Source organism: Narcine bancroftii, chromosome 4, assembly GCF_036971445.1.
Source record: "Narcine bancroftii isolate sNarBan1 chromosome 4, sNarBan1.hap1, whole genome shotgun sequence".
NCBI classification, from domain to species: Eukaryota; Metazoa; Chordata; class Chondrichthyes; order Torpediniformes; family Narcinidae; genus Narcine; species Narcine bancroftii.
Genome location: NC_091472.1, coordinates 220959512 through 221031600, shown reverse-complemented (window position 1 = coordinate 221031600; position 72089 = coordinate 220959512). Strand labels below are relative to the sequence as shown.

Sequence of the window (72089 nt, the reverse complement as noted above, 5' to 3'; positions counted from 1 at the left end):
TGACATCACGGGGTAAGTTCTGGTATGTGTATTTTCGCAGCTCAGTCTGGACCAGAAAGCTGACTGGTGCAGCCTGTACTGGGAGGCTCCATAGGCCCAAGCTCAGGCTGCCCCATGGCCTGTTTCATCCTTCCTCCCACCTACCCATTCCCCCTTTCATCATGCTTCACTTTGACTGTCTCATGAATCATCATCATCATCTCCAGCGTCCCTTGGCACTCCCTTCATGATGTCCCAGGACAAAGCACCAGACAGATCCGGAGAGAATCTGTGCAGAGGCTTCAGGCCGTTGAACAGCTTAGGACAGTGATAGTGCCTGGCTGAGTTTTCCAGGTCGCGCAAGGAACTGCTTGAACCTGGCTGAGGATGGGTTGGCTCTTTGGGACAATGTGTGGCTCCTTGGGAGGGGGTGGTTTGAGGGATGTACTGGTAACTGGAGAGATGTCCATCCCCTTGCCAGAAGTCGGCTTGCATCCTATCTATTCTGGAGATGTTTTGACAAGGTACAAGTAGCAGCTCATACCTGTGAACGTTCAGGGCCTTTTGTACCGCCATCTGAAATATAGTAAATTTTGGCAAGAGCCTATTGCCTAGAGTGTCCTCCTCGAAACTCTGCCTCTTCCACTGAACTTCCCACTTCCTGTGAGTGGTCCCAGAGTTATTGCTCTCTGTAGGCACCATTTCATGGATCAGGGCTGTGTCTGGCAAGGTGGCCAGCCAGGGACACCATGTGTGAGGCACAGTGATGCTGGGTGACTTTTTGCTTCATTGACAATTCACAGGTTATAGGTTCACAGAGTAACACAGCATGGAAACAGGTCCATTGGCCCAACACCCAATTGAAGCAAAACACTAGGCCCATCTTGCTTATTTTTGGTCTACGCTCCTGTCCATTTCATCTGGCAGCTGGTTCCACACACTATCTCTCAAATACTCTTTGAACCTTTTCCCCTCTCACCTCCCAATTATGCCCTCCAAGTTTCAACTCCTGTACCTGAGAAGATCAACCATAACTATCCACCCAATTGATGCCCCAAGTAATCTTATCAACATCCACAAGATCACCCTTTGTTCCAAGGACAATACTCCCAGCATTTGTCCAATCTCTCCTCATAACTCATGCCCTCAGACCAGGCAACACTCCTGTGAAAACTTTCCCGTACTCTGTCTACATTTTTAAAATTTAAATTACATTTAAATTGTTAATTAACTTTTAAAAATTTTGACATACAGCACGGTAACAGGCCATTTCAACCCAAGAGTCTGTGCTGCCTAAGTTACACCCCATTAACCTACACCCCTGATAAGTTTTGAATGGTGGGAGGAAACCAGAGCCCCTGGAGAAAACCCATGCAGATGCGGGGAGAATGTTCAAACTTCTCACAGACAGTGTGGGATTCAAATCCCAGTCCTGATCGCTAACACTGTAAAGACATTGAGCCAAGCTCCACGCCAATGTGTCGCCCAACATCCTTCCCCACCAGAAATGCACACAATGCCCCAAGTACGGTTGAACCAACAATTTGTACAATTGAAAGGTGACGTCCCAGCTGTGATTCTATCTGTCTCATCCAATGAAGGCAAGCATCGCATCCACCTTCTTCACGCTCTGTCAACAGGTGTCACCGCCTTCAGGGAACTGTGTACTTGTATTCCACGACCTTTCTTATCCATAATAGACCCAGGGCCACTCCATTCACGGTGCATTTTCTGGTCTGGATTAACTTCCCAGGATGCATCACTTCATACTTGTCTGAGTCAGCCATTCCCTGGGACACTTGCCCATTTGATCTGGATTCTGTTGAATTCTCTGACAACCTTCTTCACTGACCATTACACCACCAATTTGGTCTCATCTGCAGACTTGCTAATTGTGCCATGAAGTATATAGGCTGCATCTGGAGAGATCCCACTGCATGGATCAGGATTTATTTTCAATAAATTTTAAGTTTAAAACAAAATATAGACATATAACATGGTAATAGGCCCTTCCAGTCCATGAGCCCATGCCGCCTCGGAGGAAACCCATGCAGACACAGGGAGGATGTGCAAACTCCTTATAGACAGTGTGGGATTCAAATCCAGGTCACTAGCGCTGTTATACATTGCACTAACTGCTACGCTAATGGTGTTGATGCAGAACTCTTGGGTGTTGGCAGCTCAGAAGTAGAGGAGGTCCTAACCTCTCACCCTTTCTAATCCTGCATGAACTGTTGACCCCCACCTCCTCCCACCCCTGTCTCATATGCTCTGTGTTCCACGTTGGTGGAAGAGAGGTCTCAGCCAAATCTTCCCCATGCATTGGACACCTGCCATGGACTGCCAGGCAGAGCAGTGCCAAGTGCTTTGCAATGGGTCCATGGTGCACCAAGGCTGCCCGCTATTTCTGCTCATTGGAGGAGCCTGTGTCCTGTGAGTAGCCAGTAAAGTGACGCAGCTCTTCCTTTGCACTTTGCTGGGAGTTCCCTTTGGTTCCAGGCTCCAATTCCAGGAGGAATAGGAAGGCTAGCGAACTTTCTACAAGGAATGCTCTTGCTGAAAATTGTTACTCCAGGTTCAGGTAGTGACCGAGAAGGCATATGTCTGGCCTGAACTCTGTCACCTCCTGGGATGAGAGCGTGAATGTTTCACCACCCATGTCAACAGGGTGAGAATGGATATGGTAGGCTGAAGGGCCTGTTCTTTGCTCTCCAATGTTTGGATTTCAGAGAGTCTATTGCCAGGCCCAAGCATTACCAGTAATTCAGTCTCAGTATTTTTAACATGCAGATCAATGACTGTGTAAAGGAGCCCATGAGCTCTTGGTGATGACTGTCATTTCAATGGAAATGAACAATTTAACCTTTAAAGTGTATCTGTCTATTCATCTGGTCACAGTTTATGGTTAATTTTGGAAATTTTGATTAATTTTATATCTCATTGTGTATGAAAAGCAATCTGTTGATATCTTAGATGATGAAAAATGTCAAACTTTGTTGCTAAAGGGGGTTATTACCTGGTACTTCTGTGGCATAGATAGCTCCTGGTCTGAATGTAAAAACACAAAATGCTGGAGAAACTCGGCAGCTCAGTGTCCTTTATGGAGCAAAGGCAAAGATACAGAACCAACCTTTCAGGCTTGTTACATTTAAATCTACTGAAAAAAAAATTTAGACATACAGCACGGTAACAGGCCATTTGGACCATGAGCTACAACCCCGGTACATTTTGAATGGAGAGAGGAAACCAGAGCCTCTAGGTAAAACACATGCAGACATGGGGAGTAAGTACCAACTCCTTACAGACAGTGTGGGATTCAAACCCTAGCTCTGATTGCTGGTGCTGTACAGTCACTGTGTTAACTGCTGCGCCAACTGTGCCACCCACACAGATATGGATGCTGCATTTGGTGAGGAGATGTTGGTACATTCCACAGTATCCTGCAATGCACTCATTGATTCCCTCACTTCCCTCATTCCCTCACTCCCCAGGAGGCAAATGATGACACCTTTGCCACATGGTTGGCTTGCAGAAAACCAAGAATGAAAGTGCAGCAAAGAAACCAAGTTCCAAGGACCATTGTTTATCCCAAGAGCTCTATGACTCTTGTCAGCTTTTGGCTTAAGGGGGGGAGGAGGAGGAGTAGGCTGTGTGGCCCTTCACTGCAATCAAGCTTGATCTAATCTCAGCCTCAGCTGCATTTTCTGTCTGTGCTCCAGAACTCCTTGATTTCCCAACAGTTCAAAAATCCATCTTAGTTATGTACATTGGATGTTTGTGTATTTTACTTGACCACGGATCAGCAGACTTTCTTGTTTATTAATATTCATTGAATTGGTTTCCATAATGTCTGGGCAGAGAATGACAAATGTTCACAACTCTTGAAGAAATAAGTTCCTTTTTTGTCTTCTATTGCTGAGCCCTGATTCAGAAACTCCCTCTTTCCAGCACAATAAAGATGAAGCAATGACAATCTATTTCTCAGTGAGAAGATTAGAGGGTGGAAGGAGAACCTGCCAGCAGAGGAGTCCCCATCTTTGGGATGACAGAGGGCACAGGGGAGTCCCACTCAGAGGAGAAGTGGCATGTTAGTGCATCACATTGTGGATACAGTCTGGCCATGTGACAGCTATGGTGAGTGGAGTGTAGGATGGGATGTCAATGAGAAAATAGTTTGGTCCTATGTCTGAGCCAGAGATGCGGTTGTCTGGGAAGGTGGGGAGTGCTCCATCACACCCCTAACTCAACCTTCATGGATGATGTAAATGCCTTGGTTAGGTCAGGAGCTGGGGATGCCCAGCATCTGACCTGCTCTTGTAGACACAGCATTCATGTAGCAGGTCCAAGCTCAGGGTTGTCTGGTGAGATGTTGAAGATGGAGAATCTAGAGACAGTACATCCATATGTGTCCTTTTTTTAAGATTAAAGCTGATTTGATTAAATTGAAAGATTTACCTTTAACTTTAATAGGTCGAGTAAATTGTATAAAGATTAATATTTTTCCACGAATTCAATATTTGTTTCAATCGATTCCTTGTTCTCTTCCAAAATCCTTTTTTAAAGATTTAAATAAAGTAGTTTGAGAAATTTTATGGAAAGGAAAATTAGCAAGAGTAGCTATGCATAAATTGACCTGGCAGTATGCTTTGGGAGGTTTGCAATAAAGGTCGGGTCAGATACAGCAATGAGCTCTCTGAACCCTTCTCCATTAACAATGGCGTGAAGCAAGGCTGTGTTCTCGCACCAACCCTCTTTTCAATCTTCTTCAGCATGATGCTGAACCAAGCCATGAAAGACCCCAACAATGAAGACGCTGTTTACATCCGGTACCGCACGGATGGCAGTCTCTTCAATCTGAGGCGCCTGCAAGCTCACACCAAGACACAAGAGAAACTTGTCCGTGAACTACTCTTTGCAGATGATGCCGCTTTAGTTGCCCATTCAGAGCCAGCTCTTCAGCGCTTGATGCCCTGCTTTGCGGAAACTGCCAAAATGTTTGGCCTGGAAGTCAGCCTGAAGAAAACTGAGGTCCTCCATCAGCCAGCTCCCCACCATGACTACCAGCCCCCCCACATCTCCATCGGGCACACAAAACTCAAAACGGTCAACCAGTTTACCTATCTCGGCTGCACCATTTCATCAGATGCAAGGATCGACAATGAGATAGACAACAGACTCGCCAAGGCAAATAGCGCCTTTGGAAGACTACACAAAAGAGTCTGGAAAAACAACCAACTGAAAAACCTCACAAAGATAAGCGTATACAGAGCCGTTGTCATACCCACACTCCTGTTCGGCTCCGAATCATGGGTCCTCTACCGGCACCACCTACGGCTCCTAGAACGCTTCCACCAGCGTTGTCTCCGCTCCATCCTCAACATCCATTGGAGCGCTCACACCCCTAACGTCGAGGTACTCGAGATGGCAGAGGTCGACAGCATCGAGTCCACGCTGCTGAAGATCCAGCTGCGCTGGATGGGTCACGTCTCCAGAATGGAGGACCATCGCCTTCCCAAGATCGTATTATATGGCGAGCTCTCCACTGGCCACCGTGACAGAGGTGCACCAAAGAAAAGGTACAAGGACTGCCTAAAGAAATCTCTTGGTGCCTGCCACATTGACCACCGCCAGTGGGCTGATAACGCCTCAAACCGTGCATCTTGGCGCCTCACAGTTTGGCGGGCAGCAGCCTCCTTTGAAGAAGACCGCAGAGCCCACCTCACTGACAAAAGGCAAAGGAGGAAAAACCCAACACCCAACCCCAACCAACCAATTTTCCCTTGCAACCGCTGCAATCGTGTCTGCCTGTCCCGCATCGGACTGGTCAGCCACAAACGAGCCTGCAGCTGACGTGGACTTTTTACCCCCTCCATAAATCTTCGTCCGCGAAGCCAAGCCAAAAGAATGTTTTTAAATTATTATGAAGCAGCTCAATAAAGATTTATTAATTGTATGTTAGATATTTTGAACCCTCCTCGTTGTGCTAGGGTGGAATTGGCTGTGATATTGGAACCTTGTCCCCATCAGTTTGTATTTAAATGGAATACTGTCTTACTACAGAAATATAATGTACCAATTTTGAAACATTTATTAGAAATATGGACTAAAAGGAATGTATTAATAGGATCAAAAGGTATTTTATCAGTTCAAACCCCAATATTTCATTGAATAATAGAGTTTTAGAAGATTGGTGAATCAAAGGAATAAAAAGATTGCAGGATTGTTTTGAAGAAGGTGAATTTTTATCATTTAATCAGCTTAAAGAGAAATTTGGGAATTTAGAGAATTTTCTGTTTGTTTATTATCAAATTAGGGCATTAGTGAAAGATAATTTTGGAAAATAAATGAAAATTTCTAAGTTAACTAAATTTGAATCTATGGTTTCATATTTTTCAGATAAAGGTTTTATATCAGAAATGTTGCATTATTACAAGATACTATGGTTAAAAAAATTAGATACATCTAGGATTAAATGGGAGCATGATTTAAATTGTGAGATTAGTCAGGTGGATTGGGAAAATATGTGTTATGATGGGTAGACTAAATTAATTAATGTAAGATATAGTATGGTTAATTCTAATTTTTTTGAATCAGTTATATTTAACCCTTGAAAAAATATGGATTTAGTAATTCAGATCTGTGTTTGAGGTGTGGATTATGTGTTGGAACATTTCTACCTTCTGTTTGGTTTTGTGATAAAGTTCATCCTTTCTGGTTTAATTAGGAAGTTTCTTCAAACTTTGTTTAAAATTCAATTTCCTTTAGATCCAAAAATGTTTTTCTTTGGTTATTTTACTCCATTAGTGGACTTGGGATTGGATAAGTTTCAGACAGTGTTTATTTGTGTAGCATTGACAGTTGCTCGTAAATGTATTGCTATGTCCTGGAAAGATAAAGCAGAGTTAAATGTAGTTTGATGGTATAATGAGTTGAAGTTGTGTATCTATATGGAGAAAATAACATATAATTTACATAATAATTATGATTTTTGTGTTAAGATGTGGACACCGTATATGAAGAATATGAATTTAGCAATATTGTAAATTACTGAATGTTTTTGTTTATTTTTAATGCTTCCCTTGAGGAATCTGTTGTGGGAGGGGAGGGGTGGGTTTGTTTTAATGTTTTATTATTAGATTACTTATTCTGTAAAAGTCTGTTTATTCTTACTGAAAAAATACAAATAAAGTTTTTAAAACAAAATCCATGCATATGTGTGTGGGGGGAGGGGAGAGGGGTGTGTGTAGAGGGTGTGAGGTGTGGGTGGTTGTATATTAGGGGCTGTGTGTAGGCTATGGGTGTGTTTTTATGTGTGATTGGGAATATTCTTGGTCCCAGCTCCGCCGTGATATGGATACCTGAACAGATCAACAACTGGCTTTCATTATTGCAGTTTCAATATTTTGGAGATAATTGAGAAGGGGCAGGATAACCTGGGGAGTGAACTCATCAGGCAAAAGGCTTTGGACAATGTGGCCGAAGGTTCCACCCACATGCCATTGGAGTCAGAATTTGGAATGGTGGATTGTAAAACTGCTTAAATACTGTAATCTTTATTTTTTTTTGTCAAATTCAGTTGTAATCATTGCCACTTTGTGCTTCATTGGCAAACAGCTTGAACCAACTCCCTGGGTGGTGGGGGGATTAAGGAGGAACAGTAAGTGAAAGTCACTTGGATTGAGGGGGATCCTTAACTTTTGGAAGGTCTGTAAGCAGCTGGTAGAGAGATATTCCAAATGTTCACCCAATAAATGCAGCACCCTTAAGTGAAGAAAAAACAGAGTAAAACTGTTTTAACATAAAAACACATAAAGCTGATGAAACTCAACAGTCAAAGAGTGTCCTTTATATAGTAAAGGTAAAAATACATAACCAACGTTTTGGGCTTGAGCCCTTCAACAAGGTACAAACAAAATGTAGGCGGGTGCTGGAATAAAATGCTGGGAGAGGGGCAGAGGGAGGAACACAGGCCTACAGGCAGGAGGTAAAGGAGGGAGGGCACAGCAGCAAAAAAGGGTGGGGGAATGGTTCTGAGGAAAGAAGACAGAGGGATGGAGACGAGAGGGAGAATGGGGAGTAGGCCAGCAGAAACTAAAGAAGTTGATTCACAGAGCCATCCCTCTTCATTGATGTAATTTTATTCAGACGCCTACCTACTTGATGAAGAGCTCAAACCCGAAACATTGCCCATGTATCTCTATTTCTGCTGCACAAAGTACACTGTTTGACTTGCTGAGTTTCTTTTTTTTAGGATTAGAGTTTACTGCAGAACCAATTTCTCACTATTTAACTTCATTCTTAGTTCATTTAAAATACACAGACTCTTGAGAAAACATAGGGGGAATCAAATTCTGCCATATTGCATATACACAGAGACTGGTGATCTCTAAATGCTGCAGTCAGTGCTTTAGCTCCTGTAAATACTGCACGGTTCAAGGAGGGTTTTAGCAATCTGGCACACCTGAATTGAGATTGAAGAGAATTAAAACTGAGATAGTGGCCAAGGATTTATTTTATGTTAAAAATAGCCTGGAAACCATGTGAACTTGTTCCCCCCACCATCCCATAGGTGACGTTATTGGTACAACTCGCATTCCCAACAGTCTGATCCATTGCAAAGCATTGCTTGGGGGTCTTGTGGAGGGTGGTACAATAGAAACATTCAAAAGACTCTTAGGCACATGGATGTAAGAGAAATAGAAGGTTTTGGGTATGAGGTACAAAAAATTAGTTTGTTGTAGAGTAGGTTTCCGTAGGTCGGCACAACATGTTGGGCCTGTACTGGCTGTAACGTTCTATGTTCTATAAACAACATCTAATAAAAATGGATTGCACTAGCTTCTCTGAATAGTTTGATCAAATCATACTTCCTCACCCACTTTCTTCTAAGCTCTTGAAATAGAATTTCAGTTTATGCATTGATATTACTTTACCTATATCCTTCACAAAATCAAAAAATTATATGATGTCCAGGTGTCTCTTTCCAACTGCTTTAACATCTTAGCTGAGTGTTTGTATTACTTTTGTGTTCTCTATAAATTTGTCAAAGGCAAATTGAGACAGAATGCCTTCATCAGCTTTGATCTGAGGATGTGACATTTGCTTTCATTGAGCTTAGCAGAAAGTTATGATTGTCAATTTGATAACAGATCATAGTTTGTCAACACTGTTGCTAGTTGAGCACCAAGAGTGGCTGTGTGTCATACAAGGTCAGCAACCTTGTATCCACCCTGTGGTAGTATGTTATTACATCACTAGGTCACCAGGTGGCTCACCTGGTGACCTTGCATATATAAACTGGTGGAGATCCATCCCCCCTCATTCTGGCCTAGGCTTGCACAGAGGCAAGACCTCAAGACCTAGCTGTATATATTAGCCTATTAAAACTAACCTTTTAATTAAAACTAACTGTTTTTTGTGATTTGATGCTAGTCGCCATCACACCCATGGCTGTGTGTCGTACAAGAAAAATATTACATGCTCCCATTTTCACTTCTATTTTAGTGGCACTGTCTCTTACGAGCTAACAAATCAACCTGCAAGCCCAGCAAGCTTGGAGAGGACTGTGGATGACAGCAGACTGGAACAGCATGTACTCATTTTGCTACTTCTGAAGAGAGAGAAAGTGTTCCAGGAACACAGGTGAAGAGTCATGTGACCAGAATATTAAAGCAGCAGTACATTGTTTGATCAGGGGCCATTTTTAAGGAAGAAGCAACATTGGAGCAGCAGCTCTTTGGAGGAATACTTTGCTGAAGTGGCCTCTTGTAGTATGGACAATTTGTTTGTTTTCTCCCTGTAAGGAGAATTAGTGTACAACACTGTGACCATTGTGATGGTCATTTTGGCTGATCCACAAAAAGGTTCTGGAAGCTTTGTGAAAGCCATTCGCTTTGTGAAAGCCATTCGCTTTGTTTCCACTATGTAAAGAAAAGGGGAGTTTTGACTACCACTTCTCTAAAAGGACATTTTCTCGAAGCACTCGACAAGGATTTTGTGAGTTTACAACAGTCTGTCACCCTGTCTCTTCCACCTACTCTGTGGCCACTTTGTTTCATCGATTTGAAGCCTACTTGTCAACCCGGGATTTCTGAGACTGAACTTTGAACTGACATTCCAGAATTGGGCCTAGGCTGTAATGGCTTGGGGTAGGCCACACACACACACACACACACACACACACACACACACACACACACACACACACACACACACACACACACACACACAAAACCATGCCCACATACATATATTCACGCATCATTGGGGGTTAAGTTTAGATAAGTTAGATAAGTTGTTATATTATTAGTGATTAATAATAAAAATATTATTTTAAATATAACACTGACTTGGAGAATTTCTATTGCTGCTGTCTGAGTTTGTAACAGAATTGGGGGCTTGTCCGGGATCACACCAAATTGGGAGCTTAGTGATCAGTTAATTTTCAATTTGATTGATTAGAGTTTTTTTACCCAATTAAAAGGTTTGTGAGTGGAACAACAGCAGCGATGGACATTGAAAAGTTGTGGGATCACCCACCTTTGTAGATTTCCAGGGCAAAAGAGAGTGAGTTATTGACTATTGCACAAAAGTTGGAACTTGGCAAAGCAATTGATGAAAAAGGCAGAGATCCAGAAAGTTATAGGTGACTATTATGTAATAAAAGGGAAGTTTGGAGAGGAGGAGGTAAAATACCCATGAGTAGCTGTCACCAGTAGAACAAATTGAGTTGGAAAAACTTCAACTGGAATTTGAGAGAGAGAGAAACCTAGAAATACAGAGAGGCAAAGAAGATTTTAGGGGGAGGAAGACAAGAGGCAAAGGCAGTTTGAGTTAGAGTGTGAAAGAAAGAAGAGGAGTGAAGGAGGTACACCTTCTGGAACTAGCAAGAGGTTTATTACCAGTAGGGAGGTGAGGTTAGTCCCTCCATTTGATGAGACAGAGATTGACAAATACTTTCAGCATTTTGATAAAGTAGCTGAAAGTTTAAAGTAGGCAAAAGACCATTGGTCCCTCATGTTACAAAGTGTGATAAACAGGAAAGCCCAATAGACTTTTGAATTATACCATGAAAATTAATTGTTCTGGCAATGTTTGATTCAATACTTAGCCTGGCCTAATCCACAAGATGTTCCTGAGACATTGTAGACCTTAAATGATTCTTAATCAGCTTGAGTTTGCTAAATGACCTCTCTGCAGAAGCTATTGTTGCTGGAATTGTAATAGTATCCTGAAGCTAGTGCAAACATTTTGAAACAGATCACCAAGTCTGCCCTCTGTTAAGAAATTCAACAGACCTAATGGCTTTAACTGCATTTACAAAATGTGCTTTTTGTACTGAGGGTAAATGTTGCATTTCTTTTCCAAAATTATCAGCATTAAGGTCAGCAGGATATTGCTCTGATAAAGATAAAGCTTTTCTCTTCACATCACTTTCACACATGGTGAGATATTTCCACAAGAAATCAAATTTTTTCTGCTAACTTCTTAACAGCATTGAAGCAGACAGTTAATCCTGCTCTGAAATTGTCTATCAAATGTAACACACACACTTTCCAAAGTAGGCCTCTTCAGGTGTTTCATCTGTGTCATTCATTTCCTCCAAGTTAGCATCAGGTGTGCTGTCATCATGTGGCCTTGCCCTCTTGCGCCAAACTCCACCACATCTAAGAGAGAGGTTTATTTCTATCTTTAGGTTTTTTTTCCAAACTTTATTTATAAGATAGAAATAAACCATAACATACAGTATAGAAATAATTAAAAAAAGATTTTATATTAACACCCACCCCACCCTCCCACCCCTTCAGCCAACTCCCTTAAGGGGAGCAAAAAAAATATAGATTATATATATAAAAAGAAAATATTATAAATGTTAATAACATTTCAAAGTATATCTAAATGCATATATTTCAAATACGGAGACCAGTTACTAACAAAAGAAGAATAATGATCATGTAAATTATAAGTAATTTTTTCCATGACAATACATACTTTCAATTCATTGTGCCAATGTGATATATTAATCTCAGTATCATCTTTCCAAGTACTAGCAACACATTTACATGCAACTGATAACACCAAACGTACAAAAGCAATTTGGATTTTGTCCAATCCCATTCCCCTTAACGAATACAAAATTCCCAACAAAAAAATCGTTGGATCTAATGGTAGTATAAAATTATATAATTTTTCCAAAACTACTTTAATTCCTTGCCAAAATGATTGAACTTTAAGACAAGTCCAAACAGCATGTAGAAAAGTTCCAATACATGAGCCGCATCTAAAACAAGAATCTGAATTACTAAACCCATATTTTTATTTAGCTTTTCCGGGGTCAAATATAATTGATGAAAAAATTATAATTATCCATTCCATATGTTACATTAGTCAATTTAATTACATTGTCCTGACACATATTCGCCCAATCATCACCAGGAAAAATAAATACTAAATCACTTCCCATTTAAGTTTAGATTTCTCCCAATCTGACTTATCTTGTAACAAATTATACATCATTGAAATATAACCCTTTTTCGGTATAGAGGAAATCAAAGATTCAAATCTCAACAGAGTAGGTAAAATTATCTCTCTACCATAATTATCCTTTATCAAAGTTCTAAGTCGATAATACGCAATCAAAGATTTGTATCAAATCTTTTTCTCAATTGATTAAAAGAAAGAAATTTCCCCTCTACAAAACAATCTTGTATTTTCTTTATACCTTTAGAATCCCAAATCTTTAAATGATTATTAAACTTTGAAAAAGGAATAAGCTGATTATTATACAATGGAGTTAAAATTGATAATTTATCTTTTGACTCTAACATCCTGTTTTTTTAAAATCCAAATCATTAACAGATGTTTCAATATCGGCATACCATATTGCTGTAACAAAATCAAATTTCAACAAAATATAAATTAATGTATCTCAACCCAAGGAATACACGCCATCTCCACTTTAGCCCAGCTAGGAGGCTGATCTAAATCCATCAATCTACTAACAAACTTCAACTGGGCCGCTTCATAATAGTTTTGAAAATGTGGTAATTGTAGTCCGCCCAATGCATACTTCCATGTAAGTCTATGCAACGCCACTCGAGCTGATTTACCTTTCCATAAAAACTTTCACACTGCTTTATTCAAATCTTGAAAAAAGCCCTTAGAAAGTAAACAAGGTATTGACTGAAATAAATATTGAATTCAAGGAAAAATATTCATTTTAATACAATTAACCTGACCAATCAAAGTTAATGGAAGATCTTTCCACTTAATCAAATCTGCTTTAATCTGTCTTAATATAGGTACATAATTTAATTGATATAATGACTGATAATTAGTTTTCATAAACAGACCTAAATATTTAATTTTATTTGTCCACCTTAATTTTGTAATAGTTTTAAATTCAAAATAATCTCCCACTCCAACTGGTAAAATTTCACTTTTATCCCAATTAACTTTATATCCCGATAATTCTCCAAATTTCAACAAACACTCTTGCAGTTGTTTCAACGACTGTTCCGGTTCTGTCAAGAATACCAACACATCATCCTCAAATAAGTTAATTTTATATTCTTCAATCTTAACCCTCATCCCTCTAATTTCTTCAATTTGTCTAATAGCCTGAGCTAATAGTTCAAAAACCAACGCAAATAAGGCTGGTGACAATGGGAGCCCTGTTGAGTTGCATGAGTCAATTTAAATGGTGAAGAAATCTGTCCATTTGTCTCCACCCTAGCAATCAGGTTCATATATAAAGCCTTAACCCAACCAATAAAAAAAGGGCTGAATTTAAATTTCTCTAACATTTTAAATAAAAAATCCCACTCAATCCTATCAAAAACTTTTTCTGCATCTAATGCAACCACCAGAGGATGGTTAGGTAGCTTTTGATATGTGTTGACCAAAGTAATTAATCGAAATATATTGTCTGAAGCATTTCTATTCTTAATAAAACCTGTTTGATCAATATGTACCAATTTGGGTATTAGCTAATACTTTCACTATAATTTTATAATCTACATTTAATAAAGAAATAGGTCTTTATGAAGACACTTTTAATGGATCTCAATCTTTTTTTTGGAATGACAGTTATTAAAGCACTTGAACATGATTCTGGTAACTTCTGATCTTCAGTAACTTAATTCAACACTTCTCCAAATACATTAGAAAAATCATCATAAAAAAGTTTATAAAATTCCACAGGGAATCCATAATCCCCTGGGGACTTTCCATTAGGCATTTCCTGAATAGCTTCCTTAATTTCAAAACCCGTAAATGGAGATTCCAATTCCTGAACATCATTTCCATCTAATACCGGTAACATTAATTTTGATAAGTAAGAGTCAATAGAACCATTATCCTGTTTCCCCTCAGAAGTATATAATTTTAGATAAAATGAATAAAAGTGGTCATTAATTTCCTGAGGTTTATAAGTAACTTTTGAATTCTTCTTAACAACATTAATAGTCCGAGATGTCTGTCAACTTTCAATTACCTTATGAGCTCTTTCCCCCCTCATAATAATGTTGTTTAGATTGATTAATTAAATGCTCAAACTGATAAGTTTGTAAAGTATTATAATGTAATTTCAACCTTGGTAATGCAACTTTTTAAAATCTTATGTTACACCTTTCTGAAAATCTTTCTATATCTCTGTAATCTTATTTTCTAACTCTAAACCTTCTGCCATATATTGTTTCTTAACTTTCGTAGAATAACTAATAATCTGCCCCCTCAAATAAGCTTTTAAAGCATCCCATATTACAAAATGACTATCCACAGAATTAACATTCTCAGTCAAAAATAAAGAGATATGCTCTTTAACAAAAGTAACAAACTCTGGTTTTTTTCAATAACATTGGGTTAAACCTCCATCTAAGTGACGGATGTACTACCTCCAAACTTTCACAAGAAAAATGTAATAATGAATGATCTGATATAACTCTACTTTTATATTCAACTCGTAGTACTCTACCTTGTAAATGTGCTGATATCAAAAATAAATCAATTCTAGAAAATGAATCATGTCATGAAGAATAAAAGGAAAAATCTTTCTCCATAGGATTAACTTTTCTCCAAATATCCACCAAATTTAAATCTTTCATTAATGCATTAATTTGTGTTGCCATCTTTGATTTCCTTATACTTTTTGGATTTCTGTCAAATAAAAGGTCCAGAACACAATTAAAATCACCACCAACTAAGACATTTTCATTAGCTTGAGTTAACAGTAAAAAAGCTTCTGAAATAAACCACTTATCATCTATATTAGGGGCATAAAGATTCAACAAAGTCCACGATTCAGCAAAAACTTTACAGTTCACTCTTAATACTCTGCCATCATACCCCTCTGAAGATTCCAATTCAAAGGGTAATTTTTTATGAATCAAAATCTTGCCTTAGAATTAAAAGAAGAAGAAAAAACATGACCAACATGACCAACCCAAACTCTTTTCAATTTCAAATGTTCTTTTTCAGTCAAATGTGTTTCTTGTAAAAAAGCAATATCAATTTTCATTTTTTATATAAGCCAATATTCTCTTTCTCTTTATTGGATTATTTAATCCCTGAACATTAAAAGTTGCAAAATTCAATTTAGACATCCTTTTTAACTACTAATATATTTACACTATAAAATAATGCTCCCCTCTATAATTCTTAAAAAAACCCTCAAAAAAAGATAACAGAAAAACACAAAAAAACCCCACCCAAATGTAGTAATACCCTAAAAATCTGGGTGCGGTAAACCCATGAGCGGCAGATGACTATCAAAGTTTTCAGTGTCATCCACCCCCCGCCCCCAGCCAGATACATATTTATTATTTAACTAAACACAATAAAATATAGTCCATACATTCAGCCCAATGATTCCAAGCCCAACGACTGCTCCGGATCTTCAACATCAAGAAGACTTTGTGTCAACTCTTCTTTCTTTCCATTCTTTCCATAATTTCCATACCCATTTCCATTTACCATCCTCTTAGGAGACAACGGAGGAGAATGCCCATTTCTTCACAGTTCCGGCAAAGAATTAGCAAAAACCAAAGCATCATGATCATTCTCAAAGAATTGAGCTTGAAAATTTCCATAAAAAACCTTCAAAATTGCAGGATAATGAAAAGCAAACTTATAGCCTTTTTGCCACAAAACATCTTTGGCCATATTAAATTCTCGTCATTTTCTTATAACCTCTTGACTCAAATCGACATAAAAAACACTCTGTTATTTTGATCCATTAATGGAGACTGATTCTGCCGTGCTTTCTGTACCGCCATATGTAGAATCATTTCTCTATCTTGGTATTTTAAACAACGAACCAAGACTGCTCTCAGTGTTTGCACTGGAAGTGGTTTTCTTCTCAGAGCTCTATGAGCCTGATCCAATTCCAAGACTTCAGGAAAAAGCTCTTTACCCAGCACCTCTGGGATCCAATGCTTAAAAAATTGTATAGGATTGGAACCTTCAATGTCCTCTGGAAGACCAACTATTTTCACATTATTCCTTCGGCTTTGATTTTCCAACAAATCAATCTTCTCCAATGCAGCTCTTTTTTGAATCCCCCAATCTACAAAAGAACCTTACACTTTTTCCATTTTTTCTCTATTACGTTCCACCTGATTTTGACACTCAGAAAAGGCTGTTTCAATTTTCTTAAATTTATCTTGCACAGTTTCAACTGATTTTATACATCTATTAATATCACTCTTAACTACAGTCATTTCCTTTTCAATAGTTGAGATTTCATCACACAGGGTATTCATTTTTATTTTAATCTCCATAAATCCTTGATTCACCTGTGTTGATATTTGTTTTGACATATTGTGCATTTGACAAGCAATCCCTTCCAAAACAGTAAACACTGAATCCATACCAGATTTCACCTCCACTTTTTGAGGTCTGCCTCCTTTAACTACAGGCTCTTCCTTCTGGAAAAATTCCAATAAGGTAAGTTCCTCTTCTTCCTCAGTCATTGTAGATCCTTTAACTGAATGGCTGTGGGTCTGGACACCCGACCCCAGCACCCCGACCTCTTCGGGACATCGGTGTTCGGGCTCCCTCACAGCCCATACTTTATTCAGCAATTCTCAGACCTGGGATGCCCCACACAAGCCAGGCAAAGCTGCTGGATGCGCAGGAGCGTCCTCCAATGCTACACTGCGCACCCCCGGGCCACCCAGCGAGGTCGTGGGTTCATGGGTTCCCTTGTCAGCCATGCCCACAAAAAGTGTTGGCACCATCTTGCGGAGGCAGGATCGGTGCCGAGGTCAAACTTGAATGGGCTGGACTCCTCTGAGGCTTGGAGACTCCCAATGTCGATTCTGTGGATTCAGCTATGCAGGTAGGCCTCAGTTCCTCACATTAGATGCCATCATAAATCACTGTTATTTAAACAACTGTAAATATTATTTTTAACCACTTTTATGCTGTTTTAAAACTGGGTATTTAGTAATCTAGCTGGGGAAAGGTGGAATACACGTCTTCTTTCTACACCATCTTGCCACAACCCCCTCTATCTTTAGGTTTGATGCAATAAATTTCGGTTCATTCTACATGAATTTCCAATTGTATCAAAGTTTCAAAGTGTGGAACATACATTTCTTCTGGTTATATGTGAGATTTTGGGCTTTTGTAGTCTGGAGGAATTTCTGCAGGTTAAAATTGTGGTCCTGCAGGTCATGGCCACAGATGGTCTCGTTGTCCAGGTAGAGGAACTGTGGTGAAAGGCATTTGGATAGATGTACAGACTGGCCAATCCGAACCTACCAGACCTCCCCTGACCATCCCTAACCCCTCCCTTGTCTCCTCCCCAGATTTCCCAATAAAAACTGGCATGCCCAAGCTTGCCCCCTCTTGCTCCTGTACCTGGATCCTGGCCAAGTACTGTATCAGTAATGCTCAGGCTTTTGGTAATTAAAGCCGTTTAGTCACTCCATCATGTCAACATGATTATTGTGTGCTCCACAATTTAATTACCAAAACAAAAGCCATGGAAGCTCAGCATACAGGACAAAGCAGCAGTGATGGGGAAATTGCCCAGTCACCCAGCCCACAGATGGTGGAGTCGAGCCAACCATGTGGTACAGTAGCGGTCGCATCCCTGGGGTCACCATCAACTCTGCAGTGGGTAATGGGAGTCGTTTGCCAGCCGACTACCCTCACGATTGAACCCAGCGAACCCAACGCAGATATTGCCTTTGAGAGGTGGCTGCATGGGATGCAGATGTTCATGTGCTGCCACAACCTAAGGGATGCTGAAGATAAGTTCAATCTCCTGTTTACATCCGTGGGCGATCGGGTGTTTTGAATAATTAGATATGGCTGAATGTACGATGAGGCGATGGCCCTGCTGCAGAAGCAGTATGGAACCCTGACGAAACCAATGTACGTGAGGTACAAATTAATGACCCAGCATCAAGCCCCTGGGGAGCCCTTCACAGTTCACATGGGAGATGAGAGAGCTGGTTAGAGCCACAGTGAAAAATTAGAGAGCCAATCCTCACCTTTTGCATGAGCCACAAGGGCTTTGACCAAGCTGAACTAAGCACTCACAACCCATCTTCCAAATGGGGTTTTCCACAAGCTTGCCAGCTTTTCCTACTCCAGTCCCAGCTGCTGCTGACTGTAAAACTGTAGAACTGATCTCACTCTCTCTCTCTCTCTCTCTCTCTCTCTCAGAGAAAAAAATCTGTTTGACTCTCTCTGCTTGCAAATCTACATGATCCTCTTAGAAACAGCAAGTTCCCCTCCAGACAATCTGTGGCTCTGACAAGTTCTTTAATCTGTTGCCTTTTTGTAAACAACAATTCATTAGTGAAGTCTCTTGGCCACTCTCCAAAGCTTTTGCAAAGGCTGTTGGCCCCGACATGTCTAGCACGAGCAGAGCTCCAGTATTTTAAATAAGATCTATTTTAAAGTGTTTGTATGTGACCTATACTAAAAACCTGCCCTAATTTGTCTCCAAAAAACATATCTATATTCTGTCACAGGGTATTATTTACAAAAATATCATGTATGTATTTTGCTTTTCCTTAAGTTGTATTTTTTATTTGTATGATTTACCATGATTAATAAATAAAACTTAAAAAAAACTTTGGATGGCAACAGGGTTGCGCCTTCCTGAGTAATCCTATGCCCCAAGAAATCAGTCATTTCTTGTCCAAAAATGTATTTATCTGGATTGATGGTCAGTCCAAAGTTTTGAAAATGAATAAAAAGTATACAAAGATATTCCAAATGTTCTTCCTTAGTCCCACTGGCCACAAAAATCTTGTCAAGATAAATGAAGGCATTTGTCACACTAAGTCCTAAAACATTCATTACCCATTGAAATGATTGAGCAGCATTCGTAAAAATTCAAACAATCCAAACGCAGTAATTATTGCTGTTTTTGGAATGTCTCCTGGCTCTACTAGTACTTGGTGATAGCCACACACTGTCTATTTTGGAGAAGATCTTTGCATCATGCAAATTAGCTGAGAAATCCTGAATTTGAGGTATCAGCTAATGATCCGGACTGGTGGCGTCATTAAGCCGCCTGTAATCTCCACATGATCACCAACCTCCGTGGCTGGTTCGATGCCTCCTGGGAGTTGTAGTGCCACCATAGTGCCACTATAGTCATCCAGTTTGTGACTTAGGATAGCCCCTAGTCCATAGGGACTTCCATCCACACTCAAAACTAATGGTTTCAATGAATCATAATGGACTAGAACGTGGTAACTAGCTAGCATGTTTTTATGCATATTCAAATTTTGTGCACCATTTTCATTCTGCAGAGTGTTGCATTGAGCAGGTGTAGTTTTGAGCTCAGATTTGGAATGATTTCCCATAATAATATTATCATCCCGAGGCATTCTCTGGTCTTCGCGCATTTTTGATCGCCTCTACTTTGTCCAGTAATGGCTTAATTCCGTCAGCAGTGAGAAGGTGTCCAAGGTAACTGATACCTCGTTTTAGAAACTGGCACTTCTGATGATTGAGTCACACATTGTGTTTGGCCAGCCAGCAACAGCTCTGCAAGGACCTTCATGTGCTGGTCATAGATATTGGTCACGATCAAAATATCATCGACGTAGCAAAAAACATGCTCCATGCTTGACAAAATTTTGTCCATAGTCAATTGGAACAAGTCTGGTGCGGTTTTCACTCCAAAGCACAAGCATATGGGTGCAAGCAAGCCTTTGTGAGTATTGAGCACGAAGAGTTCAGCCAACTGGTTAAACGCACCAGCCTAGCCAACGATCGAATACACTTTCAGCATGAAACCATCTTGTGCAAGTTTCACAAACAAATCTTGTGCATTGGGCAGCTTGTAGCCATCGTCATCGATGACCTCCTTCACGTTCTTGTGGTCGCCACGCACGTAAATATTCCCTTGGGACTTGGGTAGGTTTGCCAGATCTGTTGGGGAGGGATTAAACTAGTTTGGCAGTGGGTTGGGAATAACAATGAGAGTGTGGAGATTAGGGTAGAAGGACACTAGATTTGAAGGGAGAGAGGAATATGATTGTTAAAATTAAAGGAGAGAGGGTAATAAAAGTAGATGGTAATCAAAAGAGTGAATGCGGAGGACATTCTCTCAAGTATATATATTTAAATGCAAGGAACATGGTGAATAAGAGCATGGATTAAGACATAGAAATATGATATTGTTGCCATCAGTGATACTTGGTTGGAGGAGGGGCATGATTGGCTACTAAATGTTCCAGGATTCCGTTGCTTTAAGTGTGATAGAACAGGGGGGCATAAAAGGTGGAGGAGTCGCATTGCTTGTTAGAGTAAACATTACAGTAGTGCTATGGCAGGATAGATTGGAGGGCTCATCCAGTGAGGCTATTTGGGTGGAATTGAGGAATGGGAAAACCATGAAAACACTAATGGGGATGTATTATAGACCCCCTAATGGACAGAGGGAATTAGAGGAGCCACACATACTGTAAAAGGGCTGGATGGGTTGGAGCTTGTCAAATGTGTTCAGGAAAATTTTCTAAATCAATATATAGAAGAACCGATTAAAGAGGGTGCAGTATTGGATCTCCAATTAGGGAACAAGATAGGTCAGGTGACAGGTTTGTGTTGGGGAACACTTTGGGTCTAGTGATGATAATACTATTAGTTTTAGGTCAGTTATGGAGAAGGATAGGACTGGGCCTAAGGTTGAGAATCTTGACTGGAACAAGAATAATTTCGAGGAGATTTGAAAGGATTTAGAATTGGGATGATTTATTTTCTGGGAAAGATGCAACAGAATAATGGAGGATATTCAAAGGGGAAACTTTGAGAGTACAGAGTTGGCATGTCCCTGTGAGGATTAAAGGAAAGGTTAGAAAATATAGAGAGCCTTGGATTTAAGGGATATTGGGAATTTGGTTCAGAGGAAGAGGGATGTGGACAATAGGTATAGACAGCAGGGAATAAATGAGGTGTTTCGGGAATATAAAGAGTGCAAAAAAAATCTTAATAAAGAAATTAGAAAGGCTAAAAGGAAATATGAGGCTGTTTTGACAGACAAGGTACATTAAAAGTAAAAGAATAGTGAGGGATAAAATTGGGCCCCTTGAGGATCAGAGGGGTAGGCGATGTGAGGAGTCAGAAGAGATGAGGTAAATTTTAAATGATTTATTTTCTTCAGTATTCACTAAGGAAAAAAATATTGAGTCAGGTAAAGTGAGAAAAACTAGTAGTGAGGTCATGGAAAATATGCAGATTAATGAGGGAGTAGTACAGTTATTTTAAAGAGAATAAAAGTGGATAAATCTCTGGGTCCTGACAAGATATTCCCTAGGAATAGCAGGGGCTCTGACAGAAATATTTAAAATGTCATTAGCCATGGGGGAGGAGCCACTGTTTAAAAAAGATTCTTAAAGTAAACCGGGTAATTATAGGCCTGTGAGTCTGATGTACATTAATGGAGAATGTTCTTTGGAATGGAATTTACAATTATTTGGATTGATGGACTGATTAAGTGTAGTTAATATGGTTTTGTGCGTGTTAGATCATATTTAACAAATCTTATCAAATTTTTCGAGGAGGTTACGAAGAAGGTTGATGAAGGAAAGGGTGTGGATGTTGTCTGTATGGACTTCAGTAAGGACTTTGACAAGGTTCTGTGTAAGAGATTAGTTAGGAAGGTTCAAGCATTAGGTATTAATGTGAAATGGATTCAACAATGGTTGGATGGGAGATGCCAGAGAGTAGCGATGGAAAATTGTTTGTCAACTTGGAGGCCGGTGATTAGTGGAGTGCCTCAGGGATCAGTACTGGGTCCATGGTTGTTTGATCTGGATGATAGGGTGGTAAATTGGATTAGTTAGTATAAAGATTGGTGGTGTTGGTGTGGACAGTGAGGAAAGTTTTTAAAACTTGCAGTGGGATGTAGACCAGTTTGAAGAGTGGGATGATAGGTGGCAGATGGAGTTTAATACTGATAAGTATGAGGCGCCATATTTGGTAGGACTAATCAGCAAAGGTCATATGTTAAATATTAGACTATTGTTGAATGTCGTAGAACAAAGGGATTTAGAAATTCTGGGTCATAATTCCCTGAAAGTGGAATCACATGTAGAAAGGGTGGTGAAGAAAGCTTTTTGGTATGCTGGCCTTCATAAATCATATTATTGAGTTCAGGAGTTGGGATGTCATTTGAAGTTGTATAGGGCATTGGTAAGGGCAAATTTGGAATATTGTGTGCAGTTTTGGTCACTGAATTATAGGAAGAAAATCCATAAAATAGAGAGAGTGCAGAGAAGATTTACAAGAATGTTGCCTGGGTTTCAAGGTTTGACCAAGAGGGAAAGGTTGAGCAGGCTGGGACTTTACTCCCTAGAGGACAGAAAATTGAGGGGTGATTTGATACAGGTATTTAAAATTATGAGGGGGACAGATAAAGTAAATGATAGTGGGGGAGATTCAAACAGGAGGACATGGATTGAGATTGAAGGGGAAAAGTTTTGGGGAAACATGAGGGGGGGAATTTCTTCATTCAGAGGGTGGTGGGAGTATGGAATGAGCTTCTGGCCAAAGTGGTTGATGCAGACTCGATTTTAATATTTAAGAAAAAGTTAGATAGATATATGGACAAGAAGGGTATGAAAGATTATGGGATGGGTGCAGGTCATTGGAGTGTGTTTGGCATGAACTAGAAGGGCCAAACTGGCCTGTTTCTGTGCTGTAATTGTTATATGGTTATATGGGAATGTGAACTGTGGGTGAGGCCCACTCACTATGTGCAATGTGGGTCAACATGCCATCATTTACGAGCTGCTCATACCCTTTATTTACGGTTTCCACCAGTGGATAGGGCACAGGTCGCGCTTTCTGAAACAACTGGTTTGCGCTTAATTGAAGCAGTAAATCCTTTTATACCTGATCCTTCATTCCCAATCAATTTGTCATGCCTTCTTAGAACTGAGTCTAACTGGGCAGAAGATGTGGCGTTTATGGTGTGATTTAATGGTCGGCTCGGGCTGAGATTTGGTCTCCAAAATATTCTCCCAATTCAATCTGATTTTGGTAAGCCAGCCTCTCCCAAAGAGGGCTGGATGATTTCCTTTCACAATCAACAATTCCAACATGAATATTTCACAATTTTCATACCACACTGGGACAGTTATCTTACTGAAGAGTAGTACTATCTCCCCATAGTAGCTCCTAAGGATGATAATGGAAACTCTGTCTATTTTGCATCGTATACTGAGTCAGATAGGGTCAACTGGTTCACTCCTGTATCTACTTCCCTCTCAATACATGCATTTCCTATCTTTTAATGGTAAAAATGTACCCAGTAGCATTCACCCTCAAGCTGAAACAAACCAAAACCTTATCCATTTGTACACTCTCAGTCTTAGAGTCATCATCAGAATCAGTTTCAACAAATGTTGTCCTCTCGTGGCCATGCTTTGAGGAGTAACACACCAACCGAGTCTGTCTTTGCTTCTTGCATCCATGGCACATAGCATCTTTGAAACGGCAGGTGTCAGCCCAATGTTTTCCTCCACAGCACTTGCACTGCATTCCCTTGTTGAATGAGTTAGAAGGAAATTTTGACATCTGCATCTTCCTCACATGGCCTAACCGATGTGCCTCTCTGTTGTTGGCCGCTTTCCCCATGTAGCCCTGGTTTTCCACGCATGCTATCTCGTCAGTGATGCCATTAGCCCTTGCGTTGTTGAATGTCAAATAATGAACCAAAAGAAGATATAGCTGAGTATAGGACATTTTGGGGTGTAGTCCTGAAACAAGTCTGCCTTGGAATGCTTCCTTCAAAAAGGAGCCAAAGGAATAAGTTGAAGCTAACTTTTTCAGTCTGATGACAAATTCTGCCATGGACTCTCTATCTCCCTGCTGTACCGTTCAAAACTTATACCTCTCTGCAATGACAATAGGTGCTAGCTTTAAAATGTTCAAGTCTGCATGCTTCTTTCTGCTGGGCTGATCCAGACTGCACAGATTTTTCAGCAACTTGTATGTTGCCAGTCCCACACTTGCAAGAAAAAAACTCATTTTCTTGCCCTCAGCAATGGTATTGGCATTGAAAAAGCCATCCATGCGATCAGTGTAGTCCTAAAAAGACTCCATGTTCTCCTCAAAAACACCCACATTATGAAAAAAATCTCATCATGGGTTCTTTAAAAGTCCTTGTTGCCAATTTTGTGAACTACAGAAACTATGAGTATAGTTTGAAGTAATTAACATACACAGTCAAAAGATCAGAGACAAGGCACACATGACTTGACAGAGTGTGACAGTACAGATTCTATCACCAATGTGTATATGTACATATGTACAGATGGTAGTGTAGGATGACTGTGATTGGCTGAGAGTGTAGCCACACCTACTGGCAGGTCTTAAAGGATTGCTCCTAGCCAGACCAGGTCATTCTGGACTGGTCGACCTACTTGGGATATGCTCCAGTCTTTTAGTTAATAAAAGCCTTGGTTTGGATCAACAAGTCTTTGGTTCTTTCGACGTGCATTACAATTTTATTAACAAAAAAAATTTTGAAGGGATGGAGTGTATGCTATGGCTGGAAAACCTCGACATCGACCCACAGTCAGTTATAGCTTCACCTTTAGTCTTTCCACCCTCCGAGTTGCTCCGCCAACACTTTTCGCAAATCTCACTCCTGGCTGGAAGCCTGTGGCCACCAAAAGCTGGCAATATAGTTATGAACACAGGAAATTTATCGCAAGCGAGGTACACAGACTGCTGGATGAGGTCATTATCAAACCTAGCTTGAGTCCATGGAGGGCCCAGGAAGTGGTTGTTAAAAATGGGGAGAAGCCGCGGATGGTGGTTGACTACAGCCAGACAATCAACCGCTTCACGTTCCTGGATGCGTACCTCCTTCCATGGATCACGGATGTGGTGAATCAGATCACCCAATACTGTGTATTTTCCACCATTGACTTATGTTCGGCCTATCATCAGCTCCCGATCCGCCGAGAAGACCGACCTTTCTCAGCCTTCGAAGCGAATGGGCGGCTGTATCAATTCCTCAGGGAACCCTTTGGGGTTACAAATGGCGTCGCGGTCTTCCAGCAGGAAATGGACCGGATGGTGGACCAGAATGGGCTGACTGCTACTTTCCCATATCTGGACAATGTCACCATCTGCAGCCATGACACGGAGGATCATGATGCCAACTTTGAGAAATTTTTTCAGACTGCAACTTGGCCGCACTTGACCTGGGTTGTGTGGTGGAGACCCTGACCACATGCGTCCCCTCATGGACTTTCCCCCCCCCCCCCCCCCCCGGCACCCACAAGGCACTCAGACGCTGCCTGGGCTTTTTCTCTTACTATGCCCAATGGGTTCCACACTATGCCGACAAGGCACGGCCACTCATCAATACCACCTACTTCCCCCTGTCAGCTGAAGCCAGAACGGCCTTCGACCGCATCAAATCAGACATCACTGCTGCAACGTTGCATGCCATCGATGAGTCCATTCTGTTCCAAGTCGAAAGCGATGCGTCTGACTTTGCACCGACAGCCACTTTGAACCAGGCTGGCCGGCCAGTCGCCTTCTTCTCCAGAACCCTCCAGGGTCCTGAGAGCTGACACTCCTCTGTCAAGAAGGAGGCCCAGGCCATAGTCGAGGCAGTATGTCATTGGAGATACTACCTCACTGGCAGGAGCTTTACGTTGCTCACTGACCAACCCGCGGTCACCTTCATGTTTAGCAATACCCAGCGAGGTAAGATCAAGAATGACAAAATTGCCAGGTGGAGAATCGAGCTCTCCACCTTTAATTATGACATACTGTATCGGCCAGGTAAACTCAATGATCTTCCAGATGCACTCTCCAGGGGGACTTGCGCCAACATGCAACTGGACAGGCTGCAGAAACTCCACAAGGCACTCTGTCATCCAGGGGCCACTAGGTTCGTGCACTTTGTCAAAGCTCACCACCTGCCCTACACAGTTGAGGAGATTCGCTCCATGACCCGAGCCTGCCTGGTGTGCTCTGAGCGTTATGTTGGGTATGGCCCAGGCTGTGGGGGATCCCGACCTCTCTCGGTCTAGTGATCCTGAACTGACGGGAGAGAGTGTCCGCACCCATAGTTGGGCTGAAGCGACTTCAGTATCAATGGAGGAGGAGGAAGCAGGCACAAAAGGAGTGGAAGAAGAAGAAGACCAAGGTATGGAGGAGGAGGAGGAAACGGTCATATACAAGGGTAGGCCAGGGTTAAACTGGCTTTAAAGTTGAAGTCTGATTTTCATCATTCAGATTCAATTTTACATATTGACTTATCCAAGCAGATGGAGAATTTGGCAATTCAGGTGAGTCAAGGGTTTTCATCTGTGAAGGAACAGCTTGCTGATATGAAAGGGGGAAATATCTTCTATTAAATTGGACATGGCAAGATGTCTGAAAGTGGTGGATAAGGTTCAGGATAAATTTAAGAACAGTGAAGAAGAATTTATTGATTGTAAAGATGATGTGAAACAATGTAAAGAAAACATGAGACAGATGGAGGAGTTATTTACTGGTTGGGAAATTCAGAAAAGTGTTTTTGTTGAAGAAAATTGATGCTTTGGAGAATCAAAGTCAAAGAAATAATGTTAAAATTGTTGGTCTTCCAGAAGATTTTGAAGGTCCGGAGACGGTTCATTTTTTCAGAAGTGGATTCCCGAGGTTTTGGGAACAGCATATTTTCGGAATGGTCTGGAACTGGATAGAGCTCATAGAGCAATTAAAAGGAAACCTCTTCCTGGTCAAGCTCCACGTTCTAATTTGATTAGATGTCTCTGTTATCAAGATAGAGAGTTGCTGTTCAAAATGGGAGAAGTAATCAGGGCCCTTTAGTAGTTAAAAATTATAGTCTTTTTTAATGCTGATTTGAGTCAAGCCATTATTAAACAACGTAAAGAATTTAATTTAGCTAAGGCTGTCTTGTAGAAGAAAGGATATAAGTTTGCTTTTCAGTAACCTGCTGTACTTCAAGTTTTTTAGGGAGATTATCAATCTCAGTTTTTTAGTGACGACGCTGAAGTCCTGACATTTGCTAATTCTCTACCCACAAATAAGCAGGTGCAAAGTCAAGAAAGGTTTCCTCAACAACTTTTTCTAGTTCCGGAGGAAGAATAGAAAGCGAGAGATGGAATCTCAACATTTGACAGGTGGGTGAGCGGAATGACCATCCGGAAGAAGTGGTTGCAGCAGGGTCAATTTTATAATTTAAGAGAAGGGGATGTGAGGGGATTGGAGGGTTATGGGCAGGGAGCAGGTAGATGGGAATAGTGGAGTTCACTTAAATCGGTGCAGACTAGAGGGGCCGAGATAGCCTGTTTCCATACTGTAATTGTTAAATGTACTGGTTCGGAGAGAATTAAGAATCTTTATTGTTGGAGGTTTGATTTTATGCTGTTGAAAAATGCTGAATTTTGTAAAGTTATAAGGGATCAAATACAACATTTTTTGAAAATAAATATAGGTTCAGTTGATAGTAAATTTGTTGTATGGGATGCTTTAAAAGCTTATTTAAGGGGACAAATCATTACTTATACTGTTAAAATTAAGAAACAATATGTAGCTGAAGTTAGTAGATTGGAGGAGGAGATAAACATTTTGGAAAAGGATTTACAATGAACTTCTACGGAAGCTAAGAAAATATGTATAGTTAATGTGAAATTATGATATAATTTGTTATAAACATAAATTTAAGAAATTATTACAGAGAACTAGACAGAGATATTACGAATTTGGCGAAAGAGTTTTAAAGTATTAGTTTGGCAGTTAAAAATGGAACAAGCTTCTACAACAATAAATGCTATTAGATATGATTCAATGATTACATACAAACCTCAGGATATCAATGATGTGTTTTGTAAATTTTATGAAAAATTGTATTCTTCTGAGGTATTGGAAAATGAAGCCAAAATTGATAATTTTTTTGGATTTACCTTTTGTGAATGATAAGAATATTAAAGATTTGAATGTGTCCTTTATTGTTAAAGAAGTAACAGATGCTCTTCGATCTATGCCTAGTAGGAAGTCTCCAGGAGATGATGGTTTTACTTCTGAATTTTATAAAGAATTTCAGGACTTATTAATTCCTTTATTGATGGATGTATTGAAACAGGCAACAGAGGTTTGTTCATTTCTGTATTCCTTTTTAAAAGCAATTATTACAGTTATTCTTAAGAAGGATAGGGACGCATTAAAAGCAGGGTCTTATAGACCTATTTCTTTATTGAATGCTGATTATAAAACTGTGGCAAATGTTCTAGCTAACAGGTTATCTAAATATTTACCAAGTTTAATTCATGTAGATCAAGTGGGTTTTATTAAAAATCAATATTCAGCAGATAATATTGTAAAATTGATTTCTTTAATTAATGCTTCTTGGGAGCAGTCTAACCAACCAATGGTTATTTATCTTGATGCAGAGAAGGCCTTTGATAGAGTAGAATGGAGTTTTTTATTTAAAGTTTTGGAGAAATTTAATTTTGGCCCTTTTTTTATTGGTTGGATTAAGGCCTTATATTAGAAGCCCTACTGCTAGAGTTGTGACAAATGGACAGTTATCTTCACCTTTTAAGTTAACTAGATTGACTAGGCAAGGCTACCCTTTGTCACCAGCTCTATTTGCATTAGACTCTTTCAGGTGGCCAGTATACCCCAATGTAAAGCCACATATTCTACCCCTATGTGGCTGTCAGGGTACCCACCTGAAAGAGCCTGATGCACTTCTGAGGTGCACTCACCAACCCTCCTCCGGGAGGGATAATCTGCGGATTGGCCAAGTCCTCCGACGCACCTGAATGCAGCCGCCTGAAAGTGGATGCTAAGGGGCAGTCTGATGACACTATCAGCCGGTGACCCAACTCTCTACTGCCTACAAGCCGCCCTGCCACACAACCTGACAGCCCCCCTCTCTGCTGCCCAACAGTCCCCTCCCCGCTGCCCGATAAGTTAGATAAGGTGTTATATTATTATTAATAATAATGAAGATATTATTTTAAATATATTGTTATGACAAATGGTTACTTAAACAAAAGTTGCTTTTAAATTATCTTTGAACATGAAAATAGAATCAAACTTTAACTTATCTCTATTGACTCACTTAACCTACTTAACCCCCTTCTAATTCTAAATGCACGAGTGTGTAATGTATATGTTCAGCAAAGTTCTTTGGATCACAGTCCATTCTCATTGGTTGCAGGCAATTCTTGTGTTGTGCACAGAAGTTAACATTAATAAAGTTCACCAGGCTTTGGTGCTTAATGGGTAAATGGTTACCACTCAGAAAGGTTCTTACTGGTTTTCAGAGAGAGAGTTTTTCTTATTCCAGGACATCCATAACTGATTCCTTTTTAATCAGCCACTCTGGTGTCTTGCTGATGAAACTTACCCCCTTCAGGGTTCTCCAGATGATAATCTCTTTCTTACAGGTGAATTTCTATTGCTGCTGTCTGAGTATGTAACAAGAGAAACTTTGTATCCACCAATGGCTGAGTGTCTACAAGATCAGCAACCTTGTATCCACCAGTCAACTGGCCTTTGTCAGAGAGTCATTCAATTAAAATGAGGGGAGGGTGGTGGCCGCCTTTTCCCATAGCTTCAAGTGGGTTGGGAGTCAGAGGGGAGGGGAAAGGTCATCATTAAGACCAATCCTCTGAATATTCCATGCAGGTTCCTCTGTGATGTGCCTGCTGTGTGGAAGACTGTGGCAGGAAACAGCCCCTGGGATTGGTTCAAGAGGATTCTCTTGATGCCTTGAGCTCATATCATGGTCAAGAATTTTTTTTGGTGCTGTGGAACCTCCTTTAACTGACACCTGAACCACTCTACAAGGACAGCTGCTCCACATTCATTTTTCTACTAGTCATATGTCATGGATGAAGTTTCCAAGGACATTGTCTGGGTTGGAGGGTCTATTATGGGGAGAGGTTGGACAAACATCTCTCTGGAGAGTTGGAGGCTGAGGGGAGATCTACAGGAAGTTTATAGAATTATAAGAGGCATTGATAGGGCAGACAGTTAATCTTTCTCTCAGGGTAAAAAATGTCAAGTATCTGAGGGCATGTGTTTAGGACAAGAAGGGTGTTTAAAGGAGATGTGTAGGACAAATTTTTACATGGAATGGTGGGTGCCAGGGGTAGTGGTAGATGCAGGTGGATCAAGTGAAACACAAAAGTCTACAGTTGTTACGATTGTAGGAAAAACACAGAAATCCAGCCGGTCTCGCAGCATCCATAGGAGGTAACTGACATTTTGGGTACTGAACCCTTCTTCATGGTATGATAGATTGTAGAGTTTTAGATGGGCACACAAAAGTTCAGGGAATAGAGGAGTAAAGATCATCTGCAAGCAGCAGTGTGTTGACATAAGTTGGGCATCCTGTTTAGCACTAGCTTGTGGGCCAAAGCAACTGATTCTTTGCTGTACTGTACTCTTCAATGGTCTAAGTTTGAATACATTAGACAAAGCTTGTATCAGTAATGGTAACCATAAATCAATGAGATTGTCATAAAGCCTGTTTATTGGGGGAGTGGGGAAAGGGGATGAGCACAGGGTCACAAGTGACAGGTAAGGCTGGTGGGAGGGGATAGAAGGGCAAAATCCTCTGTGATGAAAGGAAGGGAAGAGGGTATGGGTCAGAGGGAGCTCTGTCATGTCATTGACACTGATGCCTCCCAGTGAGAGCTGGTCATGTCTGGTGTCCAGGCGGACATCAAATACTGCAGATTCAGCTCCCGCACCCCCTCCGTCTCCTTTCATCCTACCGAGTTTGACCAAGGTGCCACCACTTCTTTACAGTGGCTGGCCTTCTGCATCCTCTTCGTGGGAAGGTTTTGGGAGGATGGTGAAAGTGTGAAAACAACAAATTACAATTACGTGGGATGTCCCAGGAAGGAAATGGGGAACAGATTATCTGTCTGTAGTTTACATTCAGAGCAAGGGCTCAAACCCCAGGAGAGCACCTCCTCACAAAAAAACAATCTGCTCTGAGCTAATCCTCACATGTTATTTACATTGAGTCATTCCCTTGGTCCTGTCCACTTACCCCCCCCCCCCCTCTCTCTTTGTGACACAAAAGTAATGAGTTTTCCCTTTTCCCAGTTCATCAAAGGATGTTAGGCTGCAAATGTTTAGTTTATTTCTCTCTCCATGAATGCTGCTGGGCCTGAGGAGTGTTTTCTGTTGATATTTCAGCTTTGTTGAATCAGCAAGTTTATTTTTAGATTAACAGCACAAATGGCCTTTGACACCCTCACTAATCAAGAACTTAACAACCTTCACTTTAAATCTACCCAATGACTTGACCTCCATAGCCGTCTATGGTAACACATTCCAGGTTCACCATCCTCTGGCTGAAGATAGTTCTCCTCATCTCTGTTCTAAAGGGATGTCCTTTTATTCTGAGGCTGTGCCCTCTAGTCCAAGGCTCTCCCATCTCCATGTCCACTCTATCCAGGCCTTTCAATATTCAGAATGGTTCGATGAGATTTAACACTGCCCCCCCCCACCCCCAACTCCAGCAAGTATAGGCCCAAAGTAATCAAACGCTCCACATAGATTAACCTGTTCATCGCTAGAATCATTCAAGATTAGCCAGGATATTACTGAATGACAATGTTGGCTGGAGGGGCCAAGTGGCCTACTCCTGGTCCAATTAATTGGAGCAGCAATCGTTGATCAGCAAGCCTTTCTACTGTAATATCCATTCAACTCTCCCACCAATCGTAACCAGAACAAGAGAAATCAATGAAGGAAGGCACCCTTCTTAACTGTTTTAGAAATGAATTTTAGAAATGGTTTCATCCTGAGTGCAATTGGCAAATGTGTCTTTTTTTTAAACTTCCCAAGGAAACTATTCCAGGCCATGGGCAGCTGAGATTCCAACCCTCCTGTCTCAACCTCAGACCCATGCACATCCTGTCGAAGTCTACCTCTGTCCCCTACTCCCTCACTTCCCAGTCTGGGTGAGATTTGTAATGCAAATAGAACAAGTAAATAGAGGTGTTTGATTAAACCCAAGGGTGCATTTATTGCTTAGTGCATGATGGAGCAAATAATACAAATTTACAGTCCTGGTGCTAAATTCAAAGTTAGAATGCAGAGAAAATGATGTTTAAAATAGGCAATTATTATGTAAACATGTTAACAGCAATATTGCAGGATGTGGATGAAAAATGAATTGTGTGATTTACAAGCATCATAGATAGTGCTGAACAAAGCCCTTGCTGGGTAGGATTTCTGTGCCTTCAGGGGTGCAGAGATTGGATGCTAGTGTTTCTAACTTCCCTTCATTGCTCTGCTTTTGTCCAGCGTGAGGCTGCTGTAGTGGAGTTCTCCTGGCACCCTTTGGGTGAGGACCTCTTCTTGCCCTCTGATTATCTGAGAATTTCCCTGCTTTGGGTAGGCAGATGCTCATCAGCTGGGCTGGCTTATGGCACACTGATTGCTGGTAGGAAGAGCAATGACTGCATCTGAGTGATGAGTATCCGAGAGTGTCCTGATTAGATAACATCACAAGTGGATCATTTCAAAGCAAGTATGTTACATAATTGTTGCTGTATTTACAGACAGCTAATGCTTTCTACAATTTAGAAGGATTTAAAAAAATCTTCTCAGTTTTTGTCATATCATTCAAATTATAAACACACATTTTCCAAAAGTTGCTGGACTAAGAAAAATAAATTCAGTGACAGATGTGGACAGACAGAAGCATCCCCTCCATGTGTACAGATGTATATTAACATGGTTTGAATCTGGAGTCAAGCAAAACACAAACACATCTTGATTATACCTTTGGGAAAGCTTATAAACTTGAAACAATTGTTCTCTCTCCATAGATGCTGTCTGACAAGCCAAGTGTTTCCAGTATTGTCTGTTTATATTCCAGACTTTCAGTGGCTGCATGTATGGCATTTACCATGTGTTCTTGGGCTTGAGTGTCTGTCAGCAAAAGAGTATAGGGGCAGGTGCACGCTCTGCAAATGTGCCCCAGCATTTGATGCGGTCATGGTTGATCGATGCTGGCCTCATCTTGTCTTCTGTGATAGATCCCACAATGCCCCGACTCCTTGACTTTCAAATATTAAAACATTTTAAATATCCCTCATGATTCCGGCCGCCACTATTCTCTGGGGCAGGGAATTTCAGAGCTTATTATCTTGGTGGTGGCCACACTAGAATGCTTCTCATGGGAATATTTCCATGGTGTTTTATGGCCTGTGGTAGATCAGTCTTCATCAGACAGAATTATGCATGTACCACAGTGGAGAGCGGGCCACCTAGAAAGGAGTGCAGTTGAAGCAATGCTTTTCAATGTGCATAGAGCCTCCGCTCTATACTCCTTTGCGTTGGACTTTATGGTTAGGTGAAGAATTTTCTAAATGGTGAAAGACTAGGAGAAAAGGTTTTGAAAATTCCATGCTAAATGGCATGAAACAGATACAAGAAAACAATCCATTCCTGGATTGCGGTGCTCTATGTAAAGGGGCTGGAGTACCAAAGGGAAGATATCTCAACTCTCAAAGTGAATTGAGGGATGGTGTTAGAGCAGAAGGCTGGTGCAGAATTTGAATGACCTCCCCCTGCTATCTACGATTGTGCATCAAAGTCAGAACCCTCTCAGGTCTGGGCGCAGTCACCAATGGAGGGTGCACAGGCTTGGAGAGGGTTCAGCACAGGCTGGTTTTACACCACGGAGTGGAGGGTGTACAGGCTTGGAGAGGGTTCAGCACAGGCCAGTTTTACACCACGGAGTGGAGGGTGCACAGGCTTGGAGAGGGTTCAGCACAGGCTGGTTTTATACCACGGAGTGGAGGGTGCACAGGCTTGGAGAGGGTTCAGCACAGGCTGGTTTTACACCACGGAGTGGAGGGTGTACAGGCTTGGAGAGGGTTCAGCACAGGCCGGTTTTACACCATGGAGTGGAGGGTGTACAGGCTTGGAGAGGGTTCAGCACAGGCCGGTTTTACACCACGGAGTGGAGGGTGCACAGGCTTGGAGAGGGTTCAGCACAGGCCGGTTTTACACCACGGAGTGGAGGGTGCACAGACTTGGAGAGGGTTCAGCACAGGCCAGTTTTACACCACGGAGTGGAGGGTGCACAGGCTTGGAGAGGGTTCAGCACAGGCCAGTTTTACACCACGGAGTGGAGGGTGTACAGGCTTGGAGAGGGTTCAGCACAGGCCAGTTTTACACCACGGAGTGGAGGGTGTACAGGCTTGGAGAGGGTTCAGCACAGGCCGGTTTTACACCACGGAGTGGAGGGTGTACAGGCTTGGAGAGGATTCAGCACAGGCCGGTTTTACACCACGGAGTGGAGGGTGTACAGGCTTGGAGAGGGTTCAGCACAGGCCGGTTTTACACCACGGAGTGGAGGGTGTACAGGCTTGGAGAGGATTCAGCACAGGCCGGTTTTACACCACGGAGTGGAGGGTGCACAGGCTTGGAGAGGATTCAGCACAGGCCGGTTTTACACCACGGAGTGGAGGGTGTACAGGCTTGGAGAGGGTTCAGCACAGGCCGGTTTTACACCACGGAGTGGAGGGTGTACAGGCTTGGAGAGGATTCAGCACAGGCCGGTTTTACACCACGGAGTGGAGGGTGCACAGGCTTGGTGAGGGTTCAGCACAGGCCAGTTTTACACCACGGAGTGGAGGGTGCACAGGCTTGGAGAGGGTTCAGCACAGGCCAGTTTTACACCACGGAGTGGAGGGTGCACAGGCTTGGAGAGGATTCAGCACAGGCTGGTTCTACACCACGGAGTGGAGGGTGTACAGGCTTGGAGAGGGTTCAGCACAGGCTGGTTTTACACCATGGAGTGGAGGGTGTACAGGCTAGGAGAGGGTTTAAGTCGCTTGTACACTGCACAGCGGATGGTGCATGGGGCTTGGAGAGGGTTCAGCATAGGCTGGTTGTACACTACACACCGGAGGGTGCATGGGCTTAGAGAGAGTTAAGCATGGGTCAGATGTACACCACACCGTGGAGGGTTCATGGGGCTTGGAGAGTCTGGTTGTTCAAGGGCAGATACAGAAACAGCTGGGGTTTAGAATATTAATGAGAGGATGGGAGGGAAGATGCTGAGAAAGCTCACTCTGCCCTGAGGGACCCTTGTCCCACCAGTTCACGGGCAGACAGTGGGGCAGTGTGTGGAGGGAGAGGCCAGAAACAATGGAAGTGAAATAATGCTGGAGATTGAGCTTCATGCTGCAGGGCAGCCCTCACCAACAAAGTACTTTGTTCTCTCCTTGTATGGGGAGAACAAAACAGCCTGGAAGTTGTGAGAGGAGGAAGGGCCTGGTGGGAGCCTCTGCCCAGTTCCTCAACCAGATATGCTGGAGTTGTTTCTGGGCTTACATTGCACCATGCCCACCATGCTCAATCCCACCTGCTACTGTTTGACCAACACAGAAAGAATTAAACTAGCAGCCAAGGTCCTTTTGGTTCTTTTTCTGCCAATGCAAGAGATGAAAGGGGAACTGAGGGCCATGTTTGTTCGAGGATCTTCTTCTGTAGCTCAGGTCTCATGGGGAAAAGTCTCAGCAACATTCCTGGAAGTATTTACACGTGTTCGGTTAGAGTGATAGGCAGGGTGGATTCTTCATCTCCTACCAGGGTCCATATTTACATATTCATTGTTTTGTTCCTCTTGGTTCTTTTTCAACACCTAAAGAAGGAGAGGGAAATGATAAAGACTTTGTAAATCTGAGGAACCAATGTGTTTCAATGCAGAAACTTGCTGGAGAAATTCAGCAGGTTACGTGGCATCTATAGGCAGCAAAGGGAATATGACCAAGGTTTTGGGTCTGGGCAATGCGGTTGTTCATGTTGAGACAAGAGCTCGTGTTCTTGGAGCCCATTTTGATGCTGGCTGAGAGGCTGTTCTGATTTGTTCTCAGATCTCTTTGCTTCTCTACTTTCCCTGGTTTCCTTGAATCCTTCAGAAATGCTCGAAGACTTTGGATCTCTGAAGGGTGAGCAAGGATACCCAGCTGTCAGGCTCTCAGTGACTCCATTACATCCCTCTGAAATCAGGCACTTCAACAAAACTGTCCCCAACTGTATAATGTACTTTGTCAGCTCTTGACATCCTTGGGATGAGGATCCTGAAAGAAATCCCCTCACAAAGTTGGTGCAAAGGTTTGTACTCCAGGCTGTTGTAGGGTGCCCAGAGATCGTGGGGCAATTCTCCTCACAGCACAGCACTGAATAGAATGAATTTGCCTGAAATGGAAAGGTGGTGGGGGGGTGGGGGGGGGGGGAGGAGGAGGAAGGAGTGAGGCAAGGGCAAAAAGCTTGAAGTTTATGCTTGTGAGTTTCATTTAAGTGAAGATACAACTCTTTGGGTCTGATGGCATTCTCCATCTGAACCAGTCCAAAGGACGCAGAAACCAGAGGAGAAGTGAGCAGTGAGCTGGAGAGAGATACTCCATGGGTGGCAACTATGTTAGTAAACTGCTGCTCAAGAAAATGAGAGTTCAAATCTCAACAGGGATGTTGGAGTATATGAATTCCATAAATAAAAATTCTGCATGTTAGAGGTGGGACTTTGGCCCAACATGTTCCCACTTTAAGTAAGAAAAATCAGCTTCTGCCAGGAGAATCGGGAAGTGTATCCTCTTGGACCAGGCGATGGGGAAGGGATGTTTTAGTGGGTTGTATGGTAGGAAGGGTCTTGTTCTTCATCCGGACAGTGGGAAGGGTTTTCTCTGACACCTGAATAATGGGGAATGATCTTGTCCAACACCTGGGTGGTGGGGAAGGGACTTGTCCCAACACTTAGATGCTGACCATTTCCAAATCAGTATGCTGGACTTTGAGCCTCCCATTGTGGCCTAAGCAGCCACTTGGTGCCAGTGGTCAAGGAAGCAACCCTTGGACCATCTTCAAGCAGAGAGTGTGTCTCTCCGAGTACCCATGGGAGCTGTGATAGGAAAAAGGGGCAGGGACTACAGCCACACACAGAGATTGTGATCACACACGTGGACACTGTGATCCCACACACACAGAGTCTACAGTCACACACACGGAGACCATGGCCAGACACACACACATGGAGACTGCAGTCATACGCACATGGAGACTGCAGCAGGTGGGAATCTTAAGCCAAGTTCACTGTATTGGCTGGGGGGCCTCAGTGGCTTGAGCAGCATCAGTGGGAAAGAAAGGATGGCCGACATTTTGACTCCTAAGGAAAGGCTTCAGCCTGAGACATGGACCCTCATTCTCTCCCACAGATGCTGCTCAAAAGGCTGAATTCCTCCAGCAGATGGTGTTCGGCAGGAGACTGTGGTGCTTGGCCAAGCCCTGCGCAGACATACTTGCCTTGCCTCGGGCATGTCTCCCAGCGCTGGCCAGTCCATGTAGCTGTAGCGGGTTCGTCATAATTGTGAATGAGTTCACATTTCATGTTGAACGCTTCCTTCCTCCTGAGAATACAAGTGGCGCCAAGGGGCTGTGTAGGGGGAATCGAACACAGAGCGGAGAAACAGGTTAACGCAGGAGAAGCAGACAGGAGGGGGGAGAGCATAGGGAGGTCTGAGTGGAAGGGGTAAGGAGGGAGGGAGAGAAGTCTCTCAGGTACCCCAGCAGGAGCACACTCCAGTTCCATCTTCAGGCATCTACATTCCACTCTGCTCCTGCTCAGTGGTGAGGGATGTTTGCCAGTTTGGTCTGTGCACAGGCCCCGGATAAAGCTACTCCCTGAACCCATTTGCTCTTGAATTAACTGTTCTCCTATGGAGGGAGAGCAAGACCAATGCATTAGGATACCTCGTGGCTGGGTCAGATGTCCTCCATCTCTGCAGCAGCCAAATCCTTCCTGTGGTCACTGGCGTCACTAGGTGGGGGGAGGTGCAGACCACACAGGGTGACACCATCAGAGGTGTAGCTGCTCATGATCTGTTCTCATTAATGGGACTCAGTAATTTGCAGAGAACTCTGCAATACAGTATTGCTAATCTGTACTCTCTAAAATGTTTGTACAGTGTCTCAGCAGAAATTTACTATTTTTTAAAATAAAAATATCCCTGTAATTAGTTATAACAACAAAAGCATTTTTTGTAAGCCCAAGTTACATGTATCAATATACCTACAAGGCTAAAACTTGATGCTAATTTACTTTTTGAACCTTCTAATGTGGTCTGGTCAGAGCTGTCATTAATACCCAATTATAATGATGTTTCAAATCACGTGGTTTCATCTGCACGTGCTACAAGCACATGGTATTGTTTTCGTTGCTGCTGGTATTTTTATGGTCGGTGATTTTCTGAAATTTTCTGGTGTTTTAGCTACAATATTGTGGTAGTTAGTAATTGTGAACCTATATCAATAACTTTTTAAAGAATAAAGTAGTAATTAAAGGAAAATAAGGAGAAAATTCAAAAAAGACCTGCTCAGGGTGGCTGATACTATGAGTTATCTCACTGGGTGACACCAACCCTAGTTACATCACTGCCTGTGGAGAGGGAAAAAGCAGCCCCTGGGCTCCACACATGTGCAGCTCTGTGTGTGTGTGTGTGTGTGTGTGTGTGTGTGTGTGTGTGTGTGTGTGTGTGTGTGTGTGTGTGCGTAACTGTATGGATCTGTGTCTATGTGTATGTAACTGTATGTATCTGTGTGTGTGTGTGATTGTGTGCGTGTAAACTGGTGTATATATCTGTGTGTGTAACTGGGTATGTGTCTGCATAACTGTACGTTTGTGCATGCATGCATGTGTAACTGTGTTTGAATGTGTGTGTGTATAAATGTGTATGTGAATATACACTTGTTTGTGTTTGTATTCATGTCGTGATTGTTTGCTGCTCTCTATCCTCTCACACACACCTCTCCCCTCTCTTTCACTCTCCCTGCCTCTCACTCTCTCTTTCTCTCTTGCTTGTTCCATCCCCCTCTCTCTCCATTTCTCTCAGTCTCACTTTGCCAATCTCTCTCTCTCTCTCTTTCTCTGCCTTTTTCTTTGGTATGTGTGTGTGTGTGTGTGTGTGTGTGTTTGACCCATTTGAAAGGGAAGAATGTGGTGGTCCTTGTTTTATCATTTGGATATCGTTTTGCTTTTGGATGAAGCCCCTCTTCGTGCAGATTGTGTTTCCTCATTGTACCTGATGCACCAATAATCACAAAAGACTGGAGTTGTGAAACTGATAGGCTTTTACTAATTATAGACTGGAACAACTGTCAACCTCATTGACTGATCAAGGCAGAGAGAAATAGGGAGCAGGCAAAGGGCTATGGGTAGGATTGGTCTTGGGAGGCATGTCCAGCCAGCAGCAGCCAATCATAGTGTGACAATGGTTTACTACAGTACTGGGACTATTTGCAGTGAGGAAGTGCACACTCTGGGGCAAGAAGGTCTATTGATTGGTTCTGGTGCCTGAGCAACTCCATTTCCGTCCTCACGTTGTATGTTCTCGTCTCAGTGTCCCCTGGCTCAGCTCCACTCATCTCCCTATTGTAACATGCAGGTGAAGGTCTGATCTTAGTCCCCTGGAACTAACCATGTCTTGGTCTTTCAGTAGCCTTGGGCCATGAATTCAGTGCATTTGGAGTCTGTATTGGAGGATTTAAACCATGCTTTCGCTCCTGCAAGGCTGAGAATCAGTAACCTGCTTGAGACTCAGCAGGCATAAGCTAAATTCCACCGTGGGGCCCAGAGATGCAGTTATCTGACAAAAAGACATCTATGTACCAAGGACATTTAATCTTCCTGCTTGTTTTGGTCAGTCTTTCAGGCAGAGACCTAACCTTGACACAAAATAAACCATTGTATTCAAAGTGATAAGCTAGAAAGTTGTGTTATTCGATAGAAGCCTAGGTATGCTAGCTTGCTCGCTTATCTTTCTTTTTGTTCTGGGTAAACTTGTACCTCTCACTTTGTTCGTTTTAGATTGGTCACAGTGTTTGAGCTACCGAAAGAAAATAGACACACATGCCGAGAGCACTTCAGTTTATACAAATCTTTATTACAAATTCTAAAGCTGATATCAAACTACAATATGCAAGCCAATTATACTTATCAACCCCTGAACTGGTCCCAACTGCCGAGGCGAGGCAACGACTGCACACTTGTCGGGGTGCAGATAGCAGCTTCTCCACCTCCCCCGACCAGGACCTTGGCTGGACTCTAGAAGTTCTTCTTCTTGCTGAGAGATGTTGCCACCTCTCGGAGAATCACAAACTTCAGCAGTGGGACCATGGCTTATATTACCCAAAACTACTTACTCAAGCACCTATTCCCAGCAGAAAAAGAAAGATAAGCGAGCAAGCTAGCATGCCTAGGCTTCTATCGAATAACACAACTTTCTAGCTTATCACTTTGAATACAATGGTTTATTTTGCGTCAAGGTTAGGTCTCTGCCTGAAAGACTGTGACCAAAACAAGCAGGAAGATTAAATGTTCTTGGTACACAGATGTCTTTTTGTCAGATAACTGCATCTCTGGGCCCCATGGTGGAATTTAGCTTATGTCTGCTGAGTCTCAAGCAGGTTACTGATTCTCAGCCTTGCAGGAGCGAAAGCATGGTTTAAATCCTCCAATACAGAGTCTCCCCATCTCATTCCTTTCCAGTTCTTTCACGTTGAAGTTTACTCATTGGTCGACCAGCATCCCTGATCCCAACATTTCCCCAACCAGTACAGAGTAGGGCAAAATCATCCAAGCTGCACCGCGATGGGAGGCATCACACTTGACCCCTTCCTCGACTGGAGAGTGTTGAAGCAGGAATCCCCTGATAATTATGAGCCAACCCACATCTACCGAAGGGGAAATGGCACTTTTGGTGCAACATGTCTTTTAGTGTGTTTGTGAACAGAATCTGGAAACTGATTCATCATGAACAATGGAACAGGAGTAGACTTGTACTTGATTACTTGTTCCTGATAACCCCCATTTGGTATTGAACAACTGGTGCATTATATCCTATAACAAAGTAACATATAGCTACTCATGATCTGTACTCAGTAATTTGCACAAAACTCTATAGCTAACCTGTACTGCATATTCAAAATATCTGTTCACCTCGATCAGTCACCTGTGTATGGTCCAAAATTAGTTGTACTTGTTAAGGGGCAACCTGCATTCATTGTCCATGTAACCTGTGTGGCATAAAATTCAGTAAGCTGTATTGGGCACTTGGTAAACTACACCTGGTGATCTGCACAAAAATGTCCCATGCACTGGTAACTTTATAAAACTACTCATAGGAAAACCATAGTTATAACAGCATTTCCATTCCCTCTCCCATGTGATTCTTACCCAGTGCAGGTAGGTGATGATGACACTGTAAATCAGGAAGACGCCCGTGAGTGCTAGGATGATAAATGTTGCCAGAGTGACCCGAGGACACTGCTTCTCTTCTGGAAGTGACAGGAGAAGATTAGCACATTTTCCTACTTGCACACTCAGCTCCAGAAAATAAAGAGCACAGGATAAGTTAAGCAGTGAGCAGGAAAACAGCTTTGTGGACACACAGGGAGCAGGGATAAAACGTGGATAAGAAGATGAAAAAGAGAAATGGGCCAGGGGTCAGGAATACCAGTCATCTGTATGCAATGGTCTGGAAGCTGCAAAGCATCAGACTGGAAGTCCATACAGAGGATCATTAAAACAGCCAAGAGGATCACTGGGGTCTCCCTTTCCTCAATAGATGATATTTTCTGGGAGCATTGCTTAAATAGAGCTCAAGGAATTGTAGAAGATCCTTTCCATCCAGAGCACAGCATCTTCAAGCCACTACTATCAAAAAAGAGGCATCAGAGCATCAAAATCAGGACAGCCTGTGGGAAGAATCTATTCCCCAGCTTGGCAGACCGAGAATGATAAACAATGTACTGTATCCATGACAAAATCCCAAATAGTTTTATTATATATATATATATATATATAGATATATATATCTATATATATATATGTGTGTGTGTGTGTGTGTGTGTGTGTGTGTGTGTGTATTTATGTTGATCACTTATGTGATCTTTATGTACTGTGTATGTTTCTGTGTGTCTACTGTGGTACGAAGAGAGACATTGTTTTATCAGGTTGTATATGCACAGCCAGATAATAACTTCAACGAATCACTGGGCAGGTTTCAACTCTTCTGCTCAGTGGCCACCTGCTCCTCGACCAGACTTGCACCCATCTGTAAGAATTTTCGTTACAGTTGAGGTGAGTGGTTAATGTAGGCAGGTGTCTGTTTTGCCCCGAGAAGTTTTGCCGTTGACCCTGATACAGTCACTGATGCGTGGTTGAGCAAGGGTCAGTTGGGGGTGATCTGTGAGCCAAACCACACCTGCTTCAGGGGAAGTCGGCTTTTTGTAGCACCCTGACTTTTGGCCTGATGGAAACTGTACAAACCATGAATATCTGTATTCGATTAGTTATGTTGTAGTATTTCCTTTAGATGTAGAAGGAAGCTGTTTGGCTCATTGAGTCTATGTTGCCTCTCACCATTCCCATTAATTCTGTTCTCAACTGCTATATCCAGTGTCAAAGATGTATAGCCCTGGAATGCTTCTTTCAGGTAATGGGAAGAGAAGTTATTCGTGCCAGGTAGTTGAGATCTGGGATGTACAATTGGCAACATGGCGGAGGTTAATTCAGGACCAGAACAGGAAAAAAAGAAATCTGGGAGCCAGTGGAAAGGAGATCAGCTCTAGTCAGCACAGAATGAGCTGGCCTTTCCGTGCCCTTCCTGTCCTAAGACCATTCACTTTTGAGAAGCTTGGAGAGGAAAGAACAGGCCATGGGGCAGAGAACACAGGGCCATTGGAAAAGTGAGAGCACAGCAGGCAGCCCAGGATAGGACAGGATAAGCAGTGCTTCATTCATTCAGCCCTCATCTTCCTCTCTCCTCTTGGCCTATCTTGCAAAATCTTTGCTCATCCATCACCCTCTTTAACATGGTCCTTTTCTTTTACCCCATTCTTCCTCTCCTCTGGTCTTCTGTTCTCTGTTGACATTTTTCATTCCAGCCCTTTATCCTTCACTCTGTCAATCATCCTCCCTCTGGAAGGGAGTTTCATAAGCATTTTGAACAGGGCCCTTTTGCCTTCACCTCACAAAAGTTTCTGTTTTCACCTCTCCATTCTCCTACTTGAGTACAAATGTTTTTGATAAATGATCTCCACATATTTGCCATTTAATCATTCTTCCCATGCCATTTTACCAGCCTTCCCTTTTGTGTTTATCCATTCCCTGCCACATGGCTAAAAGCAAACCATTGGGGGTTACATTCAGGTAGCAGGCTTTACGGATGCTGCAAGATCTGCAGAAAGGGGTGTTTCAGATTCTGGTACTCACTAATTACATCTGGCTTGATGAAGATCCAGGTCCCAATCCCAATGCCCTCGGTGTAAGGCAGAGGAGACATTTTCTCAACTTTGCAGAAGTACTGGTCAATGTGAGACAAGTTCATGCTGGTAAACCTGATTGAGATGCTGTCCTTCCCCAGATAACCCTTGCAGGGCAGAAGATCCGACCTCTCAAAGAACTCCATGCTGTAGTTGAAGGAGGCAGAACAGACTTCGTTGCTCTTCTCCACCTTCCTTCTGTAAACAGAGACCCTGAGCGTCTGAGCTTCTCCGTCTCCCGTGATGTTGTACATACATTTAAGAGTGACATTGCTCCTCTCAGCGATGATCATTCTGGGTTGGATAATGCTCATTGCTTGTGCTGGAGAGTGGATGAGATTGTTGGAGTAAAGAAAACAATATCATAAGTTAATTCATAAGAAAAGGAGGCCTCAAAGCACTAAGAGAGATTTGTTTACAGCTGGTCGCCTGTGAGAGACCATTGTGAAGTGAATACCTTGAACTTCCTGGTACCTCAGGAAGTAATATTTCACCCACCTGGTAGGTAACCTGTTTCCTATTGCATAAGCAGAGGTGACATTAGACAAAGATGCAGAGGAAGCTTTTGCCTGCATTTAACCAGTGTTAACTTCTTTGTTGAGGAAGTTCCACTCTGTGCCTGCCCTGGGAATGCTAAATAGGACAGTGAAGAGGCAGCTTCACTTTGTGTCTAACCCTTAAATTTAAATTTAGACATGAAGCACAGTAACAGGCCATTTTGACATACAAGTCTGTGCCGCCAAGTTTACACCCAATGAATCTACACCCCCAGTACATTTCAAATGGTGGGAGGAAACTGGAACCCCCGGTGAAAACCCACACAGACATGGGGAAAATGTACAAACTCATTACAGACAGCGCAGGATTCAAACTCCAGTTCCGATCGCTGGCACTGTAAAGGAGTTTGCGCTAACCGCTACACCAACTGTGCCACCCTTGATACCCATGACCCTGAGAATTTGTCGTGGGACAGTGTAGGGAAAACTGCATATTCTATCAATCATGGTTTAGGCTGATTGTGAAACAAATCTAGAATGAAAACTGGGAATATTTGGTAGATCAAACAGCATCTGTGAAGAATTGGAAACAGAGTTAACATTTTTAGTCAATGACCTCTCACCAGAACTCCAAAAAATTAAAACTGAATGTGTTTTAAATTCCAGAGAAGGGGAAAGTGTGGATAGAACCAAAGGAATGTCTGTACTAGGGTGGACCAGGATGGTGAAAGATTGTTGATCACAGATGATCAGTCAAGAAATGGAAATAGAAAGACATACAAAAGAGAGAGAGATATATATAAAGTGTATGAGTTTCTGGAGCAGGCAAGTAAAGGAGAGATTCAGTCAGGGGGAAGAGGGTGATGATGCGATTGGTGATTATATAAGAATCTAAGTCCCTCAGATCATCCTGATGTGGGATGGAGGAGTGAAGGGATTGCATGTCCATGGTCAAAATGGACCAAGAAGCTGGAAACTGTGAAAGTGGTAAGGGCATCTTGTAATGGAAGGGCACTCCAGACTCTGGCCAAGTTCCTTGCCTGTTCCCTGCTGAGGGTCTAACTAATGAGGCTGTCACCACTGATGGAGTCAAACTGAATTGGGTTAGCACGGTCTGACGTGACCCTACTCACATATTTCAACAAGATATACATCCAACCCAAACTGTGCTCTCAGTTCCCCTTGGCTCCCACACTCCTGTCCTGATCTCTCTTGTTTCTGTTGTTCTCTTGGTTCCACCTAATCTCAAGGAAAGGAACCTCTTCTTTTAACGGGTCACATCGCAGATTCAACATCTTCTCATGATGTCAAATAATGAACATTCCCAGCATCCTTTATCTCTTTACCACAAAGATTTTCTCCTGAAAGTTCAGATAGTAATTCTGCTCCAACAATTTCTTGGTTCTCCAAATCAGGTTTTGTGAAACCATAGAACACTACAGTACAGAAACAGGTCCTTCAGCTGTTCTAGCCTGTGCTGTCTAGTCCCTCTGACCTGCACCCATACCCCCCCAGTCCATGTACCTGTCCACATTTTTCTTAAATGTCAAAATTAAACCTGTTATGATTTGTCTGCACCATCATCTCTCCCACAGTCCTTCCTTTCTCTGAGCTTGTATTCTCATTTACATTTCCTTTTCCACTTTCCACAGTATCTGAAACATCTTTTCATCTTTTCTGTTAGAAACCTGAACTGTTGACACATGCTGGTTGACCTGCCAAGTGCATCCTGCTTCTTATTCCAGATCAGGTTTTAAACAAGGAGCAAGGCAAGGGGCAAGAAGAGGGAAGGTGAAAGAGGAAAGTGTCATTTAGTGGAAGATAGGAGCTACTAAATACAAGATTCAAGATACAATTTATTGTCATGTAATAAAACTGCATATTACATGAAATTGCTTTTGCCTGCTTTAAGGCAGACAGTTTTGTCATTGGCAGAAATTGCCTGAAGCGTCTCTTACAGTCAGAGAAAGAGAAGCAAAAGAGAGAACCCTCCCCCCCCCCCCACCCCCCCAGAGTCACTGTGTCCATAGATATGCTTCTGTAGCCACACAGAGTCCAGTCCAAACCATTGGAAATAGTGGAAAGAATGAAGGTGAAAGGTGGTGGGGCATTAAAACAAAAGATTGAGAAAGAGCAGATAAGACCAGAATCATTTCTGCCATCTGAAAACCAGCAGCTACTAAGGATGATAATAACAGTAGATCTGATAGACAGCTAGTGTGACACGATAGTGGTCTAACCAAATGTGAAAACACAGTGCTGGAGAAACTCAGCAGGTCAAACAGATAAAGGTACATAACCAACGTTTCAGGCTTGAGGCCTTCATCAAGATATGAGCAAAATGTTGCCAGGCACCTGAACAAAAATGTAGGGGGGAGGGGCAGGGGAGGAGCACACAAGCCCAAGGAAGGAGGTCAGAGGTGGATAAGGGAGGGAGGGCACACGAGCAAACAGGGGAAGAGGGGATTGCTCTGTGAATGGAGAGGGAAGGAGGTTGAGAGCTGGTGGAAAGGAGACAAAGGGATAGGGAAGGGAGTGAAAACAGGGAGTAGTCGAGCAGAAACCAGAGAAATTGATGTTAATGCCATCAGGTTGGAGAGAGCCCAGTCAGAACATTGGGTGTTGTTCCTCCAATTTACAGGTGGTCTTGGTTTGACTGTATATGAAGCCATGGACAGACATGTCAGTGTTGGAGTGGGGAGCAGAATTGAAATAGTTGGCCATTGGGAGATCCCTGTCACTGATGCGGACAGAGCAAAGGTGCACAGCGAAACAATCTCCATTCACAGAGCCATCCCCCCTCCTTCTGTTTGCTGGTGCGCTCGCCATCCCTTATCCACCTATTATCTCCTGCCCTGCAGGACTGTGTTCCTCCCACTGCCCCTCCCCCCAACATTTTGATCATGTGCCCGCCCACATTTTGCTTGTACCTTGATTGAAGGGATCAAGCCCAAAACGTGGGCTTATCTTTATCTTTCCTACATAAAGTACAATGTTTGACCTGCTGAGGCTTGACAGCATTATGGTTTTACTTCAATCACAGTTCCTGCAGACTTTCACGTTTTACTTGTAACCAAATATTAGTCACTTCACAGCTCTTGACTAGACACAAAGAGGCCACAGAGACCGACCATAAGCAAACCTCTTTGTGTTGACAGACTCATGGCCATTATCAGTTTCTTGAGATCTGGACATATTTATTGTTCGTCCCTGCCGAATTGCCCTTGAAGTGGTGATGTGGAGTCACTGCTGCAGTTCACTGGCGAAGGTGCTCCCCTAGATGCTCAGTAGGCCAGTAAACTACACATGTAAAAATTTATAAGGATATAAATATCCTAACATAGAGGTTAGAAATAAATCCAAAATCATACAGGTCTGCAAAGGTTACATGCTGCCACAATGTTATTTGTGTCCCATTGAATCCAACACAGTTGCTGGAGAAATCATTCATATGTTAAATTATGTCCTGTTGAACTAATTATTTAAAATCGACACATTGTTAGGTGGAGACAGAATTGACACTACACTACCAGAGATCACACGAGGAATGTCAGGATACTTTTTGCCGCAATGGACAAACAGGAACAGAATCATTCTTCTAATGGGACAAATTAACATCTTATTAACCTCGAAACTAAGCCAATGAACAATGCAACCCGATGTAACTTACAAGTAACTTGAGAGACTCAAGAAACTCTGAGGGATAAGGGATAACATGTGTAAGACTGATCGTTCCCCATTTCCTCTCTGTATGGACATAAATCAGTTCCATCCATTTGTATTTGTATGGGAAAACCAATCAAACAAGGCATGTGGTAACTTACCTGTAATGTTATGTCCTGCCAAAAATGCAGAAATATGGTTTAAAAAGGGTACCCTTGCTGCCTGTAATTTGAACAAGGTTCAATACAGAATGAGAGTCAAAGTTGAACACATGTCTTGTATCCCTTGTTCCCACTGGCGTAATAATTGTGTAACCATTGTGAATAAAATGGGTTGAATTATCTGTGGTTCTGCTGTGGTTTTCTATTTCAGTGCGGCCAGACTTTAACACATGTGAGACATGTGGCCACATAAGTTTGACAAGCTGACCAACAGGAACTGTACTACCACCTCTTCTCAGAGGAGTAGTTCCAGGATTTAAACTCATCACCAATAGAAGATGGACATTGCCTGACACTTTCTCCCACAAATGTCATGTGTCCTCTCGAAGCCCCCATCCTTTCTTCTGTTTGTGGGTGTGGGTTATTTCATTCACTGATGATTGTGAATGGAACTGAGCATTTTGCAAATAACAGGAAATCTCTTCTGTCCTTATGATGGAAGCAAGATTGTTAGTGAAGCAACTGAAGGTGGCAAGGACATGGTTCCTGAGGACCCCCACCCCCCAGGGATATGTTGGAGCTGGGATCATTCACCACCAGCAACCACAGCTATCTTCCTGTGTGAAGTGGGACTTGGCCTTGATGGCCATTGACCAGTCTTCCCAGCATGCCTTGATGCTAGATCTGGTTACATACTGTTTGACAACATGGACAATCACTCCCACCTGGCCTTTAGAATTCATTCTTCAGCCTGTGTTTGGATCCCTGTGTGTAGCTGTAGTGGAACAACAAGGCAACAAGTGGTAGAATGCAGGTCTTCTATGTTTCACTGGGATGTGGTCTTGTTCCATGGCCTTTCCTGTATCCAGTGCTCTCAGCCATTGACCCATATCATATGAAGAGGCTTGAACTTGCCGAGGATTCTCAAGAAGTAGCCACAATAGATCACCTATACAGGTACTATTGGCTGAATACGGGTTGATGGGGATGGTCTTCCCACCAACTGCATTAAGGATTAAGGTCACCTCAATTCACTGGCTGGGGTAGGAGCCATGAGATTGTTCAACTCAGTGTAGTAGAAAGTGTATCTGCTGTTTAGCACATAGGAACTCCTAAGTGCCAGCTTCAAGTTCACATATTTGCAGTTACAGAGGTTGCTTTGTGAGCAGACCAGTAGACATCCCATAAATAGTACAACAAGTTAGACAGTGCAGAATTGCAGAGTTACAGGAAAAGGCCAGTTGAGACAGAGCAAATGCAGCAGAATCTTATTGTGGAGTTGATTGAGGAGTCTGAAAGAAACTGTCCTTGAATCTAGTGGTGTGTGATCTCATGTGTGGGACTGTTGGGAGGTGGGTGATGAGAGTGTGGCCATATAAACCATGATGCATACATTTAAAAAACCAATTACTACAATTAATACATATAATCCAAAAAATCATGGTATATATTAATCTATCCCCCATAAAGGAAAAAAAAGATAGAAAGGGGGAGATGTAAACCATAATATCAAACTTAATTAATTAATTAATTGACATGGATTTCAGTAACACTGCAATTATGTGGTTGGAGAATTCAAAATTTTAAAGCCATATCATCCAAATAAGGGCTCCAAGTTTTACAATAAAAAAAAAGTTATCACGTAAATTATATGTTATTCTTTCCAATGGAATACAAGATCTCAATTCCACATACCATCTATATATACTCAAATCAGTCTAATTTTTCCAAGTAATTGCTAAACATTTTCTGGCTACAGCCAATGCCAATCTCAAAAAAACAATTTGAAATCTAGTTAATCTTAATTCTAAACTCAGTTTCTTAATATTACCTAACATAAATACTAATGTAAATTTCACTTTAAAAATCCTTAAGTGACTTCCAAAAATGTTTTACCATATCACATGACCAAGTAGAATGTAAAAAAGAACCTACTTCCTTTTGACATTGAAAACATAAATCTGAAGAAATTAAACTATCTCTTTAATTTTCCTGAAATTAAATATAATTGATGTATAATAAACTAACCAATATCTCACATTAACAATTCTAGTCATACTATCTTTACGTAAATTTCTCCAATCATCTTGATTAATAACCATTCCTAAACCTTTTTCCTATTTTAACCTAGATTTATGCAAATCTAACAGGCATTTTATTCTGAAATAATGAATACATTACTGATATAAATCCTTTCGTCCCACCATCTATAAGCAAAATTTCAAATTTAAATTTTCTAGGTCACCGTAAAGCATGTCCAAAATTATCCAATAATAAAGCTTTACTTCGATAATAACAAAAAAAGAGTATTTTGTAGTGGGTTCACAGCGCAGTATTGCGAACTGTTTTATAATAATTGTGAAAATTCAGAAGATGTAAACCTCTTAATTCATATTTCCAAGTTAAATTTTTTTTAACTGTGGACAAACAGCTGTTCATTAATGAGCTAATTAACAGGCAGGGAATAAAAGGTCTGTGTATGTCTGCAATAAACCAGTCTTGAGTTGACTCCCTTTGTGTGTGTTTGCCTTTATTTAGTAGCATCTACCGTAGTAGCCGCTACAATTTGAAGATATTTCATATTTTTCTTTCATTATTTTAAAATAAACATAATAACCTGCTTCATAATAATCTTGTACAAATTTAATTCCTTTTTGATCCCATAATCTCAAAAACTATTATTAAGCATAAAAGGAAAAAACTTATTTTGATATAAAGATGTTTTACATGAAATTTTCCCTTGAGTACCTATTACATCATTTATTTATTCCATAATTCCATTAAATGTATCAAAATAGGTGAATTATAATAGGCAATAACGGAATTCCATTTATAAATAAAATTATCCATCTTCTCACCAATTTGAGATAATTCAATATTTTCCCACATCAATGACTTTTCCAATCAAACATTCTATTAATCAATTTTAATCATGCCATTTTATAATAATTTTGAAAATTCAGAAGATGTAAACCTCTAAATTCATATTTCCAAGTTAATTTTTGTAAAGGTACCCTTACCATTTTATCTTTCCATGGAAACTTTCTCACAATAGAATTCAAATCTTTAAAGAAATTTTGAGGAATCTTACAAGAAATAGATTGAAAAAATACTGAATCCTAGGAAAAATATTCATCTTAATACAATTAACTCTTACTATTAATGTAATCAGTAAATCTTTCCATCAATTCAAATAATTTTATAAAACAATGATAAGTTATTGAATTCATACAAATGACTAAAGTTGCTAACTACTTTAATACCTAAATATTTAATCTGATCCGACCATTTAAATTTAACAATATGTTTACAAGAAGTATAATCCACCTCTGCTAATGGAATGATCTCACTTTTTTCCAAATTAATTTTATAACCTGATATTTCACCATTCTATTCCAACCTATCATGTAACCATTTTAAAGAATTCTGTTAAATATATCAAAACATCATCTGCAAATAAATTAATTTTAAATTCATCAGACTTAACTTTAATACCTTTAATATTATTATCTTGCCGTATCATTTGAGCCAAAGGTTCAATAACTAATGCAAAAGGGTCTGGTGACAAAGGGCCACCCTGTCTAGTAGATCCATTCAATGTAAAAGGCAAAGATAATTGTCTGTTCATCACAGCTCTAGCAGCAGGATTTTTATATAAAGCCTTAATCCAACCAATAAATATTGGTCCAAATTTAAATTTTTCCAAAACTTAAAAAAAAAACTCTATTCTTCTTTATCAAATGCCTTTTCTGCATCCAATGATATAACCATTGGTAGGATGGATTCCTCCTAGGAAATATTAATCAAAGAAATCAATTTCACAATATTGTCCGCCAAATACAAATTTTAATAAATCCAGCCTGATCCAAATGAATCAAACCTGGTAAATATTTTGCCAATCTATTTGCTAGAACCGTTGTTACAATTTTATAATCAGCATTTAACAATGAAATAGGTCCATAAGATCCAGTTTTCAAAGGATCCCAATCTTTTTTAAAGAATGACCATAATAATTAATAATTGCTTGAGAAAAAAATCTGGAAAAGAATGAACCTCCACTGCCTCAAGCATGCTTTTCCAAGGCTTCCACAGGTTTTTCCCTCATTTGTGCTGGATCTGGTTTTGCCCCATTATCAAACCAGATGGATTCCCAGGTTCTTGGTCAAGGTAGAGTGATGGATGTGCTGGGTCTGAGGTGACAGTCTGTGGTGGTGGGCATTGCTGCTCCAATGGTTACCAGATGTGAGCAGACAGGATTGTCAAAAGGATTGTAATGACTATAATATGTTTGAAGGAAAGTGTTGGCTCGTGAGCACAGGTTTCAGATAAGAAGGTAAAGGATTGACAAGGGAAGTAAGGACCTTCTCCATATAGGAGCTTCTCCATATAGGAGCTTGACAAGGGAGAGTATAGTAAGGATTGCTTGAGTTGTCATTTGGTTCAACCATTGCTGCTCTCTTCAATCCTTGCAACTCTCAGCCACGGTGAGCGGGCTGTCAAGGGGGGTTATGCTACTTCACAGTTTGTCAGGGACTAGAGGCTGAGGACGATCTGCTGAAGATGGAACACTACTGAAAGGATCAAATCCAGAGGACTGAATAGGTAGAGGATTAAATATTCCCAGTCTGGCCAAGGTTAATTCCCATCATTGTGTAGAATACTATGCATGGTGTCTGTCACACCTCGATCTCCCATTATGTGTGAATACCCACTTTCATGGGTAACCGAGCACCCCGGAAGGGGTTCATCTCCATAGATTAACCTTTATCAACCTTTTTTTTGGCTATCCCCCCCTTAGGACTCTGCTCAAAGTTTAGGGGCACCCCCTTCCCTGTGATGCAGTCAAGTTTTGGTGTCTTCCGTACTTCTCTCCTTTCAACTATATAAAAAAATATTTATGATACGTGTGGTGAAAAGAAAACAAGATTTTTACTTAAATGTGCTGTGGCCTTCGGGGGGGAGGTGGGGGGGGTGGGTATAAGACTCTGTTGAGAATGTCATTGTCTCTAACACAGAACTTTGCATCATTGTATGAAAAATCCTTGTAAATTTTATCTCAATGAAAGAATCTCTAAGCCAGCAAAGTTCAATCAGATCTTCTATGATCCTCCTGATTTCCTACATAAGGCTTGTTTCCATTCTATCAGTGTACGTGCCACAAAAGGATGCTCAGGTTTGCAAATACAACCTCCTCAAATACATACATACACAATGTGCGCATTGATGTCTTTAACTTCAGTCACTGCAACCCTGTAATTGCTGAGTTCTCAAGAATTAAGTACATGAGTAAAACACTAAGCTGTTCCATCTCTTGAGTTTGTTCTGCCACTCAGCAATATCTTAAATAATCTGGTCTTTGGCCTCAGCTCCTCTTTTCTGCACAATGTCCCAGACCCTCGGCACTTCTGCAACCCAAAGCTCCGTCTAAAACTTGAATATTCTAAAGACTCAGTATCCATCGATATCTGGGGTGAAGAAGTAGGAAGACCGGCAATGATCCAAGAGAATAAGCTCCTTGTTGTGGATGGGTGACCCTCTATCCTGAGATGATGCCCCTGCACATTAATCACCCCCTCCACACACACACACACCCACACCGAGGGAGGCAGCCATACAGCCTACCAAACCCTCCCAGAATTGAAGATAACATGCTCAGTTTTCTATACTCTGGGCAGGATAGACTCAAATTTTCTAACACTTGGAAACTAACAAGGTAAAATGCAGATAATCTGGAATTAAAGCAGAAACAACAACATGCTGAAGGACCCATTGCACCCAGACATGGTCTCTTCTCCCATAAGGGCTCGCATGAATAAGCACACATCATCAGGCCTACAGTATTTCTTCCCCACAGCCATCAGGCTCCTGAATGAACCCCATAACTATGCCATCAAGATGTCTTTGCTAAATGCTAATTGCTCTTCCTTACACTTTGTAAACTGTGTTCTTTACATGGCTGTATGAATGTGAGAGAAAATCTGTTGAGCTGTGCAAAAAACCCTTCTCACTGCCCTAGGTATTTTGTGAAAAATAAACTTCAAAAGTTGAAAGTACTCAAGAGTTTAGCTGCCTCCATGGAGGGAGAAGCAGAGTTAATGTTTCAGGTCAATGACCTTTTATCAGATAGGTTCTCCAGATTTCTCATGGCCCAGAATATTTGCTGTTTTGTTTCAGAAATAGAAAGCTTGAATCATAGAACACTACAGCACAGAAGCAGGCCTCTTCGGCCCTTCTAGTTTGTGCTGAATCATTTCATTTTGTCTAGTCCCACTGACCTGCACCCAGTCAATAGCCCTCCATTCCTCTCCCATCCATGTACCTGACCAAATTTCTTAAATGTTAAAATTGAGCCTGCATTCACCACTTCAGCTGGAAGCTCCTTCCACACCCCCAACTTTCACTGTGTGAAGAAGTTCCCCCTCATGTCCTCCCTAAACTTTTCCCCTTTCATTCTTAACCCATGTCCTCTGGTAACTCAATTCTGAAGTCCCGGCAACATCCTAGTAAATCTTCCCTTCACTGCCAACAGGTAAGTGTACTCTCCACGGAACCAGGAGACCAACACCATGCACAGTACTCTGGATGTAGAGAATCATCCACTGCTGGATGGATACAGCAGTATGTCCCCACTTTTGCACTCTGTTCCAAGGCTGACTTTAAAGAGCAGGCCTGATCCAGTGCAATCCGTGCTTGACTGGGTCTGAAAACATAGTCAGGGTTAATTGTGTTAGGCCTGGCTGGAGTTACCAGCCACTGCAACAAATCATGGGGGCTCCACAACTGCTTGGGCCAAACCCCCAAAATATTTTCTACCGAAACGCCAAGGGCATGAAAGTTGAATTTTCCATTTCAGTAGCGCACAATCCGATCTCTTCCACTTTCTTCCGTTTGCCCTTTACCTCTTCCTCTTCCCTACCTTACTTTTCACTCTACACCTACTCCTCCCCTGTGGTCTCTGTCTCTCCCCATTCCTCCTCTACCAGTCTCCCTATCCTCTCTTCTATCTATCTCTCTCATCCCCCTCTCCCTCTCCCCACCCCCTCTTTCTGCCTTCCCAATCCTACTTTCCCATTCCCCCTCCCCTCCCCTCGCCTCTTCATCTCCCCACTGCCCCCTCCTATCCATCCCCCTCCTCTACCAGTCTCCCCATCCCTCTTCCATCCCCTTTATTCCCACCTGTTCCCCTCCCTCCCTCTACACCTTCCCACACCCCTCTCCCATTTGTTCCCCCTCCACTACACCTCTACCTGTTTGCTTACACCCTCCTTCTCCCATACATCCCCCTCCCCATCCCCTCTATCTGTCTTCCCACACCCCCTCTCCCATCTATCCTGACACTCCATCCCTCCCCTACCCTCCCCCTTGACCTGTCTCCCTACCCCCATCCGACCTAACTCTCTTTGTCCCTTCCCAGCTCTCTCCCCCTCCTTTTTATGTTTGGCATCCCCCTTTCCCATCTTTGTCAAGGTTCCCATCCCAAAATGCTACCCTTCCATGTCTCTGACCACTGAGCATGGTGTTTGCTCAAAGTTCCAGCTTCTGCCTTTCCCGTCAATGTCTTTGGATACATGTCAGCCATCATGGATTGGGGTTTTCTCTCAACTCTCGATAGGTTGAAGATTCATGACCCACTCTTGGGAACTCCCCAGCTCAGCAGTGCTGTCCTGTCAGAAGACATGTCTTTCAGATGAGCTTCTTGGATGGACGTGAAATGAGCCAAGAGCATCAAGGGGATGGACCATAAGACATAGGTGCAGAAATAGTGTATTCAGCCCATCGAGTCTGCCCCACCGTTTAATCATGAGCTGATCCATTATTCCACTCAGTTCCCCTACTCAGCCTTCTCCCCATAACCTTTGATGCCCTGGCTAATCAAGAACCTATCAAAATCTGTTTTAAATACACCAAATAATGTGGCCTCCACAATCACTAGTGGCAATAAATTCCACAGATTTACCATCATCTTGCTGAAGAAATTCTTCTGCATCTCTGTTCTAAGTGAACTCCCTTCACTTAGAACAACCCTTCTACATCTACTTTGCCCATGCCTTTCAACATTTGAAATGTTTCAATGAGATCCACCCTCATTTTCATAAATTCCAATGAGTACAGGCTGTCGAATGCTCCTCATATGATGACACTTTCGTTCCCAGAACCATTCGAGTGAACTTCAATATGAACCTTCAATGTCACCACATCCTTTCTTAAATGACTAATCTAAAACTGTTCACAATACTCCAAGAGAGGTCTCACCTTATAAAGCACCTTATTAAGCATCCCAGCTCTTATATTCTATTCCTCTCAAAATGAATTCCAGTATAGAGGGATGATTCCCATATCCTGACCACTATTGACCCTGTCAGGTCAGCATTGGAGATGCCAATGATGGAGTGGGTGATGAATCCTCAACCTATCAAGAGTTGAGAGAAAACCCACTCCACGATGGCTGACATGTATCCAAAGGCATTGACGGGAAAGGCAGAAGCTGGAACTTTGCATATGTACCCCAGTGTTATTTGTGGATATAATGGCTGCCCCAGTATAGTGATTCCAACAGCTGTAAAGTAATGTCCGCGACTTGTAAAAGATGCCATCGGAATGCAAACCTCTGGTCTCCTCTACAGGCAAGTGAACAAATGGAGAACACCAAATTTGATACGCACCAACTGCAGACTTCACTTGATCACCATTTGGACCAAGAGCCTAGAAGTACTGAGGTCATTATTAACTCACTGAATTCAGTACAGGACCCCCAATATGGAACTCCATGCCCCAATCAAATACTTTTACCCTGTCCCCTTATTTCTGAATGGCTTTCTTTTCCCCTGAACATCACAGTTAGAAAATCTCTCTTCCAATAGCCACTTGTGGCACACCTTCCAATAACACATGCAAAAACTATTCTAACCTTTCCACATGGATTAGTCCTGTTGTCACCAATTGCCAAAGAATCAGCATTATTTACTCTCTCAAAACCTTCTACATTTATGTAGCACTCCATTCATTCTCTTTTAACCTTCTGCTCCAGCCAAAAATGCCCTAATAACCTCTTGACAAAACCTTTGAGTTGTCTAACACAGAAACAAGCCTTTCTGCCCATAATGCTATCCTGACTATTATATAGCTGATCCCATAGTCCACAGTCTTCTATTGCCATTCAAGTGCCTGCCAAGAGACTTAGTAAATATATTAGAATATAGTACTTCTAAATTCTCCCCAAGGACTTACAGCATATCTACACTCCTTTCTTTCTAAGTATTCAACCAACCCTCAAACTGCACGCCATACAGCTGTGAAAATTCAACAGAGCCTCACCACCATTTGGACAAAGTACTATTGAATGGCTCTGGATACAGTCCCCTCCAGAGAGGACCTCCTGATATCCCAATGGAGTGTCACTACCTCTGACACTCTAGAACTCACTTGGCACTGCACTTGGGTGCATCTGGCCTGGATTAACAGGCTCAGATTGGGATTGGATTGGAGCCCACGATTGAGGTAGTTGCTTCCACATCAAATCCCATGGTCTTTGATGAGGATGTGGGAGAACTTCAGTTCGTCCTTCAGCATCATTCTCCCATTGGCCTGGGGAAGGCAGCGATGAGCCAAACCTGACACCAATCCCATCTAATTATTGCCCTGCCAGGGGACTGCCAAAGCCAGAAAAGCCCCAGAAATAGTTAACTCATGGCACAAGTTTCAAATGACTCCAACTGTGCATCATTCCCTTACAGAGAGGCAGGAACAGTGCAGAGTAACAACCCTTAGAGGAGACTAAAAGAATGGGAAAATTACCTGGGCAGACAAGGACAGTGATCAGCAGACACAGGATCTTCATGATGACCTGGGTATACTGTTATCTGGGTGGAGTAAGACAATGGGTATTATAGTTTGCATGAAATCTGTCAGATGACAGGATGTGGTTTCTCAGAGCAGTTGTGCCCCAGATTCCATGATGTTGGGGGAGGAGGAGGCAAATTTCTCTTCAAATAATGTGTCTCATACAAACATCTTGCACATCTCAACATCTGATGTAAAATCCTATGAGTGCATGGATTTCCTTTTCTTTTACATTATCTTTATTGAGTTTAATAAAAAAAACCATACATATCGATCTAATCCATAGATTGAAAGATAAAAAAGATAAGAGAAAAGGACAATTAGTACTACAAAAATACTGAATACATATGAAAATTGTGTGTACTCTCTCGATCAAACCCCTTTTACAAAATATCACAAAAAACAAAACTAATAAAAAAAAGAAAGGTAATAAGAGAAAAGAACCTTCAACCCCCCCCCCCCCCCATTAATCAAATGCCTCCCAGGAATCGCAAGTTCATTCCTCACTGGGGCCCCATTTCTGTGAGGGGCGCTGGACAAAGTGGCGATTCTCTCTTCCTTACAGTCGACAAAGTTAAAGAATTTCATGTATGTTACATTCTAAATGTAGTATTACGTGACAATAAAGGAACCTTGACCTAAACAAAGTTTGCTTGTATATTTGAAACACTTAGGAAATTAAAGATGACATTTAGAAACCAGACAGCCCCGTTCCAGAGCATGCAAACACCCTAATTTGTTAAATTATGGTAATACTCCATGAATGAGCCCCATGTCTTATAGAAATTCATTTTTAAATCTTTAGTGTTGAATCTAATTTTTGGATTTCCAAGAAATATTTTTAAGGGCTCTAATTTGGTGAAAGGGGTAGGGGGGTGGTGTTACAATTGCTGCGACAGAGGTTCAGACATATGTACCCCAAATGGAAGGTGGCAGCCCACTGTCCTGAACTGATAGCTTGATTGGCTCAAGCAGAGTGAAGCTGCCGTAGTTCAGTGGCAGGAGGAAAGAGAAGGCGCTTTCCGAGCAGCTTTTGCTCAGAGAAAGAGGAGCGTTTATGGCCCTTGCTGCAAAAGGAGGACCCGTCTTTACTGCGTTACAAGGTTATGGCCTGTGTGGAGGCTGTAGGGACAGAAGGGGTTGCTGTGTGGAGCTGCTGGTTTGATCAGGACCACTCTACCATAACATGAGTGGCCTGGCCTGGCTCAGCTCAACTGCAGCTGCTTGTGAAAGGGAGCTTGTTGAATCCTGGACTTCAGCAAGACCAAGACAACTTTTGGTTAGTGTGAAGGAAGAGGTCCACCAAGCCAAAGATCCATTGGTGTCAGTGATGCAGCCATCATCCTTGGGCTCCCTCTCCCTTGCACAGCCATCACCTCCTACCCTTCAGTAACTTCAGTAAAGGATGAAGATTAACCTCTAGACTCCATGTCCAGCCCCATCCTCTTTGGGCCATGAATCCTGTGACTTTGGCCTTATCTTATCCTGTGAATGAGGTTGCTCCAACATGTGAATACAGAGACAGGAGGAGGCCATTCAGTCCATCAAGCCAACTCTAGCCCCTCATTATGATCCTTACTAAAGCAGCAAACTCTCTGCTGGAAGAACTCCAATGGGCTAAGCAGCAGTAGTGGATGGAAAAGGGTTGTCAACCTTTCAGGCTGGTGGCCTTCATCAAGGCCCATGAAATGCCAACCATTCTTTCTCACCCATTGACACTGCTTTGACATGATGAATTCTTCAGCAGATGGAGTTTTGGTCCCATTTCTCTCATCAGCCCAGGAATTAGTTGAGACAACCTCTCTGTACGGTCTCAAGTGCCAGTCCTTCCTTCGAGAAATGAGAGTGCCAACGCTGTGCACAGTGTCTAGGAGTGCCCAGGCCAAGAAGCTACAAATTCTAGACCTCTGTACCCTTCTCTGCAACTGGAACCTTCACTTCCTCATTGGAAGACCACAGTCAGTACAAATTGGAAACATCATCTCCTCCTCACTGATTATCAACACAGGCGCACTCCAAGGATGCGTGCATAACCCATTACTCTACTCATTATACACTCATGACTGTGTGGCCAGGCACAATTCGAAAGTCATCTACAAGTTAACCGATGACACCACAGTTGTCGGCAAAATCACAAACGTCAATGAGGAAACGTACAGGAGGGAGATAGGTCAGCTTGTTGAATGGTGTAACAACAACAACCTTGCACTCAATGTCAGAAAAACCATGAGATGGAGATGGTTGTGGACTTCAGGAAGTCAGGGGAATATGATCCAGTCCTTATTGAGGGCTCAGTAGTGGAGAGGGTCAAGAACTTCAAATTCCTGGGTGTCAACATCTCCAACTGTCCTGGAGCCTCCACATTGATACAATCACAAAGAAGGCTTGCCAGCAGCTATACTTTGTGAGGTGTCTGAGGAGATTTGGTATGTCACTGAAGACTCACTTAAACTTCTACAGTTGTACTGTGTAGAGTGCATCACTGCCTGGTACGGAGGCGCCAACTCTCAGGACAAGAATAAACTCTAGAGGATTGTTAACTCGGCCTGCAACATTGCAGAGACCACCCTTCACTCTGTCAAGGCGATATCTTAAAAAGGCAGCCTCTATCCTCAAAGTCCCCCCTACCGCCCAGGCCATGCCCTCTTCACTCTGCTACCATCAGGAAAAAGGTACAGGAGCCTAAAGTCGAGCACTCAGTGGTACGAGGACAGCTTCTTCCCAGCTGCCATCAGATTCCTGAATGATCAATGAACCAAAGACACTGCCTTACTTTTCCTGCACTAGTATTTTTATTTTATTTATAGTGATGTTATAAGATGGTTTATAATATGAATGTTTGCACTCTGACACTGCCGCAAAACACCAAATTACATGATTCTGATTCTGGCCTCACCAGTACGCTTAATAATTGTAATGAAACACTCCTGGGCCCCTCTCATCAAAATCACCAAAGACCACACTGGAGGCCAGTGTGAAAGGAATGACAGGGTATTGTTCCTTCAGCTTTTGTGGTTGCCTCAAAAATGTACCTCACTTCCCTGAAGAGCAAGTGCCCTAAATACAAGACTCACCTCAGAGGGACTTCCCTGCTGAAGTTCCAGCATTCACATAGGATGAGAGCAGGCAGGGCACAGGAGTCACATCCCAGAGAGGATGGGGGTGGACGTGGAGCCCAGAGGTCAATGCCCAACCTTAGATGAACATACTGAGGGGGAGGGCGATGACAGACACATCCTTGTACCTTTCAACCTCACAGTTCTTGGCCCCGGAGGTGACCTCCTGCAGTAGATAATCACCATCTGTACCTCAGAGACGTGCCTCCACAGTCTCAATTCCAATCTGTGTGCAGGAGAGCAGGGCGGCATGGTTAGTGTCATGGTTAGCACAATGCTAATACAGCGCCAGTGACCTGGGTTTGAATCTGAAACTGTCTGTAAGGACTTTGTATGTTCTTCCCGTGACTATGTGGATTTCTCTGGGTGCTCTTCAAAATGTATGGGAGTTGTAATTGGGTGGCATGGGCTAGTGGGCTGAAGGGCCTATATGTCTAAATCTAAAAAAAATTTAAAAAAACAGTGCCAATTCTGTTGCTTTTCAAATGTTGAGGGGTATAGCAGGAAAGAAACTGCAGAGATGGAGATCTCCCTGTCTCAGTGTCTCTCTGTGAAGGAGAGGCGAGGTGCCACTTTTGGAAGTGGTGAAGGGTGCTGGTGACATCTACTGGCAGGATCTGGTCTTGCCGGGGGATCTCAGCCTTGTCCCTTCACAAGCAGGGGCCAGTTTCCAACCTTGGTGTTTGACACCACTTTGTCAACGTGTCCACCCCCATCCCAGCACCCTAGCAACACAATGGTCCCCTGGCAGGGCAATGGCAGCAATGGCAGCAATGGCAGCAACTGCATCATGCTTGAGGGTTTTACACTGAAGGCCAGGGGATTCCTCAGGTCCTCAGCTGGTTGGGGAGAAGATGAGGGAGTGGTCCATCACCATGACTTGGACAACATTTGGTGAACTCTCCATTCTGACTCCACACGTTGACTCAAAGGTTTGAAGGTTGCTTCACACCTGCAGGTTTATATATCCTCATCTCAATGGCTGCCTTGTGGCTGTGCTCAGATCACCACAGAGCCCATCCATCTGTTCCTGTGGGTTTGAAGGCCAGGTCCTGGCACTGTAACAACCAGATGCCGGCGGCAAGTGACCCTAGAATCTGGTATGTGACTTACTTTTTTTTCCAGCAACAAACTTTATTCACAATAAATTATTTACAAAAAATAAAATTGTTCAAGTCTTTTCATACCCATTGTGTAAATCATATCTATAAATTCCCATCAATATACATTGTCACATTTGCTCTCTAAATAATCTATTACCACCCTTGTGGTACCTTGTTGCTTCTCCCCCCGCTTCGCTCTGTTGTTTGAGGGACTTCCTCTTTGACTCGGTCCCTCAATGCCCAGTAACAGAAGGACTCTAGACTGTGGTCCTTCTCCACAGCACCCTCATGTTTGCTGAACCAAGGCTTAGTGCATCCTTCAGCATGTACTCCTGCAGCCTGATATGTGAAACTCTACAGCTTTTCCTCACTGACATCTCCATGTATTGAAAGACCAACAGGTTTTGAGCAGACCAAAGTACGTCTTTTACCAAATTGATGGTCTTACAGCAGTTCTGGATGTCTGTCTCTGTTTGTGGCCTTGCGAATAGAAAGTCCTCTGTCATGCTGCTGCTGGGAATGAACTGTGATTAGGACCCTTACATCCTTCTCCAGACACTCTTCCCAAATCTGCATTCAATAAAGGGGTGGGCGACTGTCTCCACTCCACTGCAGTGAACTCAAGGACAATATGTATTATTTGACTGGGAGGGCTTCTCTCGCCACCAGCCAGGCCAAGTCCTGGTACTTATTTGTGAGCCCTGGCCTGCTACATGATTTCTGGGCCAACCACAGGGGGAAGAAGGAGGGTGTCCCCTTTCCAGAGCAGACAGTAGGTTCTGGCCAAGGCTCACTTCCATTCTTTCATTCAGAGGTACCTGAATGGGTGAATTAAAAGGCCAGGGTCTGACACTGGGAACCTTGGGTGGGAGGTGCTTGACCACAAGTCTGCCATCGGAACATAATGTGATGGTCTGTAATGACGGCAGGGATATTCCCTAGTGGATCCCCCTCTCTATGGTCCTTCCCCCTCACAGTGAATTTCAGGGGTGACCCCTCACTCATACAGCATCGTGGGGGACAAGTTTGCATGGTTCTGTCAGCTGCATGAGGTTGTTCATTGGTCAGACTGTTCCTGCAGCCCAGAGGGTGGGAATTCCCCATCCATATGAAAAGCGGGAGATAGCAGTCCACCTTTGAGTGTTTGAAGGTGCTGCTCCTTAGATTCTAGTTGCAATTTAGCCCTGTACTCTTGTCTTTGTGCTCCTGGTGTGAGGAAATGGTAGAGAGAGTCGTTCAGGGAAACTCCCTTCCATGAGCTGGCCAAGGAGACCATCTGCAGGTTGAGGTGACAAAGGGTCTCTGGATGCTTATACATGTTCAAGGGCATGTCCAAATCAGGTCGACGGGTCACAACATCCTATAACATGAAAGCAGGATGAAAAGGGTATCCTCTGTTTCAGTCCTACTGGCCTCCTATCCTCCTGCCTTCCACGGGGTTCTCCATATTTCCAATCCCTGCCTCCACCACTTCAGCAGTTTGCCACCCCCTCTGGGTGAGGAACTATCCCCTCTCGTCTCTTCTAAATCCCATCCCTCATTTCATAGATATGCTGTCTTGTCTTAGGTTCTCCCAGTCTAGAAAATTGACTGCCATGATTTTATTAACCTCCAATAGACCCTCTTAAGCTCCTATGTGGTTTTTCGACTCTAACAATAACTCAACTTCCCTAATCTGACAATTTCATAAACCTTTGCTGTACTTTTTCTAACCTTGTAATAACCTTCCTACTAAAGTCCATATATACAACATCCACTGCCTTACCCTTATCAACCTTCCTAGTAACCTCCCCAAAAAAATTTGATAAGGTTTGTCAAACATGATCTTCCCCTCATAAATCCACATTGACTGTTTCTGATCAAACCCTGCCTATCCAAATATTTATGTATACCATCTCCAAGAATACTTTCCATTAACTTATCCACCACTGACGTCAAACGTACAGGCCTATAATTACTAGATTTACTCCTAGCACCTTTTTTAGACAATGGAACTACATGAGCTATGCTCCAATCATCTGGCATCATTCCTGTTACCAATGACATTGTCAATATCTCCGTCAAAGCCCCTACTATTTCTACACCAACCCCCCTCAAGGTCCTAGGGAATATCTTGTCAGGGCCTGGAGACTTCTCCATCTTTATTTTCCTGAAAAGCACCAGTACCCTCTTCTTTAATCATCATTATTTCCATAACTTCCCTACTTATTCACCGTATTTTAAGCAGATCAATATCCTTCTCCTTAGTAAATTGTGAAGAAAAAAAACTCTTCAAAATCTTCCCCAACTCTTTTGGCACCACGCATAGTCATCCACTCTCATCCTCGAGGGGATCAATTTTATCCTTCGCTATCTGTTTGCTCCTAATATATCTGTAGAAACCCTTTGGATTTATTTTCACCTTACTTGACAAAGCAACCTCATATCTCCTCTTAGCCTTTCTAATTTCCTTCTTAAGATTCTTTTTACAACTTTATATTCCCCTCATACTTCATTTACTTCATGCTGCCTATTCTTTTTGTACACCTCTCTCTTTTTCTGAACTATCTTTCCAATAATCCTTGAAAACCAAGGCTCCCTAAAACTTTCCTTTCATCCTAACAAGAACGTACGTCATTATACCCTTAAAATTTCACCTTTCAATGTCCTCCATTTTCCTTCTACATCCTTCCCATAAAACAATTTATCCCAGTCCACACCTTCCAAATCCATTCTCATTGACTCAAAAATCTCAACCCTGAGTCCAGACCTATCTTTCTCCATAATTATTTTGAAACTAATAGTTTTGTGATCATTGGATTCAAAGTACTCCCCAACACACACCTCCGTCACCTAATCTATCTAATTTCCTAATAGCAGATCCATCACTGTCTCTTATCTAGTAGGTATCTCTATATATTGATGTAGAAAACCATCCTGCATATACTTAACAAGCTCCAAACCATCCAGCCCCTTTACAGTATGGGCGTCCCAGTCAATGAATGGAAAGTTAAATCTCCCAATCACAACCCAGTGCTTACTACAAATTTCTGCTATTTCCTTACAAATTTATTTCTCCAGTTCCCTCTCCACATTAGGTGGTCTATAATATACCCCCATAAGTATTACCATTTCTTTCCCATTCCTCAATTCCACCCATAGTGCTTCTCTAGGTGAGTCCTCTTATCTATCTTTATAAAGCACCACTGTAATACTCTAGCAAACAATACAACACCTCCCCCTCTTGTTCCCCCAATTCTATCACACATGAAGCAACAAAATCCTGATATGTTTAGTTGCCAGTCACATCCCTCCCGCAGCCATGTTTCACTAATGGCTACCACTTCATAATTCCAAGTATCTATCCATACTCATCTACTTTTCTCACAATGCTCCTATTTAAATAAATACATTTAAGAAAATCTCCTTCTCTTGCTCTCTGCTGATTACTAATGGTGCATACAACTTCTCTGTCTTCAATTTCATCTTTCTCCCTACATCTATTCTTTCACTCTGGTTCTCCTCCTCCTTTACATCTAGTTTAAACCCACCTGGAACCACACAAACAAACTTACCTCAAGAATATTTGTCCCTTCCCAGTTAAAAGGTAAACTGTCCTGCTAGAACAGTTCCCACCTTCCCTGGAATGCTGCCTAATTATCTACAAATCTAAAGCCCTTCTTTCAGCACCATGTTTCAGCCACATGTTTAGCTGCACTATCTTTCTATTTCTTACCTCACCTGTACGTGGCACCGATAGCAATCCTGAGATTGCTATCCTGGAGGTCCTGTCCTTAACCTAGCACCCATCTTCCTAAACTCACCCTGCAAGTCCTCGACATTCTTCCTCCCCACATCATTGGTCCCTACATGGACCACAACATCTGGCTGTTCTCCCTCCCCCCTCAGTATACCATGGGCTTGATGACTAATATCCTGTACCCTTATACCAGGGAGGCAACATACGAGATATCTGATCTCCTCGACAGAATCTTTTATCTGTACCCCTAACTATAAAATCCCCGATCAATCCCGCGCCTCCTCTTATCCTTTCCCTTTTTAGTCATGGGACCAGACTCCATGCCAGAGACCTGATCACTGCAGCTCATCCCTGGTATGTTGACCCCCCCACTCCAACAGTAGCCAAAGCGGCATATTTGTTCTTCAGGGGGACACCCACCAGAGAACTCTGCTCTGCTATATATTACCTTTCCTCCTAACTGTAATCCAACTACCCTCCTCCTGACTCTTAAGTATTAAATTATCCCCATAGCTACTATCTATTACCCCCTCAGCCTTCTGAATTCTCCTAAGCCCATCCAGCTCTAGATCTAATTCCACAACCCATTCATTTAGGAGCTGAAACTGGATGCACCTCTCACATATGAAGTCCCTGGGGTCACTGCCAGTTTCCCCAATCTCCCACATCAACCAATCTCCTATCTTAAATCTTTTTAAATCTTTTCCTCATTTAAAAAAAAATCTAGCTCTTACTCACCTCTCACCTTCTCTTTTACCCTTTAACTCTCATTAACCTTCTTTCACTCCTTAAAATTTTGCACTAACTAAAAAAAAATCTCCCTTACCCTTCCTGTTATTTATTTATTTATAACACTATACTTCCACCCTTCTTATATTGGTATTGTATCTCCTGGGGGAGGTGAAAAACCTTTAATCAATTTAGGAAAAACTTGGAAAATTCCTCCCCGACTACCCAGTGGCAATCAAAAATCTCAAGAAATCACTGTAGCTTGTTATACAAGAACAAATTGATGTGATATATACACACACCAATGTCCTTTTATTACTTTATTAATTATTTATCTTAATATATTTAATTATCTTAATTATTTATAATTAATTGATAAAAATCCCTTTATAATATTTGATACTCCCTTCTCCATTGCTCCAACTGGGCCTTGCTGATCTGGCTCCATGCTGCTGCTACTGCTGCTTCAGCTGGACCTCACTAGGCATAGACTCCCCACTGTTAACAGCAATAATCCTGGTCTGGCTTGATTTCCCCAAATGTAACACCTCACACTTCTTTGTGTTGAATTGTATCTGCCATTCCTGAGCTTTGTTCCCCATTGCAAACCCAGATAACCTTCTTAATGTCCACAAGAGCACATATTTTTGTCTCATCAGCAAACTTACTTTGCCACGAGCATCCTTGTCCAAATCCTTTCTGTATGTTACAAAAAGCAAAGATCCCTGTACTGAACTCTGAGGAATTCCACTGGTTACGATCCATCAGTCTGAAAACTGAACCCCGACAACCACTCTCAGGTTGAAAAATTGACCCCCACAATTCCCACCACTGAGCCAATATTTTTTTTATCTAGTTGGCCTCCATGCTAACATACAAAGTGGTGTAGTGAAGTATTCCATGTTGAACACTATAGATGTTGGTGTACGCATTGTGGAATCGCTGTACATATTATTGAGTTGATGTATATGTGGGGAGGTCGATCTACACACTGTGGAATCTAGTGCAAGATTGACACCTCCAGGTTTGCATGCTGGGCTGATATACATGACTGCTTCTGTCACATGGACAGGAAGTGACATTATCAGCAATGTCATCAGCTCAGATAAAAACCTGTGTTGGATGCAGATCAATTTCCCGCATTTTCAACACCATGTCTGCCATTTTGGGAGCTCCCTCTTCACTACCCCTTTGAACATTCTGTGATAAGGACTGGTTGGGTTGGATATCGGGTAAAGTTCCCTCTGCACTGCACCATTGAACATTTGAGGTAGCGTGTGGTTGGTTTGGATACTGGGTTAAGCTCCCTCTGCACTGCCCCTTTGAACATTCTGTAGTAGGGTCTGGTTGGGTTGGATACCGAATAAAGCTCCCTCTGCAATGCCCCATTGAACACTCTGCGGTAGGGTCTGGTTGGGTTGGATATCGGGCAAAGTTCCCTCTGCACTGCCCCATTGAACACTATGCGGTAGGGTCTGGTTGGTTTGGATACCAGGTAAAGTTCCCTCTGCACCGCCCCATTGAACACTCTGTGGTAGGGTCTGGTTGTGTTGGATACTGTGTAAAGCTCCCTCTGCACTGCCCCATTGAACAATCTGCGGTAGGGTCTGGTTGGGTTGGATAACGGGTATAGCTCCTCTGCACTGCCCCATTGAACATTTTGCGGTAGGGTCTGGTTGGGTTGGATACCGGGTAAATCTACCCCTGCACTGCCCCATTGAACACTCTGCGGTAGGGTCTGGTTGGGTTGGATACTGGGTAAAGTTCCCTCTGCACTGCCCCATTGAACACTCTGCGGTAGGGTCTGGTTGGGTTGGATACTGGGTAAAGCTCCCTCTGCAATGTCCCATTGAACACTCTGCGGTAGGGTCTGGTTGGGTTGGATATCGGGTAAAGTTCCCTCTGCACTGCACCATTGAACAATTTGAAGTAGCGTGTGGTTGGTTTGGATACTGGGTTAAGCTCCCTCTGCACTACCCCTTTCAACATTCTGTGATAGGGACTGGTTGGGTTGGATACTGGGTAAAGCTCCCTCTGCAATGTCCCATTGAACACTCTGCGGTAGGGTCTGGTTGGGTTGGATATCGGGTAAAGTTCCCTCTGCACAGCACCATTGAACAATTTGAGGTAGCGTGTGGTTGGTTTGGATACTGGGTTAAGCTCCCTCTGCACTGCCCCATTGAACATTCTGCGGTAGGGTCTGGTTGGGTTGGATAACAGGTAAAGCTCCCTCTGCAATGTCCCATTGAACACTCTGCGGTAGGGTCTGGTTGGGTTGGATATCGAGTAAAGTTCCCTCTGCACTGCCCCTTTGAACATTCTGTGATAGGGACTGGTTGGGTTGGATACTGGGTAAAGCTCCCTCTGCAATGTCCCATTGAACACTCTGCGGTAGGGTCTGGTTGGGTTGGATATCGGGTAAAGTTCCCTCTGCACTGCACCATTGAACAATTTGAGGTAGCGTGTGGTTGGGTTGGATACCGGGTAAAGTTCCCTCTGCACTGCCCCATTGAACACTTTACGGTAGGGTCTGGTTGGGTTGGATACCGGGTAAATCTACCCCTGCACTGCCCCATTGAACACTCTGCGGTAGGGTCTGGTTGGGTTGGATATCGGGTAAAGTTCCTTCTGCACTGCCCCATTGAACACACTGCGGTAGGGTCTGGTTGGGTTGGATACCAGGTAAAGCTTCCTCTGCACTGCCCCTTGAACACTCTGCGGTAGGGTCTGGTTGGGTTGGATACTGGGTAAAGTTCCCTCTGCACTCCCCCATTGAACACTCTACGGTAGGTTCTGGTTGGGTTGGATACTGGGTAAAGCTCCCTCTGCAATGTCCCATTGAACACTCTGCGGTAGGGTCTGGTTGGGTTGGATATCGAGTAAAGTTCCCTCTGCACTGCCCCATTGAACACTCTACGGTAGGGTCTGGTTGGTTTGGATACTGGGTAAAGCTTCCTCTGCACTGCCCCATTGAACACTCTACAGTAGGGTCTGGTTGGGTTGGATACCGGGTAAATCTACCCCTGCACTGCCCCATTGAACACTCTGTGATAGGGTCTGGTTGGGTTGGATACTGGGTAAAGTTCCCTCTGCACTGCCCCGTTGAACAATTTGAGGTAGGGTGTGGTTGGTTTGGATACTGGGTTAAGCTCCCTCTGCACTGCCACTTTGAACATTCTGTGGTAGGGTCTGGTTGGGTTGGATACCGGGTAAATCTACCCCTGCACTGCCCCATTGAACACTCTGCAGTAGGGTCTGGTTGGGTTGGATATCGGGTAAAGTTCCTTCTGCACTGCCCCATTGAACACTGCGGTAGGGTCTGGTTGGGTTGGATACCGGGTAAATCTACCCCTGCACTGCCCCATTGAACACTCTGCGGTAGGGTCTGGTTGGGTTGGATATCGGGTAAAGTTCCCTCTGCACTGCCCCATTGAACACTCTGCGGTAGGGTCTGGTTGGGTTGGATACTGGGTAAAGCTCCCTCTGCAATGTCCCATTGAACACTCTGCGGTAGGGTCTGGTTGGGTTGGATATCGGGTAAAGATCCCTCTGCACTGCACCATTGAACAATTTGAAGTAGCGTGTGGTTGGTTTGGATACTGGGTTAAGCTCCCTCTGCACTACCCCTTTGAACATTCTGTGATAGGGACTGGTTGGGTTGGATACTGGGTTAAGCTCCCTCTGCAATGTCCCATTGAACACTCTGCGGTAGGGTCTGGTTGGGTTGGTTATCGGGTAAATTTCCCTCTGCACTGCACCATTGAACAATTTGAGGTAGCGTGTGGTTGGTTTGGATACTGGGTTAAGCTCCCTCTGCACTGCCCCATTGAACATTCTGCGGTAGGGTCTGGTTGGGTTGGATACCAGGTAAAGCTCCCTCTGCAATGTCCCATTGAACACTCTGCAGTAGGGTCTGGTTGGGTTGGATATCGAGTAAAGTTCCCTCTGCACTGCCCCTTTGAACATTCTGTGATAGGAACTGGTTGGGTTGGATACTGGGTAAAGCTCCCTCTGCAATGTCCCATTGAACACTCTGCGGTAGGGTCTTGTTGGGTTGGATATCGGGTAAAGTTCCCTCTGCACTGCACCATTGAACAATTTGAGGTAGCGTGTGGTTGGGTTGGATACCGGGTAAAGTTCCCTCTGCACTGCCCCGTTGAACACTCTGCGGTAGGGTCTGGTTGGGTTGGATATCGGGTAAAGTTCCTTCTGCACTGCCCCATTGAACAATCTGCGGTAGGGTCTGGTTGGGATGGATACCAGGTAAAGCTCCCTCTGCACTGCCCCTTGAACACTCTGCGGTAGGGTCTGGTTGGGTTGGATACTGGGTAAAGTTCCCTCTGCACTGCCCCATTGAACACTCTACGGTAGGGTCTGGTTGGGTTGGATACTGGGTAAAGCTCCCTCTGCAATGTCCCATTGAACACTCTGCGGTAGGGTCTGGTTGGGTTGGATATCGAGTAAAGTTCCCTCTGCACTGCCCCATTGAACACTCTACGGTAGGGTCTGGTTGGGTTGGATACTGGGTAAAGCTTCCTCTGCACTGCCCCATTGAACACTCTACAGTAGGGTCTGGTTGGGTTGGATACCGGGTAAATCTACCCCTGCACTGCCCCATTGAACACTCTGTGATAGGGTCTGGTTGGGTTGGATACTGGGTAAAGTTCCCTCTGCACTGCCCCGTTGAACACTCTGCGGTAGGGTCTGGTTGGGTTGGGTACCAGGTAAAGCTCCCTCTGCAATGTCCCATTGAACACTCTGCGGTAGGGTCTGGTTGGGTTGGATATCGGGTAAAGTTCCCTCTGCACTGCACCATTGAACAATTTGTGGTAGCGTGTGGTTGGGTTGGATACCGGGTAAAGTTCCCTCTGCACTGCCCTATTGAACACTTTACGGTAGGGTCTGGTTGGGTTGGATATCGAGTAAAGTTCCCTCTGCACTGCCCCATTGAACACTCTACGGTAGGGTCTGGTTGGGTTGGATACTGGGTAAAGCTTCCTCTGCACTGCCCCATTGAACACTCTACAGTAGGGTCTGGTTGGGTTGGATACCGGGTAAATCTACCCCTGCACTGCCCCATTGAACACTCTGTGATAGGGTATGGTTGGGTTGGATACTGGGTAAAGTTCCCTCTGCACTGCCCCGTTGAACAATTTGAGGTAGGGTGTGGTTGGTTTGGATACTGGGTTAAGCTCCCTCTGCACTGCCCCTTTGAACATTCTGTGGTAGGGTCTGGTTGGGTTGGATACCAGGTAAATCTACCCCTGCACTGCCCCATTGAACACTCTGCGGTAGGGTCTGGTTGGGTTGGATATCGGGTAAAGTTCCCTCTGCACTGCCCCATTGAACACTGCGGTAGGGTCTGGTTGGGTTGGATACCAGGTAAAGCTCCCTCTGCACTGCCCCATTGAACACTCTGCGGTAGGGTCTGGTTGGTTTGGATACCGGGTAAA

At 42.8% G+C, this 72089-nt stretch overlaps 2 protein-coding genes across 2 annotated transcripts in view; one reads left to right on the top strand and one right to left on the bottom strand.

The window, feature by feature from the left end:
• Positions 1–10193, top strand: part of bmpr2b (bone morphogenetic protein receptor, type II b (serine/threonine kinase)) — a 306159-nt gene extending 295966 nt beyond the window's left edge. Inside the window, exon 14 of the transcript XR_011356387.1 lies at positions 9484–10193. The gene's annotated coding sequence lies outside the window, so the exon portion shown is untranslated. The remainder of the gene's footprint in view (positions 1–9483) is intronic.
• A 22258-nt stretch (positions 10194–32451) lies between these two features.
• LOC138760048 (T-cell-specific surface glycoprotein CD28 homolog) lies at positions 32452–57952 on the bottom strand. The gene is made up of 4 exons (XM_069930472.1): positions 57905–57952; positions 43739–44110; positions 41699–41799; positions 32452–36112 (listed from the first exon to the last, which is right to left on the bottom strand). Exons 1-4 carry the CDS (start codon positions 57945–57947, stop codon positions 36047–36049), a joined length of 582 nt encoding a protein of 193 aa, XP_069786573.1. The 5' UTR covers positions 57948–57952; the 3' UTR covers positions 32452–36046.
• Positions 57953–72089: the final 14137 nt, after the last annotated feature.

Excerpts from the sequence above, each read along its gene's own strand:
- LOC138760048 (XM_069930472.1), bottom strand. The coding sequence starts at position 57,947 with ATGAAGATCCTGTGTCTGCTGATCACTGTCCTTGTCTGCCCAG. Across the intron at positions 41,800-43,738 it reads CATCAAGCCAGATGTAATTA|AAGAGAAGCAGTGTCCTCGG; the intron begins GTGAGTACCAGA and ends TGTCACTTCCAG. Across the intron at positions 36,113-41,698 it reads TCATCACCTACCTGCACTGG|GTGTTGAAAAAGAACCAAGA; the intron begins GTAAGAATCACA and ends CTCCTTCTTTAG.